Genomic DNA, 72,089 nt, shown 5'->3' with positions numbered 1-72,089 from the left:
CGTCAGAAGAAGACACTGATAGAGAAATTTACACGCATGTAGATGAGGGAACTGAGCACAAGCAACGCGATGACCCATGGAAGCTTTATAAGGCGCTTCAAGCGAACGCCCGGCAGGAAGAGTGGACGCCAGTGACAGTCGAAAGCCTACACGCACAACGGTCGCAGCCTCTGAATAAACTGATGTATCCCAGCAACGACAGAACGTGCAAGCCCTTCCGCCAGCAGCCCGACCGAAGTAAGCCGGCCGATATCCCAATGACCATCATGGTCGCGCTACGCCCGGTCAACCTAGACCTGAGTACAATCACAGCAAAAGTGTTTGTGAACGCCCTCAAGCAAGTCAGCGGCATGGAAGAGGGGGCAACCACGTCGTAGAGGTTAACGCGGACGCTATCTCGGCGATCTCCTCCACCCCGGGCCAGTGCGAGGTCAACGCCATATGGAAAATTTGGTGGTGGTTTAGCTCCGGTGAACCCTGGTCGAAAGCGAAAAGCTGCATCTCGCTGGCAACGTTTTTCGTCGAGCGACTAGCGGTCTCCACGGCAGGCGCCTCAACGAACACACCTAGCGTTAGGCTGAAGGCATCAAATTGCACCGGCGTTTTAGGCCGCTTTCCCGCTCCTATGAGATGATGATGATACTAACTTTATCTTCCACCATATAAGGAGGCCCCCTACTCCACATCCCCGACACGCAGGCCTGGGTGACGGAGGCCGGGACCTCCGCGATTAGAAGCAGGCAAAGAGTTCTTGACTTCTCGCATCTCCTTCCGCCAGGCGGTTGGCTTGCTGCTGTGCAGCAGGAACCTCGCTCCTCAGCAGGACTTCCTAGGTTTCTCTACAATTTATATTTTGTTTAGCCGCTGGAGAGCTAGCGCATTCCCAGATTATGTGGTCGAGGGTCTCTCTCGCTTGACAGAGCTTGCGCTTAAGGTTTGTTTTCAGCTTTCTGAACATGATATGCCCAGCCCGGGTTTATGAATATCCCAGCTTGGAGGAGCCGCCTTGCGATTGTCTCTCTACTGTTTTGACTTTATCCGGTGGTGCCACTAGTCTCCTCTGTAACTTATAATTTTCGAGAATCTCCGTATAATTTTGCAGACCCCCGTTCATGTTCCGGCCGTCGGGCTGCTCCGCAGTTATCCGGAAGTAGAGAGTGCGGGTTATCTCCTGGCTCGCGTCGATGCTAAGATTGGACGCGTGTACAGGAGTCCAAATTAGGCTCATTTTTCTTTTTCGCCGTCTACTGGCCAGAATCGTTGCCGCTTCCGGCGAGATCCTACCCTTTCCAAAATTATTGATGACCGTTTTGCTGTGCCTAATTTTAAAATTGGCTTCCGTTCCAGCGAAAGCGAGCGCTATCGCGACTTCTTCACCTGTTTCCGCGTTGATGCTTCCAATGGTGGCTACTCATACTGGGGTACCGCTGCCATCGACCACTGAGGCGACTGCCGCACGCGACTTGCCACTCCGTCGTAACATGCATCCCATATTCAACAGTGAGAGGAGAGAGAAGACAGCAGAAGAATTAAATAGACGCTTCGATCTGATGGACAGCAAGTCAGTTTCGTACGTGGACGCCGCTCCTCTCGGCCAAAGTGTGCGACGTCACGGAGGAAGCAAGCAGCACACCTGGGATGCCTCCTTTCCACCTCTCCGCGACACGGTGACAGAGCGCACATCTGACGCTCTACACGGCAGGCGTCTCATCGATCCCACTTAGCGTTAAGCGGGATGCATCAAAGTTTTATGCAAGACCCACTTTCATGTCCTGCGCATGCGATGCCAGCAGACGCTTGCCCGCTTGACCGAAGGTCAAGGATAAAGCAATGATAGTTAGAGTAGCTAACACCAGTTATGCTGACGGTATGACCTCTAGCTACATTCAAGATCAAATTTGCGGCACCTATGACCTCTAGCTACATTCAAGCTCAAACCTGCGGCCCTGCTGTCGGCTCAAAAACCTGCCGTAGTGAAGATTTCAGCTTCAATACGAAGAAAATGTCGATATTGGAACAAACGTACCAGTTGCGTACCGACGGTAATATACCATCCAGCATTGAAAAGGCTTTCTACCTCTCGCCATAACCTATATTCATGTCCCCTCACCTCTTTTATTTCATTTCTCTATTATTCTTATCTTATTCTTCCGCCGCCCAAGCTCAGGTGCTTCCGTATCGATCTTAAACCACTACTATATTTCTACGGCATCGATCCTGGCACACAGTGGAACTAATCATGAAGACAATCCGCATCGTTCGGCCCTGCCTCCAGTTGGCTTTCGCGCGGATGTTGGTCAATACGACGCGAGTGCTTTTCAGGGTAACTGGCGGTAAACCACCCAGATACTCCTACTACGACGGCCTGGAATACCAAGTCTATCTGTACCGAAGAACCAAGCTCCTTCGCAAGCGCAGCCAAATGCAAAAACATCACACAGACGTATGTCCGAGCCCCAACAAGCAGGCTTGCATGCACTGCGGCCAACACGGACCCGAAGAAGGTCACGAGTGAGCTAAAATCTGCAGCTTCTGCAGCGGTGACCACCCCACGGAGGGACCAGACTGCCACAATAGATATCAGAGGCCTTCTGAGAAACCTAAGAATGTGAGAAAAACAGTAGGTTTCACCGCCAACGAAGAGCCACCACCGAAAGTGGCCACTCAAAATAACCTGCTCTGCTGAACAACCACTCCCCTCCCCCAGAGACACACCGAGGAGCGTGGCCATCCCAATAGCAAAAATTCCAAGCCCAATCGCGTTCCGAATCCATGCCCTATAGGGGTCAAGACCCCTCTACTTCTAGGATTAGGGCAGTCAGGCAGTGCCCCCGCAACAGAGGTCACCAGCATAGGTAAGTGGGTCACCTTCGCCTCCCACTGCCGTGATGGCGATGATCGAGCGGGCTGTATCCGCGGCTACTACTAGCTTTACCGCTAAGTTCGAACAGCTTAGCAGGCAGTATGAGGAAATGATTCGCGAAAATGAACTATTGAAACACCGGTACGAGGAACTCGCGAATAATATAAATTTCACCCCCTCCCCACGCAACGTCTCTAACCCGCGGAATTTACTAAACCCTAACGAGAAAGAAAGAGACACAAATGCGCACCACATCCCTCTTTCTTTCTTGTTAGTGTCCTTGTTTGCACCGCCGTTCATTTCATCATGCACCAATTCGCCCCTCAGGCCGTTACTAAACCCGCGTCCGAGGACTCAGACGTCGAAAATCCTTTTCTCAGGAGGCGCGACTTCTTTGAACTTTTCACAACCTGCACGCAAGAGCAAAACGAGAATTACAACCAGATGATCGCTAGCATCTACCTACTCGGCACTCAATTCGGCCACCTTAATGCCACGGTCGAGAAGCTTGGCGAAGACTGTTCCAATCGCCACAAACTTCAACAGTCGCGCAGTCACGACCCGGGAAACGTAAAGAACGAGCGGCGAGCCGTGGATACGACCCCCAACAGACAGGAGCGGTACCCCGGGGGTGAAAGCACGCATAAATAATATAACCCAACTTAGGCAAGCGGCCACACCTGGACAACTTCCGGCCCAGTTCGCTCAAGTCGTGCGTGGGTATATGGTTTGAGCGAATCGTACATACACGACTGACAGAGCACGTGGAGCGCGAGGAAGTTTTTCGGACACCATGTTCGGCTTCCGAAAGCAACTCTCTGCACAGGACATCATGCTCTAAGTCATGGAAGATATCCTGGACCACACCTCTTTCAAAAATGAGGTAATTATTCTAGGCGCAGACATCAAAGGACACTTTGATAACATCAGTCACGAGGCTATCCTCACCACGTTCAAAAACCTGCGGTGCGGACACAAAATGTTCCACTACGTGCGCAATTTTCTCGTTGGCCGAACAGCCACTATAAACGCGGGCGGACTGAAGTCTGGCGAACGGCCCTCCCCGCGCAAAAGCACCCCGCAGTGTGGAATAACCTCGCCGCTACTGTTCAATGTTGCCATGATTCCCCTCGCACGCATGCTTGCCGGTGAGCCTGCAGCTTTCATGCGATCTACGCCATCGACGTCACGGTCTAGACAACCACTGGTTGGGCAGGCGACAAGGAAGCGATATTACAAGCCATGGACTCCATCGAGGATGTTTTCCGACATTGTGGGATGAACTGCGCCTCTGGATAGATAGATAGATAAAGAGGAGAAGGGAAAGACAGGGATGCTAACCAGAAAGGCGTTCCGGTTGGCTACCCTGCACTGGGGAAGAGAGATTGGGGGCTAAAGTAAGGAAGAGAGAAGGAGAAAAAGGCATAACACACACACACACACACAAGCACAACGCTGTCACAATTTGTCACTCAATCCAGTCGCTCTCAAGTAGGCAAAGATTGCCTTGTATGCCTTGAGGGCAGTCGACTGCTGTGGCCACGCACCGAGGATCTTTTGCTCTGTTAATGGGCGACGATCGAGGCGGTCCAAGGCACAACACAGTGTATGTCTTGCCCTCGCAAATGCAGGGCACTCACAGAGAAGATGAGCGATGGTCTCCTCACAACCGCAGCTTTAACAGGCAGGACTGTCGGCCATCCCCATCCGGAATGCATAGTGGTTGCTAAAAGCAACGCCGATCCATAAACGGCATAACAATGTTGCGTCGCGACGTGCTAAGTTACGTGGAAGACAAAGGCGCAGTCCAGGGTCCAGTGCCTTGAGGCGGAGGTTGCAAAACTCTCCCGTGTTCCACGCTAAAAGTGTGAGCTCCAGCGCCAAAGGGCGAAGTCCACACGCTGCGTCAGGTCTTGATATTGGGATCCTCACTGGAAGTCCGTCATTGTGATCCGAACGCGCAGCCGCATCGGTCTGGTGATTACCGGTAATACCACAGTGCCCTGGCAGCCATTGAAAAATAATGTCATGACCTTTGGAAACGGTGCCGTGGTACAGTAGACGGATCTCAGCAACAAGTTGTTCCTGCGACCCGCGGCGTAGCGCAGCTTGCAGGGCTTGAAGGGCTGCTTTAGAGTCGGTGAAAACTGGCCAGTCATGTGGAGGTTCCTGACTGAACTCTACCGCAGCCTGTAAGGCTGCGAGTTCCGCACCAGTTGAAGATGTTGGATAGGTCGTCTTCACTTTCATGAAGATGGATCTGGCCGGTATCACGTACCACCGACCCCGCAGAACTGGTCGAGTAAACTGATCCATCTGTGTAAACATGTATGCGGTGACTGTGGTAAGAATGCAGGTGATTCAATGTCAGTTGTTTGAGAGCGGGTAGTAATACACCAGCTTTCTTCGTAATTCCAGGAATATAGAGGTGAACCCGAAGCTCATGAAGACTCCATAAGGGTGAGCACGGTCTTGATGCAGGGGTGAACTCCGATGCAAGATATGCGCTATGAGCTTCAATGACTTTGGTGAATGCAGTACGCTGCCTAATTATTGGGAGTGTTGCGAGGTGATGACAGGGAACCCGTGTGAGGAGCCGAATATGTGTTCTCATGGTGTCAACAGCAATGTATGTAGTAACAGGATGTTCCCGGGCAACAAGAACAGTTGCTGCTGTTGATGCACATTTAGGCAGTCCAAGGCAGATACGGAGAGCTTGCGATTGCACATTTTGACGAGCCTTGATATTTGTCTTTCTAATGGAGCTGAATATCGGAAGACTGTACCGCATGTAGCCCAGAAATAGGGAACGGTACAGTTCAACATAGAGCGCACTGATGCGCCCCTGGACTTTCCCCCGAGGAAGGAGAGGACGTGGACAATCGCAATTAGTTTCTTTCTCATGTCGTAGACATGTGGACTCCACGAGAGGTTCCTGTCGATGGCAACACCAAGGAATCTGTGGCTTCTCTCATAGGGAATGTCTTCACCATTAATGCGAATGGTGTAGCGTGACATTATTTTGCGTGTGAACGCCACAAGTGAACACTTGTCGGTCGAAATGCTCAGGCCTAGCAAGCGAAGATAAGATGTCAATAACAGTGCCGCCTTTTGAAGTCTTGCACGAACTTGAGGACGGGTCATCCCTGATGCCCAAGCACAGATGTTGTCTGCATATACCGAGATCTGAGCAGATTGTGGCAATACGTCGACCAGGCCGATGAGAGCAAGCTTGAAGAGAACTGTGCTCAGCACTCCACCCCCTGGAAAATCAGAATACATTCGCGTCCATAAAAAGCCATTCAAAGATTAGCAAATTAGCCTCCACCTCCAAGACCAGGAACTCCTAGACTTCCAGACCATCCGCTAAGAGCCATGTGGAACGCTGATACACCATGACAGAGCTCACCCCCGCCGCAGACAACATCTCCGGGATGATCGGCCGCATCACCAACCGGTGGGGCGGTCTTAAGAAACAGAATGCATTACGCGTGGTGACAAATTATATTTAATTGCTTTTTGGGGAGAGTGAATAGCGCAGTATCTGTCTCAGATTTCGGCTGACACCTGAGCCGCGCCATAAGGGAAGGGATAAAGGATGGACTGAGAGAAGAAAGAAAGAAAGAAAGAAAGAAAGAAAGAAAGAAAGAAAGAAAGAAAGAAAGAAAGAAAGAGGTGCCGTAGTGTAGGATTAGGGAGTAATTTCAACCACCTGGGGATCTTTAACGTCCACTGACATCGCCCAGCACACTTACGCCTTTGCGTTTCGCCTCCACCGAAACGCGGCTGCCGCGGTCGTGGTGACAGTTCTCGTCATTCGCACTCATTCCATGGTTGACATAGAGCCTACCCTTCCTCAATACCACCAGGACAGAAAAGGAGAAAATAGAGGCCGAAATCCGCAAGGCTTATGAAAATCGCACTCGGTCTTCCCAGCTGTTCGCCAACCGATGCCATCCATGCCATGGGCGCTTTCGGTACCACTGCGGAGCACAAGAAAGCCCTGATATCTGTTCAAGAACGCCTCGTGCGCCTCATCTGTAATGACATTAGGTCACTTCAGCGGCTGGGACGTCACACCCACACAGAAAGCGTTCACGCAACATGGACCAGGCCACCCTTGGCCACCTGCGGAGAGTATCACGTCCTCCCACTTCCAACCAATTTGGACCCCATACACCACGGTGCACGACGAAAGGCGCGAGCCAAGCAAATACTACATAAAGTGAAACGTCGCAAAGCAAATATTCTTTACACGGACGCCAGCCTCTACCAAGGTCGGGCGACTGCGGTAGTAACCGTCACAACTAACCTCGGGGAGGAGACAGCCAACGCCACGGTTCAAAACCAAAACAGCATAGCGGAGGCTTAGAAAGTCGCAGTCGCGCTTGCCATGAAACACGTTAACACCACAAAGAAAATCACTGCAATCATGACCGACTCACGGCAAGCCTGCAAGGCGTACTTCAATACCTCAATGGGGAACTCTTCCAAGTGGCCACCCACACCATGAGGAATTACATTCCGGGTGCACACACCCGTCACAGTATTCTGTGCACCCCAGCCAACGAAGGCATAGAGAGCAATGAGGCGGCTGACAGGCTAGCTCGAGGGCATATATTCCGATCGCCGTTGCTATCCACCTTCGAACCTTCGTCTACACTAACATACGGTGAAATCACAGACTGCCACCGCCTTAGTCACAGAAAATACGCACCCCCCCCTCCAACGAAGACATCCCTAGTCAGGAAGCCACTATATGGCGAAACATATAAGCCCGCACACTACCAAACTTTTATTGGCCCGCGCAATATCCAACAGAGGCATGCCCGGCCTGCGGCGAGATTTCAGACATCATCTACATGATTTCGAACTACCCGAGCAACGTAAAGCGCACAGTTTAAAGGAACTAAGTCATGAGCTGTAGGAGGCGAAGTTGGCTTGCACGGAGCTGCCCCCTCAGCGCCAGCTGATCGCTCAGGCTTGAAGGGCCGTATTCGCCAATGGTTTCCCGGACTGTGGTGAACCACGCGCGTAATTACTTTATATTAATAAAGTGTACTCTCTCTCTGCTTGATATCGGTCTTGGAGGTTCTTTGGATGGCGTCATAAAACGCAACGCGTTCTGAGGATAGCATCCGGCTACTGGGATGAAACCCGCGAGTTCAATCCCAGCCGTGGCACCACGCTTCAAAGGCGGCAAAAGTAAAAAGTCCGCAGAGACCCTTAAGACTTCTTCCATTCGGAAATGCGAAAAGTTACTGTTCCCGGGTACATTGTCTATGCTTAATGTCTGTAGATGCATTGAAGTTATTTTCTACATGTTAATATGCGTGCGTAACGGTTGAACACCAGACTGCAATCGTTCGAACTCTCTCGCTGCATGGTGACTTACACATAGGTGTGTATGACACCACCCGGAACGCGGTAGGACGGACAGTTGCATCACAATTCTGATACGAAGTCTGAAAACCACAAAATTGAAGGTGCATAAGTGTTCGCTTCGAATCCCTGTTGCAAGCTAGCCCGCAACATGACTACCACATGTAAGATATACGCAAAGAGAATTCGTGCGAAGCCGCCCGTATCGATGTACGGCAAACGGTTGCGTCAGAAGTTTGGTACGAATGTCTGGAGAACTGATGATTCATGGAGGTCGGCCAATGGCGAGTACATATAGACGAATGAAATGCATACGATAATCTGAAGTGGTGGCGCTCTGTTTGCAGTGAGCGTGATAGGGCCGCGTAATGACGAACCCTACTTGCAGTCGCTCCAATTTTCTGTACCGAATGCGAGTATGCACACACACACGCCGCCGCATTTTCTACTAATGGGACTAGTAATGCTTTGGCATTAAAAGGCGCGTGCGTGCTGAGGAATATCAGTGCACGCTAAGAATCCCAGGGTCATCGCGAACTGGTTGCTTCGTTGATCTCAAATAAATATAGCACATACCCATTACGAGGGAGTCGCCAGGACATAGGCGGTGAATTGCTGAAAAAAGGAGCCTCTAGGAGGGAAAAAAGGGGTAGTAGCAGTAGTAGGATAAAGGCTAAAAGACTGGACGACGCAACGACAGCGGTCCCGTTAACTGGGAGATCGAAGACGGGATAATGGCTTTGTGTGCATATTCGTATGCAACGCATGTAATGTTTCAATTTCGCACTGATTGAGAGCGGGAAGAGAGAGAGAAAAACTCAGAATTGTGGAATGGCTGCGTTTCATGAAGGAAATTTTGCACAGCAGAGTGCACACCCCTGTTTACTTCGTCCACGCAAAGAAGCGCCAATGGACAGAACAACCACAGAGGACACAGGCAGACCCAACTGGGAAAATGGAATTTGTAATAGGCGCCTCCCCAATGAAGATAAACGGTGGCAGAACAGCAGGAAATGATCTAGTGTGTCAGATTCGCCACAAAATTGCACGGTGGGAAATTTACCAGTAGTGATCTGTAAATATAGATATTTTGCAGAAGAATCCGCAGTGCAAACGCACGAAAGAGACCTCTTGTCTGTGCGAGCGCTAGTCATTGCTACTCCAAAGATGCAGATGCTGATATTCGGGAGATGATGTCGCGGTATCAAATATCAAGCAATCAGCACCCCTCTACTGCGGCATCTCCTTCTTTACCTGCCTACGTTCTCACTTCTATCACGCATTGGTTGAGGCGTCTACTGAGAATTCAGAAGAATATTTCACTACCTCCTTCCCTTCAACCAATTTTGACCTGCCGCCGTGGCTCAGTGGTTAGCGCGCTCGGCTACACAGCCACAGTACCCGGCTTGGAACCCGACCGCAGTGGCTGTGTTTTGATGGAGACGAAACACAAATGCGCCCGTGTGCTGTGCGATGTCAGTGCACGTTATAGATCCTCGGGTGGTCGAAATTATTCCGGATCCCTCCGCTACAGCTCCTCTCCTTTTCTTCTCTTAGTTCCTCCTTTATCCATTCCTTAATGCACGGTTCAGGTGTCTGCCGAGATGTGAAACAGATACTGCGCCGTTTAATTTCCTCAACAACGAATTTTCATTTCCCAGTCGGCGTTATTCATTCAGCCTGGTAGCCTTATGCTTTCTCTGCATGATCACGATGCATTGTCTCTAAATGCAAAGGGAAAGGAATAGGTTCTCCAAACACCTGAAGCCCCGCGCACACAGAAGAAGAAAATAGTTACTTTGATTTTTATACGGGGATATACGAACGTTAAGGGCCTGCCGCAATGGCTCAGTGGCTTGGTGCTTGGCTTCTGGTCCCACGGCTGCGGGTTGTCTCCCTACTGCGGCACCTACTGGGCTTCTTTAATTTGGGCTGTGCGTTGCCAGCGGATGTTAAAGGACCTCGTGTGGTTTAAGATATTCTGCAGACTTCCACAAAGACATCCTAAGAGCCTGCGTCGTCTAGGCGCGCTAAACTCCATATACCACTTACCGAACTTTCAGTAAAAAATATTTATGCATCGCTGAGATCCTAATAACAGTTTGTAGCACTCCAATAGATTTTTGAAATTTTTCCCATATTTTAGCACTTCTTTTGAAGTTCACACTTCTCAGCCCCTTTGCTGGTAAACAGAAATTGATCTTGTGAAGTTCCAATTCGTCAGAAAAATGACCTTTCTATAACATGTTGGCTGTTTGTAGTGCCTCCTCATGAACACAATATGCCACTCACAAGCACAAATCTTGTGCTAATAAAGAGAAGAAATAGTGTATTCACACAGAATATTAGTCCTGCCTGCAGGAGAAAAGATGTCAGGACATCGTTTTGTAACACACTCCTCTGCCAAAAAATTTATGAAGGAAGCCAGCAGTCACCGAAACAATGGTATATAGGGGAACATTTTCTTTTATAATTTATGGGCTTAATCTATGCGATAAAGATTAAAGGTACACTTAGCTCCACCCTAAGGGTGTGACGCATTAGCATAGCGGGTTAATTCCAAGTTATGAACAACTGGTGATTCTCGACTTTACACTCATAGATCGTTGGAAGCCCTCAATACGCGTACCACTCCTGATGCAGTAGTGCAGCAGTTAAGCGACGCTCTACTCACCCACGACGGCAAGTGCTGCCTCCTATGGGGCTTGTGAGACCAAAGTTGGTCATTCCATTCAATCAATAATTAATTCAACTGCCACGTGCACGGCGGGCTGTGTGCTTACAATTCGGTTGGCTGGCTGTGATGACGCGGCAGGGTCACGTGACTTAGGTGGCCCACATACATCCTAGGTTGCTTCTCTGGTGATTTTTTTGGATTTGTCGCTCACGGTTAAAGACGCCGCCGACGTCGCCGGATTTTCTGCGACACGAGCTCCTTCACGCTGTTGCGATAATAAAAGCGTAATTATTTTACCTGCTTAAGAAAAGTAATTACAGAGCAGAAGAAAAACGAACGAATCACTTCATTTGGAATAAGCGGCAGCCTTCGTTGATCTTTCACGACATCAGATCTTCGTACACCACCACAATCAAATAGTAGGCAAGGCACACTGCTTGACGTATCAACTCTCAATTATTGCGTATTCTAACGACAGCTAGAAATGAGCGTGGTTATAAATAAGTGAACCCAAATCTCACGAGTGTCTACCAAAATTGAACTGTACATAACGTGCTGGCGCGTATGATTATTGTTTTCGTTAGGTGCCTCTCCACACTACTCCGTATATCTTGACAAAAGAAACACAGGTAAACCCTCAAAATCCATCAGCACTGCTGTACTGCAAAATGTGTCCGTCACGAACGTTACGCATGGATAGAACACATCAGTCTGGTTAGTTGAGATGCGAGTGAGCATAGTTGTTCTGCGCACTTGGTTTCATCGGATTGGGGTAATTACGCTCACAAATAGCGAGTACATGCGTATTGGCGGCTCTTATTTTTAATTAAGTAGAAAATTAGCAGAACTGTAATTTTAAATCAGGAGGAGAACTGAAAACCACGCACACCCCGTAAAAATTTGGGCGCTTCTGCTGTGGAGTAACATAGTCGATAGCTTTGTACAAGAGCAATGCGCGCTAGGAAGAGGGAGGACTCTGCGGTCTCTGTCAGATGCAATTAAGCCTCCTGCCTGCTAATTACTCGGTTCGCTGACATCGCGAAACACAATCAGGCGCCAGCCAGCGTGTCTGCGGGAAGACTTGAAAGGCGCCGAAAAACCGGAGCGGGCGAAGACAATGATAATGATGAGGAAAGAATTAAGGAAGACAATGCCTGCCTTCCTAGATGCTGGTAATGGCAGCTGTGAATTGTAAGCGGCCCTAATTTGAATGCCGCTTCCTTTTTTTCAAGCTGTGCAAGGCACCATTACCGATACTGACTCCTCTGTTGGCGCTCTTTGTTCTTTGACTGCATTAGCAATTTGAGGTTTGGCAATATTCGTACAAGCTCACACAGACGTATTCACGATTCCTTTGTGTCTTTTTGTGCTCGTACCGAGATCACTCCAAAAGAGATTGCAATATTTGCTGAAAAAATAATGCAAATTCTGACGGCTTTATAGTTCCGAAGGATGGAAATCTGGAATACTGATAATACACGCATTTTGCATTGCGCTGGAGATCGGTGAAGAGGTTGTTTCATCTGATAATTTGCACGATTCTTAAAAATAGGCTCTTTAAGTTAGAAGACCGTTTTTTTTGGTAAAGCGGTGTCAGCGTTGTAGTACATAAGAATATAGCTAAGACGTCCAAACTAGCAGAAAGGAAACCCGACCGGGGCGGCTGCGTTTTTATGGAGGCAAAACGCTAAGGCGCCCGTGTGCTGTGCGATGTCTGTACACGTTAAATATCCCCAGCTGATCGAAATTATTCCGGAGCCCTCCACTATGGCACCTCTCTCTTCCTTTCTTCTTTCACTCTCTCCTTTTTTCCTTTCCTTACGGCGCGGTTCAGGTGTCCAATGATATGTGAGGTAGATACTGCGGCATTTCTTTTCCCAAAAACCAATAAAAAAAATAAATTTTGGATAGTTAACATTTAACTATAGTTAACATTTAACTATTACTCCTAAGCTCCTTAATTGTTTTGATTCGAGTAGCCTACCGTGAGTAATAACCACATCAGTTTTTAGAATTTTTAAATCCTGGATTCCCTCAGGGCTGTGGCCCGAGAAATATTAGCTATTTGGACGAGTTACGTAGACTGGAGAAGTCTTTTTGAGTGCAAGTTTGTCCAAAGCGCATGTATTTTGGCGTAATGTAGCCAAAATTGGTAACTGAATACAAATATTACAAAAATATAGTTTTGTACTCATTTTTGCAATAAGTAATTCGTGAGTCGTAGTTTATCTTTACCTCCTGTCAGCTGCGCAGCTTTTATAGTTAACATATCTACCAGTGGTTTGTAGGCATAACCAGGACGCAGGTTCGCGGTGTTCTTGTGCAGTTTTCAATTTTTCTTGGAGCGGCATGTTTATCACTCATTCTATGCTCTTTATCTATGTTTGAGTCCTTTGTTACCAACGGCGTTTGTCATCTGTTGTGACTTTTTACTTTTGCTCCCTGAATATAAAATTGTTCCCCAATTTCGTTATTATTTCTCTTTCGTGTGCGTAATGTTGTAAGATGAGATTGTTCTTGCTTGTACTCATATTCTAGCGATTCTGCAATAAATATTCAAAGCCTATGTACTGCCTTGTTTGCTCTGATGGCCATAATCTCCACGCCTACTTGAATGTCCTTCTCTTTAACGCATATAACGCATATTATGTGCGTTTACTGCTACGGGCTGAAATCTGAGGCAGTCACCGAGTTCAGATAAATTGATAAATATACAGATGAATAATTTTCGTTAATGCATTGCGCGTGGATAAACACATTCTGGTTTGACTGCAAATTTCAAATGTCTTTGGAAGATAGAACCACAAATGTCAAACAACATTTTGAAAGCATGTGTGTTCCGTTGTTACATCTTCTGCCGTTCCACAAAACTATAGTATTGCTCACTGTCTTTATTTTGGTGGGGTTTAACTTTTTCCTTGCCTGTAAAAGCGTTACATCACTGCCACCAGTCAGCGTTCAGAGCACTGAATCAAAGCTAATAACGTACCAGCTGGCTGTAGAAGGAACGCCGGTCCAAAATGAGCCGAGTTCCGATTTCTAAATACATAGTTATCAATTTTTCTTATCGTGCCCTGTCAGCTGCCAACAAGATGGCTTGCATCTTTTGTTTGTCGTGGCCACGTTGCTTTGTACAGCACTGGCTCGTCATCAAAAAAGGCATGTGATTAGGACCACTGACATTTCTTGATTTCATCCCCTTTCTGTTCCAATGACAGCCATGTGAAAGGCCCATTGCTGCCGTCATTATTATTGTCTACTTGCTTGTCCGAAACCTACGTCCGCAAGCTTTTTTCTGCTTGAACGTAGAAGGCGCTAGATGGGAGAAGTGGCAGAGGCAACGGGACACCAATACTCATTCGCTTTGCTTTTACTCAAGCTGTTCTCGAGTAATTTACTTTGACGCCATAGTCATGAAGGTAGAAGTGAAATACCGTGGTCGGCCTATACCGATAAGTACCAGGTGTCACCAAATTAGCAAAGAAGTTCGCCATCGTGCAGTGGTGTACTAACCAAGCAGAGCTCTTTGCACAGATATGGAGAGCAGAGTTAAAGGCGCTTACAAGTCCTCTCCTCGCCGGTTCATTTGTAGCAACTCTCTGGTAACATTAGCAACGAAAATATATGACTACAATAGTTTATTCTCAACCGCAAACTACCTGCATTCATTGGTACCATCGCCATGAATGGAGCGTGCCTTCTGCTAAGTTAACGTCATCAGACTGTTCAGGGCGTCAATGAAAAGAAATAAAGTATTGACTCATGCAGTGGAGCCGCTGTAGTTATAAGAGTCTCATTCGAATGAACCTGGCTCCGGGTACAGATGCAATGAGGCTTAACTGACAGCAAATAAACGCGCGTGTCAAATATAAGCGTTTCTCGGTCTCAGCGCTGTGTCACGTCACTCTTGGGTTCCACATGCAATAGACGCTTGCCTACGATGCACAGCAACCCGCTTTATAAGCAGGTAATTAAATCGCGCTGCCGGCAAGCCCTTTTTCGAAGCGTGGCACACTTGGCAACCTTCAGAAAGCTGAATTCTCTGAGCTGCTATTACCGGAAACGCAAGCAAATTTTCCGCTCAGTTGGTGGCTTCGAAATGCCAAAGTCGCCGATCAATTTTTGCAGCCGAAGCATTCTCTTAATTTGTGCGCTGGAAACACTAGCAATCGATCACGCTTTAAGACGTCTAATATGCAAGCTTTTCAATACACCTGGCATCTTTGTTCGGGAGGTAGTTGAGTCTATTGTGCGTGCATTTGGAAGTGTATTTCATTTGATTGCAGAGTTTGCTTGTACGGATATTGTTTCGACCATTTGATATTCGAAAACGTATTTTGAATGATTTTGTGTGTTATTTTATTTTGAGCTATCAGCTGACAAATTCGCCTGCATGTAGTATTGTTGACAAAATTTACCCAGACTGCAATTTACGAGACATGCCGCACTGCAAGCAGGTGCCACGCGACGACTTCCCCTGGTGTACAGACAGGCGCATTGCTCCGGTCTCCACCGCAGGGGGTGCATTGCCTGTTGCCAGGGGTCGTCGTGTCATGTCAAAGTGAGGTAAATTTCATTTCCTGAAAGCACTAACCATACCAGCGACGCCTGCGCTGTATTTCTCAGGAACATAATTGCAAGAAAATTAGGGTAGGTGACTTGGAGTCTTAAAGTACTGCCGCTTTGGCGGCTTGGCAAACAACACTCAGAAAACTGAAAACGGGAAGCATTAAAACGTGATGAAGACCTCTGAGAAGATTTGTGAATCATCAGCTCGCTGAGTAACGCCGACGTAATGTGCAATTTACGGAGGCACCTGCGGAATCGTTTCAAAATCTTCACTACCTCATATAGTGGCCGTTGCCCTTAACAACCGCCGCTTGTGCTTCAACTGCGCCTCTACTCCTTGCTGAAGAAAGGAAGAAATTTTTTGCCTTCTGCTTCTCACGAAGAAAACGTAAATATCTTGAGCTGGAGATCACCGCTTCTAATACTCGGTGAGCTGCTTCGCGACAGCTTTATGCAGCGTTGCGAACGTATACTGAAAGCACAACGGAAATCTTTAATTTCACAGAACCTAAAACCCCTCGTCTCTCTTCTCGTAATACTGATGACGCACATCATAAATCGACGCGATCAACTTTGCCGTGACGCAAATTCGCCAGGCTTTTGCATTACATAACAGCTTGTCAGAGTACTGCAAGTTTTAAGGACGCCATTAGCGTGCCATATGTTGCATTCCTGCGCAACGCAACCGCCGGCAATCAGCTTCGTAGGCAGTGCAGGCATTAAGACTGGAGGGTTGTTGGTTTAGGGCATAGCGGAAAATTGCGGAACTTCTCAAGACCTTTAATACAGGAGGAAGTTAAAAGTGAAAACGCGTTAGTGGTGGTGGCAGACTAAAATCTTACGTAATCTGAGAGTCGCGAGATGCTCTTAGTCGAGGGATTCAGGCGAAGGGCATTTTGAGGTTGGCTGCGGGGGAAGTCCAAGAGTATGAGCTGTTAGAAAGCGTGATCAAGTGTGTGTGTATATTCCGCCGGCGGCATGGTTGTTTTTCCTGCTGCTTTTAAGTAACTTTCTTTAAACCAATTGATTTGCACTACAAACTGCAAAAATAGAAACATTTTCCTATGCACCTTGGTTTCGATGACTGTTGGCTTTCTTCATATGTTTGTCAAACTAGCCCCTCATTTCATTTATCTTGGCTGCTAATAGCTTAACGAGGGTCTCGGACCTGGCAGTCTTGTTGCCATAGGCAGCATAAGAGGGTTCTTGCACAGTTTCCGCCCTCGCCGTTAGATGACGTTCTTTCGTCACACTCGCGGCATTGCAGGACGTGCTACGTCCACCGCTATGGACAATGGTGGCACTGGTGAACACTCTCAGGGTTCGCTTATACGCAAAACATAAATACCCACGAAAGCAGCAGACTTAACAGCTGTCGCCGTAGTTCAGTTGGTAGAGCACCGGACGCGATATTCGGAGGTCGTGCGTTCGGATCCCATCGCCGGCATGGTTGTTTTTTCTGATGCTTTTTAAGTAACTTTCTTTAAACCAATTTATTGGCACTAAAAATTAAAAAGATAGAAGCATTCCCATATGCGCCTTGGTTTCGGTGACTGTTGGCTTCCTTCACACACACATATATTCAGCCGAAGGCCCAGCCCCGGCCAAAACATCAAGAAAGGTGTAGTGTTTCTTCACCACGTCTTATACATCAAGTGTATTGGCAACCCAGCACATTATATATAGCAGACAGCGAAACGGAAATGAGGGGCTCGTTTCACAAACATATCAAGGAAGCCAAGTCACCGACACCAAAGTACATAGGGGAGTGTGTTTTTTCTTTAATTAGTAGTGCTGAACAATGGGAGAATAATACTTCACTTATTTTGTCGCTTAAGAAAATTCTGTCATAAAGCAGAAGAAAAAATAAACTGCCGCCGATTGGATCCGAACCCACGACCTCCGAGTTTCGTGAAAATTGACGTCGTGGGTTCGGATGTCACTACTGTACTGAGAAAATCGATGCCTTCGGATGCCTTTTATTTCTTTTTAAATTTTCATTCTTTTTATAGATACGGAGGAAAGAATGTATGTCTAATTCTGCATAATGCTCATAGCCACTGTGCAGACACATTTCAGAACTGAAGTTCTTTTCCTCCCTCGAAAAAGATCAAGGTCATTTCGCTCCGAAGAACGAACTTTAAGCAGCAGGGAGGAGGTGTGGCTGTGACGTCATAGAATTTGACACACCGAGTTTTGGCGCAGCTGCTGCGCGCTGAGGAAGCTGGGTTCGCTCGCCTTCGCAGCCACGTTGAAAAACGTGATTCGACGTTCCCCTCGCAATTGCGCTGAACCACGTGTTTCGCCGTTCATCTGACCATAAAATTAAACCACAGCAAACCGCCTCTCACCATGTTTGTTTTAGCTTCCGCTCTGTAAGCTATGTTCAGCCAGCTTGAACCCCAGCCATTTTTTTTTGTTGCTTTGCTCCGGTGGCCAGACCTTTCTTTCTTCGGCTACCATAAGAAAAATTGACGGCTACTCGTGGGCACGAAACCGATGTCCGCCCGCTATGTTATTGTAGAATGACATCACACGTGTTGACGTCAATTGCCGGGCAAATACAACGCGCTCAAGGTTGTTAGCGGAATTCAAGAAGAAAAATTAAACAAAAAGTAGAGGAAATATATCAATGATTGTTCATGCATTTGGCATCTGCTGCCCTTATTGTCATTGTATATTTCATTTCTTCTTTTAATTTTATCTCCTCCGTGATGTCGTATGACACTTTCTAGTTATTATATGTCGAAATCAATCTCAATATTGCAGCTTCGTGGACTGGAGCCGAGGTCACGGAAGTAAAATGCAGTCAATGGGAACTGCAGCATGTGCGCAATTGTTTTTCCTAAGCCAACGTGCCTTTCTATATACGCCTACAGTTTGCTGGCGGATGGTGTTATGGCAAGAGGCTTAGTGTTTTTAAGCAAACTTATTCCCCCCGAATGTATAGTAGCTTTCGAGTTGTGACGGAGAAAATCTGGAGCACCAAGATTTTGAGGATTTTTGTGAGACGAGGAAGACTGTCAAAGGCTTCTTTGCAAAATGCGCAGGACGAGATATTTAATGCGAAGAGCAAAATAATGTAATAGTGCCTGTAGGTGGGGCGTGAATGTATGTGAATGCGAATGTGCTCGAGCGTACATATAAAGCTTAGCTTATATGCACACAAGCATAGAGGTTATAACATAAAGCGGGTAAGAATACTCTCAGGGAGAATGTTTTCTCTTACAGGTTTTTCTAAGGGCAGCGGTGACTCAATGCTTATGGCGCTCGGCTGAAGACCCGAAAGACGCGGGTTTGATCCAGGCCGTGGCGGTCACAATTGAATGTAGGCGAAATGCTAGAGACCCGCGTATGCGCGATGTCAGTTCACTCTTAAAAGCCAGAGATCGTTTAAGTTTTCCGGAGACCTGCACTGCGGCGTCTGTAATGGTCTGCGTGGGCGTCGGAGGTTAAACACCATAAACTAAACGAAAACAAACCAGACATTTTTGTACATCTTAGAAGAAGACGAACGTCGGTGCACGGAAGAAGGTGCACGTCGACTGCCCGACTTTGAAATGCAATCGAAATGTTCTGAGTCATATTTTTCCTTCGCACGAGAAACTGTGCGTTTAAAGGTGGCTGCAATAAATTTACATTCACTCCAATTATTCGGGCATTGGTTATGAAGAAGATATTTCCATGCTGCCTTCCTCCGCATGTAATCTCTTGTACAGTCCGCATTTTACCAGGAAGAAGAATTCCCATTGGTTGGCCGCACCAGAAACTCCGACTTTTTACGGCATTCTTCTATAGCCAGACATATGCTTGTTGACTGGTGGGCCTCGGCGATGTTAGACACTGACGCAAGGGCAGAGCGCAACGGCGTCTGAAATCTGTCAATTTATATGTGATCGCAACTGAGAAGTCGCAGGAGTTACACTACATACGATATCAAAATGACTAGATATATGGTCACTTGAGGTTCCGCAATCAACCGTCGACCAATTCGATATGCCAATGCCAGAACTAGTGAACGTGAGATCTAAAACAGATGGAGTCTGTGCGTGAAGGTATGTGGCCGATCCTGAATTTAAGCACATAAGGTTGTGATCAGAAGCCTAGTCCCAAAGGCGCTTGCCGCATAGATTAGTCCTAAAACCGCACGACACATGGTGAGAATTGAATTCGCCAGCCACGAGAATTGGGTTTTTACAGTTAGCGAGTAAAAAGTTCAGAGGTCTAATATAATGTACTCCTGAGGGGAAATAACAATTTGCTATAGAAAATGGAGAACACCCAGGAAGTACAAAGTCTAATGCAAAAATCTCACAGTCAGGAGACATTTGTTGAAAAGATACCTTAGCCCTGTGGCAAAATTGTGGAGAAACTAAAGTTAGTAACCTCCTCTTTACTAGCGATCTAGGTGAAATGCACGGTAATTTTTAAATGAAAATGTTTTTCGGTTGAAAGCCAGGTTTCTGGTAGAATTATGACATCCGGATTGAGCACGGTAGAAATACAGAGTATATCTGTGGAAGCTGAAAGATTAGAGCGACCGTTCCACTGTAGAATTCACAATGACGCTATGGTTGCGTAGCGTAGCAGCAGTAACTACCTGCCCCAAAATGGTATCCTTGGCCTGGGTGCCAAGCTGTTGCTTCTTTGATTTGGGCTGGGTGCGCGGAGAGGACGACGATTCAGACATGGGGGACCCGCTGCGCTTGCGAACCCGCGCATCAGGCTCCGTCATCTCGGAATCATATACAGTACCATCCTCACTTGTGGTACCAAAAGTGTGTACCGCAGGAGAGGCTGTAGTACGTTCCTGGGGCTGAGATGCTTCAGGAATTGCAGAGCGGGTAAGAGTATAGGGAATTCCTGTCGAGAGAGCAGCCAAATCGGCCTGCACGGCATGTGTAAGCTGATTCGCTATAACCTTTCTTAGGCACTCCAATACACTTGCGACAATCCTCTCTATCATTATAGACATTGAAGCCTCCACAGCAGCCGCAACTGCCTGGGACAGCGTCGAGTCTAACATGGCTCCTTGACGAGCGGTCACGCCTGCATAACCATGGGCACGTTCTTTGATCTCTGAAATAGCGTCACGGCGCGAACAGCGTTTTCTGTCAATTTCTCTAGAATTTGGATTTCCTGGGCTCTAGAGGGACAATTTGAGCAGTTTTCAAAGTGGGCCCCACCGCAAAGGCACACACTTCTCCTTCTGCTCAGTGCAGGTGCTCGTTGCATGACCATCCCCACAGTTGCAACACCGCTAGTTGGAATTTCAACAGCTGGCGCTATGGCCATAGCGCCAGCAGCTGTTGCAATGCAGAGGCATAGATGACAAAGGGTCTACCCAAAATATTAGAGGCCATGTCTTGATTTCAGAGGGGCAGGAAGTTCCGGCAACGGTGACAATCACAGATTCAGTAGGCACCCGCATGTTTACATCCCGGCTACGGCGGTGCACAGCAACAACACCTGCAGAAGACAGAAGGTCAAGAGTCTCTGCGGGAGACAGACAAGAGTCCACGCCTCGAACGATACCTTTCGTGCAAGCCAGATGTGAAGGGATAAAGGAACTTACCCGAAGCGAAGCAAAGGATGAGGCGTTTAGTAAATCGCTGACACAGTCGAGGTGTGGCGATCTACACAAAATCCCGCCGCGTCCAAACTGGCGTACCTCTGAGATTGACTCATAATGCGAAGTTGCTGACTTGAGAGCAGCCCGAACAGCTACAGGGTTGGTCATCTTGATTGTACCGCCATCCTGAGGCACCAGCGCAGTAGGCATACTGCCGATGCCACTGTGCAAAAAAAGCTTCCAAATGCAGGAGATCAGGGGAGAGAGAGGCCGACCAGGGGGAGCGCCCCTGGCCGGGAGACTGCGTAGACATAGCCCGGGCTTACTGCTTTACCGCGTGCTTAAAGCCTACAAAATAAGAAGCCGCCCTAAACTTAGCCTATTGTTACCAGAAGAGCAACGAACATCCACCACGGCCTTGTGTAAAATCGCTGCCACTAGTTCGCTGTCACTACCACTTCCTCTTATTGATGCGAGGCGTGCTTCAGGTCAGCGCTACGCGAACATGCGGAATGCACTTTGTAAGTAAAAATGGTTGATAAACTGAGGGTTGATTTTAAACTGCAACAACTACTGTAGCTGTGCTAAATCAAGAATTTCCACTTTATACGTATAGAAATTGAAACCAATCATGCTGGTTAATTTCAATCGTTCTAAATCCTCTATGAGTACATCTGCAAGCAGAAAAATAAATACTTTTATGTCCTCACAGATATTAAGGTTCACTAAGGTCGCACCTCACACAGGAATTTGTGCATCTAAATTTGGGCGCCACGAGTAAGATTTATTTCTGTAATCCTCGTTACAGAATTACAGTGCCTGAGCCACAATGCCACCGCCGTCGGCGTGCGTGTGCGCGTGTGCACATGTGTAAGAAGGGAGTTGTGGAAAATAGGAGACGGCCCCGAAGGGACGGAACGGGAAGACGCTCAACGTGGGGCAACGCGACACCCGCCCTCGCGCCGGGTCTGACCAAGGTCACAAGTGGCTCTCTCTAGCTCTCTTTCTCCCGACTGCCCGAGGCCAACCGCTCGAGATGCCTTCTTTTCTCCCCTTCCCACTGTTCCCTTTTGTATCCATGTGTTTTGTGTCAAACTTCGACCCGTGTAAATAAAGTCAGTGTGAAAGTGAAAGCCACCGAGAGAGCGTCGTTTTTGTGAGGCTCCCGCGCGCGCGGCCCCGCCGCCCGAACGAGTCTTACGCGCAGTTTGGCTTTAATTAGTGCGGTTCAGTCGTTACTTGCCGGGGTGTCAACGGTCACAGTTTCTAACGTTCAGAAGAAATAACATTTTTGGTGCCGAAACCCGGGAAACTTAGTTAACAGTGATCGAGAACGCCATGGAACGACTCCAGAAGAAGCAAGCCGCACTACGACAAGCGATCGACCGGATCATCACAGCAGCCACCACACTCCTAAAAAAGCCTGCAGTCCAGAGCGGTGAGCTGGAAGAACAATTTGACCTCCTTGTCGAGCAATCAGAAGAGCTTAAAGCAGTTAATGAGAGCATCGAGAAGAGGGTTGACCTGCAGGAACTCGACGCCAAATTGACAGCCGTATCTGTCTTCAGTGAGAAAATCAACGTCACGAAAACACGCATTAAAAAAGCCTTACGTAACCAAACCTCGAGCGAAGATAGATCGACAACTTTGTCAGTAACGGGGGCTCTTCCCGAGCCTAATTCGCAGTCCTCAGTGAACACCGGCATCACCACGAGCCAGCTACCGTCAGCAACTACTAAAATTCCGAGGCTGGAAATGGCTAAGTTCAGCGGAGACTTGCGATCATGGCAGAGATTTTGGAATCAGTTCGAATCAACAATTCACAAGAATGAAGTTCTTTCAGCAATCGCTAAATTCCAGTACTTGACGAGTTACCTCACAGGAAAAGCGGCCGCGGCTATCGAAGGGCTATCCCTAAGCCATGAAAACTACGCAGTAGCGATCAAGACCCTGACGGAAAGATTCGGGAAAGAAGACGTCATAATCGAAGAACACATGTCACGGTTGCTCGGTGTTCGCCCGGTACACAACCTCCACGACACGGAAAGGCTTAGGACCCTTTATGATGAAATCCAGTCGGGAGTCCGAAGCCTCGAGGCACTGGGAGTGACATCGAGTACGTACGGCGTGCTGTTGCTGACTGTCTTAAGGAAAAGCATTCCTGATCAGCTGTGCCTTGAATACTGCCGGAAGAAAGCTACCGCTAAAGCCAGTCCCCAAGACGAACTCCAAGATTTCCTAGATTTCTTAAGAATGGAAGTGGAGAGCAGAGAACGAGCACAGTACAGCAGCCGCCAGTCGCAGAGCACTGTTCTCAAACCGAGGGATTCAAGTCTAAAGGGAAAGACACCTTCCGCAGCAGTCTTCGCTGTAAAAGGCAGAGAGTCGCAGTGCTCATTTTGTGGTGCAGAAGATCACCTTCCGCAGGACTGTGTGGTCAGCGTTCCGCTAGAAATGAAGAAGGAAATCATGGCCAAAGAGAGAAGGTGCTTCAAATGCGCGAAAAGGAACCATCGGGCAACCGAATGCCGATCAGTCAAGTGGCTTAAGTGTGCGAAATGCTCCGCCCGGCACGCTACAGGCGTCTGCGAGTTAAACAGGCCGACACCATCTCATGCAAGAAACGTCCCTGCACCTCTTGAGACTACCGTGCAGTCATCGTTACAAATGGCACAGACTAACTCCACTCCGAGCGTGCTCCTGCAGACAGCACAAGCCTGGGCAGAAGCGAAACAGAGTCGCGCCTTGGTTAGAATACTGCTCGACGGTGGCAGCCAACGAACTTTCGTAAAAGAAGAAGTTTCCCGGCGTCTTAAGCTTCGAGTGGTGGGCGAAGAACGTCTCGCCATTCACACCTTTGGGACCACGAAGCCAAGCATCAAAACGTGCAATAGAGTCGAGTTATGGCTACGAAGCCGGCATAACGACAACATAATTCGAGTCGAGGCCCTCGAGGTTCCTGAGATTTCCGGGGACTTTCTACAACCACCGGACGCCTCCGCTATCAGCCTGGCTGTAGACCAAGGGCTCCAGCTCGCTGATCTGGCTCCTGGCGACCATCGACAGAACACCGGCGTCTGTATCTTGATTGGCGCTGACCTATACTGGGACATCACCACCGGAAAAGTCAAGCGTGTCAGCGACAAGCTCGTTGCCGTGGAGACCATCTTTGGGTGGACATTACAAGGTATAGTTTCTAAAACAACGGTGACGGCGTGTTTGACAACAACCACCGGAGTCATGCGCATCTTGGTGACCACCCAACAGGACAACGACGTCCTATCCAGACAGCTGAAATCATTTTGGGAGCTGGAACACCTTGGGATAGTCGACAGAGAAGCCACAAACAAGGAAGACGAAGTTCTTAAAGACTTCCAAGAAACCGTCACTTACAGAGATGGTCGTTATCAGGTGACCCTGCCCTGGAAACACAATGCTTCAGATTTAGCTTACAATAAAGGGGTAGCTGCGCAGAGGCTTCGGTCATTAACGGCCAAGCTGCTGAGAAGTGACGACATCATGCAAGCTTACGACCAAGCGCTGCGAGAATACCTGGTTTCCGGACACGCCGAGGAGGTCAGCGAAAATGGTGAGTCCCCAAAGGGACCTATTTATTACCTCCCGCATCGAGGCGTTGTCAGACCGACAAGTGAGACAACCAGGCTGAGAGTTGTTTTCGACGCGTCCTAGAGTGCACAAGGTCAGCTCTCGCTCAATGATGTTCTGTTTGCGGGACCAAATTTGAATCCAAATCTCTCAGACATCCTAATCATGTTCCGAACCCACAGCATCGCTATCATGGCAGACATAGAAAAGGCATTCCTCCAGGTGCAGCTCGCCGAAAGTGACCGCGACGCCCTGCGTTTTCTGTGGTATGAACGAGCGCCCAAGCAGTCGGAACCTCTGCCCCCTGTCAAAGCGTATCGTATGACGAGAGTGCCGTTCGGAGCAACATCGAGTCCCTTTTTGCTTGCGGCAACTCTCAAACACCATATAGGGTCCGTGCAAGACATTTATCCCAGCACTGCGAATGTACTCAAAAATGACCTGTATGTGGACGATCTAGTGACGGGCGCTGACACCATAGAGGAGGCGGAGCGGATCTGTGAAGAATCGCAGTGCATTATGAACAAGGCTGGCATGCATCTGCGCAAGTGGCGATCGAATGCGGCAGAGCTTACAACGATGTTATTAGAAAGTGATAACGCACGAGGCAGCTTGCCGGAGCTCACGACGACAAAGATCCTCGGTGTCGAATGGAGGCCTCACGCTGACGACTTCGTGTTTGAGATGAACACCCTAATAGATTTCTTGAGAACGCGGCAGGATACGAAGAGGTCTTTGCTACAAGCGTCAGCGCGTATTTTCGACCCTTTCGGTTTCCTCGCCCCGATCTCCACTACAGCGAAGATTTTGTTTCAAACCCTTTGGGAGCGCGGTACAGACTGGGATGAGAAGCTGCCAACAGACGTATTAGAGAAATGGTAGAGTTGGTGCCAGCAGCTTGCTGAGCTTCGCTGCATTTCAGTGCCTCGCAAAATCGCCTTGACGGGAGAACATGCCGAGCCGGAGCTACATGTTTTCTGTGATGCCAGCCCCAAAGCTTACGGTGCCGTAGCTTACGTGAAGACAAAAAATGAAGACGGGAGCTTCACTGTATCATTTTGATGGCGAAGTCAAGGGTGGCTCCGTTAAAGCGCTTGTCATTGCCGCGGTTGGAGCTAATGGGGGCTCTAATTGGAGCTCGGTTGGCCAAAACGATTATTCAGCAGATGATTGTGGCAGCTCTTTCAGTCCATTGCTGGAGTGACTCGACTGTTTCACTGAGCTGGATAAAGAGCTCTGCTCTGAGGTGGAAACCTTTCATTGCCAACCGAGTGCAAGAGATTCAATCTCTGACGGATCCTTTAGTCTGGAGGCATTGCCCTGGAAAGGAAAACCCCGCGGACTTGTTGACAAGGGGCATAATGCCATCCAGCTTGATTGACAGTAAAACCTGGTGCACCGGACCGGATTGGCTGAAGATTTCAACAGTGTACCCCACTGTTCTGCCACAGATCGATAACAAGATTTGCGCAGAGGAGGAAAGAGTCGTGCAAGTGCTCAATACAGTGAGCTGCAGTGCATCGGAGCCTTTGCTAGATATTGAAAACAGCAGCTCCTTGACCAGAGTCCTTCGCGTAACAGCCTGGATTCAGCGCTTTCTGCATAACTCTCGGAACCCCTCACTGAAACGAGAAGGAGAGTTAACAGCACCAGAACTGGCGGAGGCCGAGAACTACTGGCTTCGACTGTCACAAATGACAAGCTTCTCGAAGGAAATAGGCGCACTTCAGTCGTCAACTCCACTCGACAAGAGATCGCCAATCCTAGCTCTCAACCCCTACCTCGATGCTGATGGTTTACTCAGGGTAAGCGGTAGACTCCAATATAGCGCCGAAGAGGAAGAAACAAAACATCCAGTAGTAATCTCTTGCGCACACCGGTTCGCATTATTGCTCATCGCTCGCGAGCACATGCGCTTGCTGCATGCTGGAGTGCGAGACACCCTATGCCACCTCCGTGAGCGCTACTGGGTGCTGAGAGGAAGACAGGCAATAAAGTCGGTGATTAGGCGCTGCGTTCCATGCCAGAGACAAAGTTGCCGTCCCGCAGCTGAACCCGTAGCCCCTCTTCCACCTGAACGCGTCACCAAGGCTGACCCCTTCCCGATCACAGGTGTCGACTTTGCGGGGCCGCTATTCTGCAGTGAAAATGGAGTGACTCGCAAGGCGTACATCGCTCTCTTTACATGCGCGACAACCAGAGCAGTCCATCTCGAGCTCGTGAGAGACCTCACATCCAACTCTTTCCTGAAGGCTCTCAGAAGGTTTGTTTCCAGACGCGGGATGTGCAAAATAATCTATTCCGATAACGCTCTGACGTTTAAAAAAGCGTCAAATGACATTGCAGCGATGTTTCGGGCATCGAGGGGAACAGAGGTCCAGGCATATCTCAGCGAACACCGAATGTCCTGGAGATTCATTGAGGAAAGAGCGGCCTGGTGGGGCGGCTTCTGGGAAAGAATGGTTCGGACCGTGAAAACGTGCCTTCGCAAAGCACTCGGCAGAAGCAGCCTGGATTTCGACAGCCTCCACACAGTTCTCCGAGGTCGAGGCGGTCGTAAATTCCCGTCCCCTCACATATGTCCACTCGGATGCGGGGGAGCCAGCTCCTCTAACACCCGCTCATTTCCTTGTTGGACGACGGCTAACAGCTTTGCCGTCCACGACTGCGGCCACTTCTGCGAAGTCGACGCGTGGAACGCTGCAAAGAAAATGGAAGTACCGCGTCGCACTTGTGGATTTGTTTTGGAAACGGTGGAGGCGGGAGTATCTCTTAGAACTGAGGTCCGCTCATTTCACCCGGCCTACACAGCAGCGAAGCATACAGGAAGGCGCTATTGTGCTGCTCGGCGACGAACGGACGCCCCGCCAGATGTGGCCGATGGCGAGAGTCAAGGAGACCTTCCCAGGAAGGGACGGTAATGTGCGCGCTTGCAAGATTGTGCTCCCAAACAGAGGGGAGATGCGTCGGCCAGTGCAAACCCTTTTCCCTCTCGAACTTCAAGGTTGGGACGTGTCACGCAGTGCACAATGAGCCGAAATAGCTCATTGCGGGGGAGGATGTGGAAAATAGGAGACGGCCCCGAAGGGACGGAACGGGAAGACGCTCAACGTGGGGCAACGCGACACCCGCCCTCGCGCCGGGTCTGACCAAGGTCACAAGTGGCTCTCTCTAGCTCTCTTTCTCCCGACTGCCCGAGGCCAACCGCTCGAGATGCCTTCTTTTCTCCCCTTCCCACTGTTCCCTTTTGTATCCATGTGTTTTGTGTCAAACTTCGACCCGTGCAAATAAAGTCAGTGTGAAAGTGAAAGCCACCGAGAGAGCGTCGTTTTTGTGAGGCTCCCGCGCGCGCGGCCCCGCCGCCCAAACGAGTCTTACGCGCAGTTTGGCTTTAATCAGTGCGGTTCAGTCGTTACTTGCCGGGGTGTCAACGGTCACAGTTTCTAACGTTCAGTAAAAATAACAGGAGTAATTACTCACTGGCATCCACCCAAGCGCCGCCACACGGCTACAAAGAAAAGCTATACAGCTTTCTCAGAAACTTCGTAGTTAAAAAAAAATATTCGTCCTGGTCCGGGGTGCGTGCGCGTTTGCGCGTGTGTGTGTGCATGAGTGCGTGCATGTGTGTTTGTACGTGGGCGTGCGTGCGTGTGCGCGTGTGTGTGTGTGCTTGCGTGTGGGGGAAAAATGCGTTCGTAATCTCTTCCCCGTTAAAAAATGTTGTTGCCCAGAATTTTTAGGCACGTATCTTTCCAAATGTATATCATCGTAGTTACATGGCGTATTTACTGCATATATGTGGGGCAGGGTTTATAGCTTACAACTTCGTTCCACAGCATCCGTTTCTCATGGTTACATTTACAAGTAAGGCATCTTCGTCGGGCAGAATGAAGTCTCCGAAAAGGCAGCCCGCTCCCCAAAGCCAAAACGTACTTCAGCAACATACAGGCGTAAGTATTGTCTCCTAGTGGTCACGGCAGTCCAGCGGTCAGGAACAATGAAAAAGGCTTCCAAAATAAAATTGTTAATTGGGGAGACATGCGCTCCACAAATAACCGGATCACATGGTGACGGCAGAGCAACAAGCGCACTCGACAGTCATCAAACAGAATTCCGTCGCTCTCGCCATGCTGAGTTTAATTAATAATGGTAATAATTAGTTTTTGGGAAAAGGAAATGGCGCAGTGTCTGTCTCATATATCTTTGGGCGCCTGAACCGCGCCGTAAGGGAAGGGATAAACGAGGGAGTGAAAGAAGAAAGGAAAAAAAAAGTGCCGCAGTGGAGGGCTCCGGAACAATATCGACCACCTGAGGATCTTTAGCGTGCACTGACATCGCACAGCACATGGGCGCCTTTGCGTTTTGCCTCCATAAAAACTCAGCCACTGACGACGAACTTTCGAGATACGTTGAGATACGGCGTGCACAGTAACCACATCAGTCTGGAACAACGTAGAATCGTTTCAGTCTGCCTGCAATCATTCGAGGTAAATCTCGCCACGTCTTGCATCACAAATAAACCGATAAAGTCATGTCCCGGTGGCTTTGGGCATGAATGAACATTGCAAAGTTTTGTTGCGATATGACGGTGCACTGACTCAGCTTGTGTAAGCGCGTACAATTAGCAAATTGAACTCATTTCATTTTTCCCATTTTCTCGGGCCGGGTGAATAACCTTATAGTGTAGAGTAATTCCGAAAATTAAAATAAACCGGGAATGTAGCTTACACAGTAACGAATATATAAAAGAGTCTAACGAAGGAAAAAAAACAGAAAAATGATGATGCCAACATTCATTGCTTTGTTTTCAGCCGTGTACGGTATGCTGTCGGTGTTCGAATTCCGCAGAGAACCATGATGGCGCTGTGTGTGAACGCCTGTCCTCGAATTCCAGCGATAATTTTTCGGACGGGCGATTCATTTCGTGCCGACGAACAGCGGTCTTTTTTCTATAACGGTTCCCCCCGCGCAAAGAGCTGAAACAAAACGGACAAAAAAAATCTAAATGAAAGGTGTGCCCCTAAGCAATAGCCACGAGAATTGACCGACATTTGAGTACCTTTTCTTTCCCGTTATCTCAAAACGAATAGAAACTTGAACAAAATACTAGCGTCTGTATAAAAACCACCCATTTATGGCTTTCTGCTTTCCTCTGCACAATATTGAGATTGCTGCACACGCATTCGCAAAGCCTCGCGGTCGTAAACAAATGCGCGGTGTACGGAAAGCGCGTTCAATTTAATCTTTCGCATGGATCTATCCGAGTGCTCGTGTTTTCTTCTCAAAATACCTTTGCAAAAGGAGTGCACCCCAGCCTCCAACTGCATGAGGCCTACAATCGCTCAAGCACAAATATTGTTGCCGTAGCAAACTTTCAAGGTACATACAGCATAAGGCTTTTTAGCTATAGTATGAAAATAAGAGATATAAATGAATAAATGCATAAAGCACAGTGCTGCACGTTGATAACGGTACGCTTCTCGAATTGCTGCACGGCCTTGAGCTCCTTGTTTATGCATCCTGTGCGCGCTTGCTTGTTCTTACTGTCGGTTAAGAGCGGTGCATAGAGTGCGCTTGAGAAAACCAAGAGAAGGATTGTGCGTACGAAGCTGCAATAAGTGGAACTTTGTTTTCAGCCAGGCAAGAGGAAAAAACGAGACCAATAAATAACACAAAGAAAAGCCAGGAAATAAATTATGTGCCAAGGAATTGTGCACATGCTTTGTTTGGATTGTTTTGTCGAAGAACAGGTACCAATAAAGTCATCCCCGTGTCTTCGAAAGCCCGCTTGTATCTGCCCTAAGATTTCGAAAGCAGTCCTTTCGGGGGTCTGAAATCCTGCTGTTGCTTATTCCCAATTACTTCAAAAGGTTATCGCTTCTACATGACTGAACAATCTTACTTCGTTACCAGTACAATCCCCTTTCGAGAAAATGCCGATGTCTGTGCGTCGGTGTGAATCTCCCACCTCCAATACCCCAAGCACCTCCAGCGCCCTCTGGACCAGGAAGGTGCCATTAGGGTACACTCTTACAGGGGAAAATGCAACAGCTCCCTTCGTGCTTACAACTCCTATTCGCCTATATCCCCCAGAAAAACCACCCGTCTAGCCAGCTTCACTGTTCCATTAGTTAGCATTTTTTTATGCAACGAAAGTTCGCCATTTTTTGCAAACAATCTGCTCTCTCAAAAAATGCTCTAAAGTTAACCCCTGCTGAGACAGCCTTAACTCAGGAGCTGTAGTTATTGTACTAGGCAGTAACTCCATATGTTTACGTTTGCCACTGCTGACAGAACACGTTTGGCCATCTGATAGCCAAATACTGGTAATTATCTCTCCGAAACGGAGGTATAGCTTTAAAAAAGTTCAGTGGAGCACTTTGTTAAGCTAAAGTGCAGTGAGGCGAAAGCCTTTAGCTCGGTGTTTTTGATATCTGATGAAGATGTTAATTAAGTACACAAGTGTTTATGAATATTAAACGCTGGGGACACTGGAGGGCGTTTGGAAGGCATCTGTCTGATTCGACGCCTTTTTTCAAACACTCTCCAGCGTCCGAGACACAAAGAACTACATTTGCTAGCAGGAATTAGCGTAGTCGTTAGCACGCTCGGCTGCGGAACGGAAGGATGTTGGTTCGAATATCGTCGTGCACAAAGATTTTTCTTATCGAGTTAAAGAGCGTAACATACGGACGGACAGACGCAAGCATGAGCCATTAAAGGATTTAGCTTCAATACTTTGGCAACTGCGCTCGTCGACGAGTCACCCCAGGCGCTGGATGTAACGCCGGACGGAAGGACGGACAGGAGAATGAGCCATTAAAGGCTTTCGCCTTAAATGTAATCGAGAATAGGTAACTCTCTTTATAGACGCGTAATAACTATTCCTCGACAGTATATAGTTGCCGCATGTCTACCTCTCTAAAAAGGAGTTAACAGATAAGCGTATATTTTTATAAAGTGGTGTTTTGGTTTTCTTGCACATTTTGTTGTCATACTGCATGGATGTCCAAAGCGATATCATTTTCATATACCTCATGATTTGTCACACCTTGCTCAGTAAGCACAGTACAGTACCTTATCCATACTGTATTGTTCAACATATCTCATCTTATTTTGAACGTCGGGTACTCCTGACAATAACATGCAGCAGAAACCATCGCTGATCATCCAGAAGCCTCATTTAAAGTGTTAAAACTGATGTTTGCTCAACCATCTGGTATGTTATTGGCAGAACAGTAAGAAGAAGAAAATTTCTTTTCGTCTTTAGTGTATAGAGAATGTCATTAGCGCATTTTGTTGTGGCATATTTGATGCCCTTTAACACCGCTTATACGAAATTCATTCGCGAATTACATCTTATTTTATCGTAAAGAGCGAAATTTGACTCCAAATTTAGCAGCCTGTGGGGCTTGAACGGATTTGAACGGATCAATGGCTTACTGCATAATCAACGTAGAGGAATTATAAAATGGGATAAAAGAACAGGTGCCGGGGAAATATCGTTACCGAGAAAAAACATCGTTGTCACGCTTGCAAAGTTTCCGTATTGTTGGCCTTCAACCAATTTGATAATAAAGTCCAGCTCCTGCACGCTGTGTTTTAAGGAAGTTTTTTTTCAGTGCATAACGACGCCGATCTTTCCGACAATGTCGCTGCTACCAGTTGACCTTCTTCATTTTTAAAACTTGTAACTTTATGTAGAAGCTTTTCTTATTACTATTTGCAAAGTATTTATGCTGTTTGTATTTAAAAAACCTATATTTTATGAAATGCTCCACAAGGGGAGTTTTAAGGTATTAAACTGATCTGACACGACCTGAAAGGCCTGCAATTCCTTTTCCACGTGCGAACGAAATATTTCCATACTCAAAACGAATGTGATGTGTTTTAACTCCAAGTGTATTTAATTCTTGCGTGTTCTCTGCGACGTTAGCAGCACATATTAGTTGTACATGTATTGGTGGTCTTTATCAACGTGTACGTCGTTCTGCATTTTTTTATGATTTTCATCGTATGCATTACCACGTTTATATTTAATATTAATTAGCTGTATGTCTAGGATTCTATAAAACAACAACAGTTTCTGCCTTTGTAGTGTGAGCACAACGCCTAATATTCTGTGATGCCCAACGTTGGTATGCTCTTTACTCCGTGGAGCAAAACCGATTTCCTTGCAACCAAGATTTTTATTGCAACCTTGGTCCTCTCTAGGAACGAGCGTATAGGTTCTGCTCCGAGGACATCTGCACAGTAGCTGCCGAAAGCAAGCAGAAAAGTCATCACAGTTCGTAGAGTAACAAGAAGCCAGAGCGCCAGCTAGACAATTCGCTTGGCACGTACAACAGCTTTATTGCGCATAAGGACCGCCTTAGGATTTGGTTGTTTCATGCCTTAAAAAAAAGCCGTTACTTGCGTATTTCTCCACGCGTTTTCTTCTCAGGTAGCGCCACCAAAGAAACAATTAGGCATGCACTTATTGTACCTTCATTCTTCCCTCTTAAGCCGAAATTCTCGCAAGGATATTGTATATGCCCCCCCCCCCCCCCAGCGAATGTGCGTACGCATGCAACGCGGCTGCGCAAACAATGAGCTCAAGGCTGCTCTGAATGGGGAACTGAGGAAGCGCAACGGTATCTGCGTACGACTGTGAACCTTATATTCGTTCTTCCCCCTTTCAACATTCGTGCAAAGCAAAAGCCAGACTGTGCATTCCATGCAGGTTTTCTGGTGCCGCAATTTTTCAGCGACAGAGAAAGTCTACCAACTATTTAAAACGTTCTGTTTCACTTTCGTTGCGAAATAAATTTTGCAACAAAACATAAGGGGTCCGTTGATGTCCAATCGCGATTTTAAACTCGGCCTTCTCGTGCTGCGGCATGACTTTGTTTACAATGGCTGAGCTTTTGGGATTCACAGGTGAAATCGCGGATACAGCGGTGGCACAAGAAAACATAGAGGGAATTCATTTTGAGTGTCCAGGCTTGAAATGTTAATTTCCTTAGGTCGGAACTGGTTATCAGCTCAGAACAAAAAACAAAGCGGAAACATTAATTAATGAAGATAGAAACTAGCTAAAATGCCGCATGTCTTTTTTAAAACTGTTTTTGCGGTTTCTTTAAGTCGTTTCCTCTAGAAGCCTTAAAGGGACACTGAGGAGAAATTGAAGTTGGCTTGTATCGATAGAATAGCAGCTCCTGACCACAAAAACGCCACTCTTACTGAAAACAAAGCTCTTGTAATGTAGAAAATAGCAAGAACCAAAATACACTTGTCGCCGCCACAGGCAAAGCTCGCAAGTACAAGCGTGATGACTTCCTGGGACAAGAGGCGCCACCGTGGAGGAATTTTCCTTACCTCATGGACGCCACAAATCTCTGAGGCTTGCAAAGGAAGGTTGCACACCGCACCGCTAGCCGTCAGAAATCACGGAGTCTGCGATTACGTCACGTATCACGTCAAACCATTCTGAGACGTCATAAGACTTGCCGTGGCGTCATAAGAGTTCCCTGAGTTTGAATCAGAGCGGCGGGAAAAAATTTTTCGTCTTCGAATCCAAATTTCTTTGAAATAAATGCATCTTTCGCGCCCGGACAAGCGGCAACAAAACCATGAAATGCCGAACTATCAGATTTTGCTAACAAAAAAAATATGATAGAGTTCTCCTCAGTGTCCCTTTAATAAGGACAGGCCTCTCTTGGTCGATGCGAAATCACTGCGAAATTATCATCGGAACGAAAAGTCGGGCGTTGACGGCAGTCGGGGGGAGTGTCGAATTGACTCTTTAAAGCCGGTGCGATTTTAGACAAAAAAGTAATAACCACAAGAACTGAAGCGATAAAGCTGCGCGCTTTTTTCTATAGCAGCCGTTTTAACATGATGGCCACTAAGATCATCAATGTGGAGCTCAAGCACGCCATTACTTTAACATTTCCAAGGTCAGAGTGCTTAGGAGGGAAAAGAATGTTGTATTAAACAGACTTCAGCGTTTGCTCGGGCAGTGATGCACCTACTTCGTGCCTCTAGCTGTGCGCACAGGCTTGGTAGTGGCATTATGGTGGCACAGAAGACTAGAACAGAGTCCTCTCCACGCTATAGCCAAAAGTCCACAAGAGGGTAATGTGCAGGGCTCGAGTGGTGCTCGACGTCGCTTCATGTTAGCGACGAAAGGGACAGTGCGTCTCATGCAAAGATATGATGCGAATAATCCACTTAACAAGATGACAGCATCGCCCGCACGGTGCTGCTGTAGCCCATCAAAAACATAACCAAAGAAAAAAACAAAAATACGCAGCCTATATGTTGTCATGTGCTTATGTAAAACCTGCACTGAGCGGCCATTTCTGCTTCCCGCTGCCAGGGATTTGGAGCAGCAACAATCCAGGCCAAGAAAATGACACTGAAAATCCTGATTACAACTATATACAAGTCGATAGTAGGCTCCCAGAGACATCATTAATCGTCATGCGGAGATAGGTCTTCATTCATCGCACGCTTGTTTCTTTTTTTCTTGTAGCAGTTTCCTTTTATTTTATACATTCCGCTACCATCCAGATTGAGCAGAACTCTGGTTCTCGGCATAGATAACATGATCATTCTGTCACAAACTCATTGAGCTTAGTCATCGCTTTCCGTATTAATTCTTGACGCGACACCCCACATTAGCTGTCAGTGGTATTATCAAAACGCCGCTTCAGAAAATAAAGTTCAAACATACAAAACAAAATGAATCGCGGAAGCAGAAAAAAACATCCTCTGTTATCTTCCCGCAATACAGACTTTCCATTCTGTCCATTTCACCAGACGCAGCTAACAAGTCACTCCCACGTGGAGAGGAGAAGGCAGAATCTTAGAGTGGTTCCCGATTTCTCGTATCTTGCAACTGTTCGCACGTGACGACAAATTACGAGACGGATAACAGGCGCCGACTCGCCATAATTCCGCTATTTGAATGAGCGTCCGCTAGTGTTTAGCCCCAGTGCGCACAATGTCAGCGTGCGAAGGCAGTGATGCAAGCCTAGGCATGCCGGTTCACCGAGATGTGTCCTTGATGGGCTCGGAAGTGTTGGCTGCCGCGCTCTTCGAGGCACTGCGACCACCACGTAAGCAGAAACGACGGCGTGCTCTGATGTCCCTTCCAGACGACGTCTTGACCATCATACTCAGCCTACTGGACTGGAACTGCAGAGTGGGCATGGCATTCCTCTGCCGGCGGTTGAAGCAGCTTGTGGACGACGGCCCGTGGTTGAAAAGGGCACGCTTCACCCTAAACGACCCGCCGAATGTTTTCACGACAGTAATGTCGCTGCTTCGAGCCGAAGCTATCACGGAATTGGACGTAAGCTACTACGTCCTTGTCGGCCCCACAAGGCTGGAAGAAGGAATCAAGCTCTGCGGGAACCTCACCGTGCTCCGTTGCGTTCAAACACGCCTACATGCCGCTTCCCTGCTTCTGCTTCTTCGGGATCACCTGTGCAGACTCGAGTACTTATACTGGTCAGCGCTGCACATCAACCTGGGTGGATTCCTCCCTCCAGCCTTAGACCAGTCACATCCGCGTATCTGCAAGTGCTCGGCGTTTCCTGCGACTCTGAGGCATATGTACGTAGAGATCGTACCCACGCCGGATTGCATCGCATTCGTTGAAATCGTGGTGAAGCACTCTCACCACCTGCGCTGTCTGCACTTGCACGGGCATGAGACTCATGAAAAAAACTCCGAACTCGCGTGCCGCATTCTTTCCTGCTTGCGTGCTGCAACGCGTGACGATTTCGACGAGTTTACCTACACTTGCAGCTGCCCGCCAAATGAAGAGATGGTGCCCTCGTACCCTGCTGAGCCGGCGGAAGACATTTCTGCAGACCTCAGCAGAAGCGTGCACATCTACAAACAGGCAACTCTGAGATGGCGTTCTCCGCGTGGCCTAAATTGTGCCACGCTGGCCGAGCTGGAATCGATGCAACACATGAAGTACCACAAGCAGCTAACACTCCTCATCGCAGAGAACGGAGAAGGCACGATATCGAGCCTGAAGAAGGCATCCAAGAACTGGACATGTCGCCACCTCGAGGCCCTGACACTCATGTCACTCCCCCAGTGCGAGGGTATGTTTACATACAAGCAAAATATCCGTAACCAGGCGGCCCTTTGTAATTTCATCAGGTCATGCATCGCCTTGACCGAGCTCAACCTCTCAGTGTTTCACTTTGGCGAGGACTTCGATTGCTGTTCAGTTATCGCCACAGGAGGCATTCACAACCTGCGGTCTCTGGCGTTGGCATCCTGTGCACTTTGCTGCCCGAGACGCCTGGAACTTCTCAGCCGGGCTTCTTCCCCGTTGCGGGAACTGGACGTCCGTGGTCCCGAGGTCCCAGGGGACCGCTCGTCCCAGTGCTACGTCTGTCGACTCCAGACAACCTGCGACGACGTCTCGCTCACTGCCCTGCGGCGTCTGAAACACCTCAATTGCCTCACGTTGTCCGGTCTTTGTAATGTCCGCACGCTGAGTTTCCTGGTCGGCTGCATTTCCCTCCGCGACCTTCGACTCAAGAACATGGGCGTTTGGCATCGCGCCCGACACCAGGATATGTCACCCATCACCGACATCTGGCGCCAGCTGCGGTCGTTGAAGCTGGACTGCACGTGGCATGCCATTGACTTCAGCTTCATGAACGAGCTACCCCGGGCTCCTAAGCTTAGGCGCCTCTGTTTGACAACGGTTATCCGAGGTGAAACCGCCACCTCTCCTCTTCCCAAAGTGCTAAAGCACATCTGCCCTGCCGTAGACATAGCACACTTTCATCAATGGCACGCGGAGCGAAAATGTTACCAGGACGTGTTAATTCCCTCCTCACGGCTGGAAGGAGCAGACAGAATGAACGATAAACCGGGTATCTCCTGCGCTAAGTTTGTGGACTATATCTGGTTATGCTTCTGCAGGAACTATATCGGGGCAACCAAACCATACGGCATGCGGTAATGGGCAGTAGCGCCGAATTCTCTGCTGAAATTTTTTGGTCAACACCCAGCCGTTTTCTGCATTCTGGGAAGCCACCCTCTTCGCAAAAAGACGGAACCAACTCCCTGCCATAGCTCATCGTTGTAGTTGAATATCTGGATCGCAAATTGTGGCTGTATATTTTGTGTTACGCACTTTCGTGACGCGTTAGGACATACGATATGGTCTTTAGTATGCGGCCAGTTTCAAACGCTGTTAATGCGTTCGTGCGCGCTGTTCTTAATCGATTTTACATATTGACCACGACTACCACAGTCGATAACCAGCGTATATGTTCTCATTCTTGATCGGCGAAGCCACGCTTCTTGACTAGGTCATGTATGCGGTTACGTCATCTTTTCATCGACTGGATTATGGTAATAAAGCCTATTCTACGATTTGACGCTGCTCGTGGAATTCAGTACTCCTTTATTTGCGGCAGAGCTGCAACGACGATTATCTGCCACCTGTCAGCGTTCTTTTATTAGATAGGGGCTCGCTATCAGGCAGCTCAACTTTTTGTACGAGCGGTCGCAGCAATCTGACCCCCTAATTACCTCAGGAAATGCGCGCTTCAGCTGCACGTGTATTCCCTGCGACTCACCGTCTGTGGCACCTACAGTTCTGCGCCTACTGGCCGCTGACGGCATGCGTAAGGCAATCGGGGAGCACTCCCTTCTGATGCGAAAGCATTGTATGGCTTAAATAGGGGTAAGAAACTCCGGTTCCTACTAAAGGGCACCTGGTGACTGGAAGAGAACTCATAATTAAAACTGCATGAGTCAAGCGCCCACACGTAGCGCCATCTGTGGTTCTTTCGAAAGACCACTTCGGCAGAATGATCGTTCGTCTGAAGAAATTGCATCCTCAGAGTGAATCTGAACCAGAGTGGCAACCACTCCTTGTGTTGTACTCTTCATTGTTCTCTTGATAGGGCGTCGTTGCTTAGATGTGTCATAGTTTCATGCCGTAGTGAAGTGCCCGCTGTCGCGTCTTTTTCGTGCTTGGTTGTTTAGGTGTCTCGTGTTATGCATTTTGCTGAATTTCGACTGTTTTATTCACGGTTTGTACATGACTCATGTACTATCGGCAGAAGAAGTTTGCGGGACGCGATTTCTTCGAAAAACGTTTATTGTAGCTTCATCCCACTATCGACTCGTCGGATATTGTTACCCGAGAAAGAAGCATGTATTCGCCTAGTATCTTCGTCTATTTTAAGCAATTGGCTTTCGTGACTCCGCAGGAATAAATTTTTTGCGCACACCCAAGTCCCGCAAACTGTTGCTGGCGACAGTATACGTAAAACACTGTTTCGTTGTAATAAATACCGTGTTTAAAAAGAAAGCACGATAACGGGGAGGGGGGAGCTGGTGTGTTGGCCGATTTGGCTAAGCCACCGGACTACAAAGCTGCTCTTTTTTTCATCGGCGTTGGTTTAAATCCCGCTTCAAGATTTTTTTTTCCTGTGCATACCGTTTTCATTACGATGACACAGCGCTAAACTTGCCTTTCTTCAGGCCGCTTGGAGAGGAATTGGTGCTGACGTGTATTTTCAGACAATGATAGATATGACATCTTTAAAGTCTTGGTTCATCGCAATGAAGCCAATAAAGGCGATACAAAAAATTCCAGTGGTCATCACCGTGATATCAAAGAAAATAAAGTTTCTTCTGAAGGTTCGGACAATTGAAACCAGCAATTGCAGAATGGTAGGTGAGCGCGCTGCTCATCGGCCTCAAAACCACCCTCATTCGTGGAGTGAAAAGGTGACCCAATATATCCGTTGCCTTAAGATTGGATCCTAATCAGTTGCTGTGCCACCGCGGTGGCTGAGTGGTTCTGGCGCTCCGCTGCTGGCCCGAAAGACGCGGGTTCGATCCCGGCCGCGGCGGTCGAATTTCGATGGAGACGAAATTCTAGAAGCCTGTGTGCTGTGCGATGTCAGTGCACGTTAAAGAATCTCGGGTTGTCGAGATTTCTGGAGCCCTTCACTACGGCATCTCTAATAGCCTGAGTCGCTTTGGGACGTTAAGCCCTCATAAACCAAATAAAACCTGGTCAGTAGCAGTGCCATTAAAATAGTAAAAATATATAAATAAATGTGAAAAGCAGAACTTAAGAAAAATACTTTCCAATTCCAAACCCGTAAGTTTGTCGTATACTTTAAGTTCTGTGTTCGAATTCCGGTTTAAAAAACAGTATTTTTGTCTTTGTGCTCTCTTTTGCTTTCAGAAAAAGTACAAATTTTTTCTTCTGTGGAATTTCAAGAAGTTCTAATCAATACAGTGAATAAGGAATCAACTGGGTTTGCAAAGGCTTTGACACTCTCAAGCCTCTATGCATTCGAATCACTGCGCTCATCTTTCGTGCCATTGAACAGGACGACGAGCAAAGGCGTTTGGTAGCTAAAGCACTTAAAGCAATCCAGACTAGCCACATCCAGGTTGTGCGGAATATTGTACTACACGGATGTGGCTGATTTGGTGCCGGCTGTAGCAAGTTATTGACCGTTATGACGCTGCCAAGTTCATGCATAAAATCTCACAACCAAAGCGTCTGATTGTCGTCGGGGCTAAAGTTGCCGCCAATGGTGACGTGCACGTCATGAAACATGCGAGATGCCCGTTGCGGTGTACATCTAGCGCAGCAAAGCCCGGTGACAAACGTTTTGGGTCCTGAAGCCATGAGCGTAATTTGTCCCACATACGGCTTTTCGCTGCGTTTGATTGCTTTTATTTACTGTGTGATCGGCGCTGCGGGCATCGATTTTTGTCTGAGGTAGTTGCTTTTGCGATGTACGGATGTTTTATGATCACACGCTTCCACAGCAGATTTTAAAAATTCTTGAAAGACGAAACAGATTAACACAACAAAACGGAACGAAGACAATATAGCAGAAACAGGCCTCACAGGACGGGCGTCGACTAACAGCTCTTTATTGCGTCATAAAAAACCATCACCGTTTATACCAATTTTCTAGACCACGTGATACAGTACCAGCCAGTGGACATTGCGAAGGAACGCCTCACATGCTTGGCGCTCACTGTCAGCCGTCGTTGTCTAAGGCCTGTAGCTTGTTCATGCACACCTTTTATCTGTGGCCCGTTTATCATCGTTATTTTAGTAATGCTATTTCATGTTAGTGCATGCAATGTCCACTGGCTGAGAGTGTAGCACGTGGTCCAGGACTGCATTCCTGTGATGCTAGTTTCTTGTATCTTTTCCTGGTTCCGTTTCGCTGTGTTAATCTGTTTCATATAAAGTATGAACCAACTAGCGGACACCCGAATGCTCTCTGAAAGATCAAAGCGTTTTAAACGTAGTTCTTTGGGTGAGAAATATGATTGAGCTCTGTGTGTATAGGCGCGCAGTTCTAACCAATAGGAGGAAGAACAAGCTTCTGGCGCGCAGTTGCGAATTTAATGGTTATTTCTAAACTAAATTTGAGAATAACTTCGTTATATTATGCGGTAGGAGGAAAACCGGTTAGAAAACAGAAAAAAAATGAGCAAAAATTGGAGAGCACACTTAAGCTCCGCGTTAAGAGCACGACGCGATAGCGTTAGTGGGTCAGTATCCATACATTCAAAGTTGGTTATTCTCGATTTCACAATTATACATCCCTGGGATTCCTCATAACATTTCCTACGCATTGGTGCCGCGGTTAAGCGATGCCACACTATTCTGCCGTGGCAGGTTCTGCCTCCAGGGAGGCTTTTGCGATTCATGAAGTTGTTCCTCAGTGACGTAAATTTAATTTAGCTTTTAACTTCCAGGGTGCTCGCTTCCCTTATAATACGGTGTTCTGGTTGTCACCACGTCACGTTACCTAGGGGGCCCGTTTGGGTTGCTTTTCCGGCGTTTTCCGCTCTCAACACCGACGACGCTAGATTTATAACGCTATCGCGTAGAAATCTGTGCTTGTCACTCATTATTGTGGAGTAATTATGAAATAAATATTTGAACTTCGTTGCCACTCATACTGCTCACAAGTGAGAAGAGGTTCGCAGTCGGGGGTACGAACAATACCTTATTCGCTTGGTCTCTACTTAATAGCTATAAAATCAACTTTTCCCTTGTATTTAAATGTGATGTCGGCACATATTCACTATGAAATTTAGTTTATGGTTGAAATACAAGCTTATTTTCGCGTGACTGCGTTACTGCTCCAAAGCTCCTTGAGAGATTGAAATGTTTGTCTCTGGATATCCCGCTGTTGAGCGTGAAGAAGAACTAAAATCTGTTTTTTTAAAGATGTCATCAAAAGTCGTGCGTTTGATAACATCCAAACTGTAAATACTGACTAACATTTACATATGAATTATTATCATAAAACAATTTTCGGCCGGTGACAAAAGTAACGAACTGATTATGCACCTGTATAATAACTAGTGTAGTTAGTCATGTTTTTCTATTTTCGCGCACAGAAAAAGTACTTTTTATTGTAAACGGAATTTGCTGAAACCACACCCAGAATATATTATACCAATAAAGCGCACCCAAGAATGCGTAGCTCCGCCACAATTTTCACAAACGAGTCAGGGGTTCAACTAGTTGACCCTTCAGCCATATCCCCTGCCCGCAGGGCCTTAATACGCGATGTGCATCTATGCGGAATGTTCCTTGAACACCAGGTGAACCTTAGAGTTTGCGGCTGCAAGGTACAAAATATGTACCAATTATCATAAAACAATTTTCGGCCGGTGACAAAAGTAACGAACTGATTTTGCACTTGTATAATAACTAGTGTAGTTAGTCATGTTTTTCTATTTTCGCGCACAGAAAAAGTACTTTTTATTGTAAACGGAATTTGCTGAAACCACACCCAGAATATATTATACCAATAAAGCGCACCCAAGAATGCGTAGCTCAGCCACAATTTTCACAAACGAGTCAGGGGTTCAACTAGTTGACCCTTCAGCCATATCCCCTGCCCGCAGGGCCTTAATACGCGATGTGCATCTATGCGGAATGTTCCTTGAACACCAGGTGAACCTTAGAGTTTGCGGCTGCAAGGTACAAAATATGTACCAATTTTACCCAAAAGCTTTTCCTGCTAAGTTACGGCTAACAAAGAGACGCCATTTGTAATCTGCTCACTATACGAACATAAAAAAACAAGCCTACTCTTAGGAAATAAAGCAGAGAAAAGATAGAAGAAATCGCTGGCTGAGTAATTGAAAACCTGCTAATAAATGGCCAGTAGCGTTTCGCCGAATGTCCACCAAAGCCACAACGAGTTTTCAAATAAAGTTTCCTAATTTTTTAGCGGCCGCATTCTTTTTCATTATTTCCTATATTTTAGACAAATAAGAAGAACAAATAAAATACTACATTTTCTCTCGGCCTTTGCCCCAAAAAATCAGTACCTGGTCCTTATGTTCCGGAGGATAAGTGAGACCCGGCCAAGCTGCAGAGCTAACCAAAAAGGACTGATTTTATTCTTGAAAGCCATGTTAATTGGACGATTAGAATGTAGCTGCGACTCGCGTGGCCACTAGAAAGCACCGCCAAAAGTCCTTCCGACCACAGACACAGAGTAGCACGTCGAAGGAATAAGCAAGGAATGTTCCTCTATAGTGAACAGGAAGTACAGGTCATCAGGAGAGAGGCTGTGGGGCAAAGGCACGCCTCGGGTGATCGTTGCGGATTATGCAGCCGAGAACGAATTTGCGGAGTTTGGAGCTATCGCATTGCCACGAGGCAAAATGTAGATGTCATTCTCTAGGTTCAACGTGTGGTTTTTTCACGTATCGGTACCAACGTGTGGTTTTTTTGTTTTCTTTTTTTCTTTCCATTGCAATAAACCTTCGGTTGGTAGTGTGTGCTTAACCGTGTTGCCCATATGTTTTAGTCCCTTTTTACCGTCGTCTTGTAGAAACTTTGCAGCGCCAATAATTTCTTGTGAATGTTAATTAACAAGCCCGAACTCAAGCTTTACATAAGCTAGGAACGCGGCTAATGGCCACATGTGACGACAGAGGACACCGAACATACGACGAGGAGAGTAGCAGTAGATGCAACCTAAAAACGATGCAACCCAAGGAAACGTAGGCACTGCGGGCGTTGCAGGTGCACATACAGCCCAGACGGGCAAGGAGTGAAGATATGGGAATTGTACAGATAATGATACATGCATCTCAGACGGTTAATAAAACGTCAAAAAGGGAAACTAAGCATAAACATAAATGTTCACGAAGAATTGAAAACAAATAAATACTCTGCAAGGAATGCGTAGTTTTCACTACGTTAAGAAATCACAGGATCCTATCTACACACGACGTTCAATGACTAAGGCGGCTGCCTAAGCGAATCCTAGAACTATCTTCACGTACAGAGAAATTCGCAAAGCAATTTGACGATCTAAACTGCGTGAGGCGACAGCCTTTCCGCGCGACTTTGGCTGCTGCCGTTGCTGCCTGTGCGAAGTAACATTAAAGACGAAGCATTTGCATTCATACACGCAAAACATAAATACCCACAAAAACAGCAGGTTGAACAGCCGTCGCCGTAGTTCAGTTGGTAGAGCACCGGACGCGAACTTTCGGTGATTTTTGGCTCCCTTTATAAGTTTGTCAAACAAGCCCCTCATTTCCTTTACCTTGTCTGCTAATAGCTTAACGAGTATGTCGGTTCTGGCCGTCTTGATGCCATAGGTAGCATAAGAGGGCTTCGCACAGTTTGCGCCCTCGCCGTTAGATAACGTTCCACGTCACACTTGAGATAATACAGGACGTGCTACGTCCGCCGCTATGGACGAGGGTGGAGCTGGTGAACACTCTCAAGGTTTGTTTACACCCAATAAACATAAATACCCACGAGAGCAGCAGATTGGACAGCTGTCGCCGTAGCTCAGTTGGTAGAGCACCGGTCACGGTATTCGGAGGTCGTGGGTTCGGATCCCAGCGGCGGCATGGTTTTTTTTTTGCGGCTTTATAAGTAATTTTCTTTAAGAGATAGATTAATCTGAGTAATATTATCCCACTGAGCAGCACTACACATAAAAATAATAAACATTCCCCTATGAACGTTGATTTCGGTGACTGTTGGCATCCTACATTAGTTTGTCAAACGAGCCCCTCATTGTCTTTACCTTGTCAGCATATATATATATATATATATATATATATATATATATATATATATATATATATATGTCTTAGCAGCGATGGCGTAGAGGTAGAACATCCGCCTCGCGTGCAAGAGGACCGGGGTTCAAATCCTGGTGCCGCGCAATTCTCCACCGGGTAAAAAAAAAAATCCGCGTGTTGATGGAATTGCATAACCAGGCCTGGAGTGCGGCCTTATCTCGGTGACCAGAACCGACAACGCACTCTCTCACCAGAGCAGGATTTGGCCACCCTGGTGTAGTACTTGGCCACAACCTTCTATGATCAAACCAATTAACCCTCGGCCCTCAGTCCCCAGCGGCTGCAGAGCAACTGACCACGGCGGCGGTCAAACCTGTGACGCAGTGGAGGGTGCTAAGAATCTCTGGCTCCGGACAGGCCGCCATTGGAATCTGAACCTGGCAACGTTTAACGCTAGAACTTTAGCTAGTGAGGCTAGCCTAGCAGTGCTGTTCGAGGAACTAGTGGGAATTAAATGGGATGTGATAGGGCTTAGCGAAGTTAGGAGGACAGGTGAGGCGTATACAGTACTAAAGGACGGACACATACTGTGCTATCGCGGGTTAGAGGGTAGACGAGAACTAGGTGTGGGTTTCCTCATTAATAAGGATATAGCTGGCAATGTAGAGGAGCTCTACAGTATTAACGAGAGGGTAGCAGCTATAGTAATTAGGCTGAATAGGAGGTACAAGCTGAAAGTGGTGCAGGCCTACGCACCCACATCCAGCCATGATGACCAGACCGTTGAAAGCTTCTATGAGGACGTAGAATCAGCAATGAATAGAGTAAAATCGCAGTACACTGTACTGATGGGTGACTTCAATGCGAAGGTGGGCAAGAAGCAGGCTGACGACCACGCGGTAGGTGACTATGGGATAGGCTCTAGAAATAGCAGGGGAGAGTTATTAGTCGAATTCGCGGATAGAAATAATTTACGGATCATGAATACCTTCTTCCGCAAACGAGAAAACAGGAAGTGGACCTGGAAGAGCCCCAATGGTGATTTTAAAAATGAAATAGACTTCATACTATGCGCTAAACCTGGCATCATTCAGGATGTGGCCGTCCTCGGAAGGGTGCGTTGCAGCGACCATAGAATGGTAAGGTCTAGAATTAGCCTAGACTTGAAGAGGGAACGGAAGAAGCTAGCGAAGAAGAGGACCATTAACGAGTTAGCCGTAAGAGGGAAAGCACAGGAGTTTAGGATAGCGCTGCAAAACAGATACTCGGCTTTAACTGAGGAAGATGATCTTGATGTTCATTCAATGCACGATAACCTGACATCAATAATTACGGAGTGCGCAGTAGAAGTAGGCGGTAGGACAGTTCGAAAAGATACCGGGAAGCTATCTCAGGTGACGAAAGATCTGGTTAAGAAGCGCCAAAACATGAAGGCATCTAACACTACCGATAGAATAGAACTAACGGAGCTATCAAAGTTAATAAATAAGCGCAAGGTAGCCGACATAAGGAAGTTTATTATGGAGAGAATCGAGCATGCTCTAAAAAACGGAGGTAGCCTAAAAACAGTGAAGAGGAAACTAGGCATAGGTAAAAACCAGATGTAGATAGTTAACGTAGCCGAAGAGTTCTACACAGACCTGTACAGTAGCCAATGTAATCAGAACGCTAATGAGAAAGACAGCAGTGCACAGCAATGCGTCATCCCGCCAGTAACGAAAGATGAAGTAAAGAAAGCCTTAGAAGCAATGAAAAGGGGAAAAGCAGCTAAGGAGGATCAGGTAACAGCAGATCTGTTGAAGGATGGAGTTGACATCGTGCTAGAAAAACTAGCCACCCTGTATACGCAATGCCTTATGACCTCGACTGTACCAGAAGCTTGGAAGAATGCAAACAGTATCTTAATTCATAAGAAGGGAGACGCCAAGGACTTGAAAAATTACAGGCCGATCAGCTTACTATCCGTTGCCTACAAAGTATTTACTAAGGTAATCGCTAATAGAGTCAGGGCAACGTTAGACTTTAATCAACCAAATGATCAGGCAGGCTTTCGTAAAGGATATTCTACAATAGATCATATTCACACCATCAATCAGGTGATAGAGAAATGCGCAGAATATAACCAACCTCTATATATAGCTTTCATTGATTACGAGAAAGCATTCGACTCAGTGGAAACCTCAGCAGTCATACAGGCATTGCGTAATCAGGGGGTAGAAGAGCCTTATGTCAAAATACTGGAAGATATATATAGCAACTGCACAGCTACTATAGTCCTCCATAAAGTCAGCAATAAAATTCCAATAAGGAAGGGCGTCAGGCAAGGAGACACGATCTCGCCAATGCTGTTCACCGCATGTTTGCAGGAGGTATTTCGAGGCCTGAATTGGGAACAGTTGGGAATAAGAATAAATGGAGAATACCTAAATAATCTGAGATTTGCTGATGACATTGCCTTGCTGAGTCACTCAGGAGGTGAACTGCAAATCATGATCAACGAGTTAGACTGGCAGAGCAGATCGATGGGTCTAAAAATTAACATGCAGAAAACCAAGGTAATGTTCAACAGCCTAGCAAGGGAACAACAGTTCACAATTGGCAGCGAGAGCCTAGAAATTGTGCCGGAATACGTCTACTTAGGGCAGGTAGTGACAGCTGATCCGGATCATGAGAGGGAGATAACTAGAAGGATAAGAATGGGGTGGAGCGCATATGGCAAATTCTCGCAGATCATGAGTGGCAGTTTACCAATTTCCCTCAAGAGGAAAGTGTACAACAGCATAATCTTACCGGTACTCACCTATGGGGCAGAAACGTGGAGGCTAACGAAGAGAGTTCAGCTTAAGTTAAGGACAACGCAGCGAGCCATGGAAAGAAAAATGATAGGTGTAACGTTAAGAGATCGGAAGCGAACAGAGTGGGTGAGGGAACAAACACGGGTTAATGACATCCTAGTCGAAATCAAGAGAAAGAAATGGGCTTGGGCAGGGCATGTAATGCGAAGGCAAGATAACCGCTGGTCTTTAAGGGTAACGGAGTGGGTTCCAAGAGAAAGTAAGCGTAGCAGGGGGCGGCAGAAGGTTAGATGGGCGGATGAGATTAAGAAGTTTGCAGGCAAAGGGTGGATGCAGCTGGCAAAGGATAGGGTTAATTGGAGAGACATGGGAGAGGCCTTTGCCCTGCAGTGGGTGTAGTAGGGCTGATGATGATGATGATGATGATATATATATATATGTGTGTGTGTGTGTGTGTGTGTGTGTGTGTGTGTGTGTGTGTGTGTGTGTGTGTGTGTGTGTGTGTGTGTGTGTGTGTGTGTGTGTGTGTGTGTGTGTGTGTGTGTGTGGAGGTTATGTTCTGGGTGCAGCGGTAGCACTCCAATGGTGGTGGCTCAGTTCTGTGCTTAAACACCCGAGCTGGCACTCTTTACCCTTGTTTGTTTTGTGCTTGTGCCACCGGTCGGTCAGCCGGGTCATGTTCATATATATTCCTATACGGGGTGTTTCGTGTGAGACTTTACACAATTTTTCTAAATAGGCGTTTAGGCTTAAAACAGCGCTTGTCAGTGGTGTAGTACATCAGCATACAGGTAGAACGTGCAAACTAGCATGCTGTTTAACTTAAATTAAATAGTTAACTTATCAACAATCAGTGTTAGGCTCCTTATTTTTGAGAGGCGTGTAAACCACACTAAGCTATATTGATAGAGTGATTTAGAATTCAGGAAATCCGGTTACCCTCGGCGCTGTGGCCCACCAAATCTTTGTCTACATCACGCCAAAACACATGCGTTTGCGAGCAGCTGGCAGGCAAAACAACGTCTCCAGTGCACGTAACTCGTCGAAATAATGAGAATATGTTGAACCATAGCTCTGAGGGTAATCGGGTTTTCGAATTTCTAAAGGCTGATATAGATATTACTCACTATAGGCTACACGTACGTTTCTCAATAATTAAGGAACCTAGCAGTAATAGTTAGAAAGGTAACTATAGAATATTAGTTCACCAGCCTGCTAGTTAGTACATCTTATCTGAATTCTGACGTACTTCACATCTGACACTGCTATGCCGAAAAAAAGCGGTCTTCCAACTAAAAAAGATTTTCTTTAAAATTCTGAAATTTCTTAGGTGAAACATCCTGTACATTCGTTCCTGAGTCTTCGCAGATGCATTTTGAGGCACGCGTAGTTCCAAAGATACTCATTTTCTTACTGCTGTAACAGGTCTACTGGAAGTTTTCTTTATGACAAAGAAAATTGTCTTCCCTATCGTGAACTCTCGTACATGTGTCATATGTGTCTGACTCATAGGAGATTATGGAATATTTGTCATTGTGCCTTCCTATGCCATACGTGCCCACATATGTGATACGTGCCCACATATGCCATACGTGCCCACCTATGTCTTATGTGCCCACATATGTCATATAGGCCAAGATGTCGTACGTGCACAGCAGTAATGGGAGCATACGTGTCTCATATATGTATTTTGGGAAGTGTATTGAAAATGGAAACGCTGGGCTGGAAAAAAATGGGAACACTGAAATAATTGCCATACTAGATAAGAAACTAAAAAAGTAAAAAAGTACAGGGCGAAAATAAAACTACTGTGCTCAACAGAAGGACGTTTCGACATCCACACGGAAGTCTTGTTCACTGATGGAAAAATTTAGCACACAAAGCTTAAGTACGTTGTGCTAATCGTCGCAGGCATCTAGCGTACGAGGGCGGTAGATTGCCGATGTTACGGTTGAGCGTCTGATCTGTTGTCTGGATAAACAGAGACTCCAGATATTGGCGTGACATCCAGTTTTTCTCACGGCCGATAATTGCCGCTTCTTCCCAAGCGATATCATGCTTCGTGTTTTCAACGTGTTCAGCCAGTGCGTTGGAACAAGAATTCTTTTTCTTGACATCATTCTTGTGCTCATTCAGCCGTCTTTCAAAGTTTCCGCTTTCACCTATGAAGGAGTGATCGCCGTCTGAGCAGGGGATTTTATAAATTACTCCGGGAAACTTTTCCTTTCTTAGCTTGTCCTTTACGGACACCAACTCGTGACGAAGCTTGCACGCAGGCACGTGAGCTATATGCACATCGTAGGTGCGAAAAATGCGGGCCAATGACTCGCTCACGCCTGGCACATAGGGTATTGCAGCTCGGGCACGGCAAGGTAGGCGAACGGGCTGAGCTGGTCTCGTTGTCTGCTGTATTACAGCGTTCACGAAGTGCTGTGGGTAGCCACAATTGTTGAGCTCGCGTCGCACTTGGCGTATGTCAGAGGCTTTTTCTTCGGGTTTCGAGCATATTCTTTCCCCACGACGGACGAGGGTAGAAACGACGGAGCGCTTATGGCACGTAGGATGGACTGAATTAAAGTGAAGGTATTGGCCTGTGTGTGTGTCCTTTCTGTAGACCTTGAATGATAGGCGGTCATCACGTCGCTCCACCATGACGTCCAGAAAAGGAAGACGGCCAGAAATCTCCTCCTCGACGGTAAACTGGATAGAATCATCCATGCTGTTCAAATGGTTCGTGAAAGCAGCCAAGGCATTCTTTTTGATTATGCAAAAGCAGTCATGATGACTGCTTTGATGACTGCTTTGATGACTGCTTTTGCATAATCAAAAAGAATGCCTTGGCTGCTTTCACGAACCATTTGAACAGCATGGAAGATTCCATCCAGTTTACCGTCGAGGAGGAGATTTCTGGCCGTCTTCCTTTTCTGGACGTCATGGTGGAGCGACGTGATGACCGCCTATCATTCAAGGTGTACAGAAAGGACACGCACACAGGCCAATACCTTCACTTTAATTCAGTCCATCCTACGTGCCATAAGCGCTCCGTCGTTTCTACCCTCGTCCGTCGTGCGGAAAGAATATGCTCGAAACCCGAAGAAAAAGCCTCTGACATACGCCAAGTGCGACGCGAGCTCAACAATTGTGGCTACCCACAGCACTTCGTGAACGCTGTAATACAGCAGACAACGAGACCAGCTCAGCCCGTTCGCCTACCTTGCCGTGCCCGAGCTGCAATACCCTATGTGCCAGGCGTGAGCGAGTCATTGGCCCGCATTTTTCGCACCTACGATGTGCATATAGCTCACGTGCCTGCGTGCAAACTTCGTCACGAGTTGGTGTCCGTAAAGGACAAGCTAAGAAAGGAAAAGTTTCCCGGAGTAATTTATAAAATCCCCTGCTCAGACTGCGATCACTCCTACATAGGTGAAAGCGGAAACTTTGAAAGACGGCTGAATGAGCACAAGAATGATGTCAAGAAAAAGAAGGCTTGTTCCAACGCACTGGCTGAACACGTTGAAAACACGAAGCATGATATCGCTTGGGAAGAAGCGGCAATTATCGGCCGTGAGAAAAACTGGATGTCACGCCAATATCTGGAGTCTCTGTTTATCCAGACAACAGATCAGACGCTCAACCGTAACATCGGCAATCTACCGGCCTCGTACGCTAGATGCCTGCGACGATTAGCACAACGTACTTAAGCTTTGTGTGCGAAATTTTTCCATCAGTGAACAAGACTTCCGTGTGGAAGTCGAAACGTCCTTCCATCTTGACAACACCTTTTGGTCGGCGCTTCATTATTTTCGCCAATGTATTCACCCGACCAGACGTGATTTCGTCGAACCTTAGATTTCATCATGCTACGACGGTCGTATGGCCAGAATTTCATCACTCAAGTGCGCCAGTTCGTTTCGCTAACCGTCCGGCTTTCTGCGTTCAAGGCTCATCTAGAATTCAACCTCATATGCAAAGCCAGGAACCTAACCCCGCGGTCCCTCCGCTTGCTACGGCCGGTCGATACGCCCTTCGGTCATAGCGTGGTGTCAAGAGCAGAACGACAGTTGCTTCAAGCCAGAATCCTGGAGTGCAAGGACTCAATAAGGCACCTAGGCACCTTCATAACCAAGCCTTTTTTGCCCGTCGCCGCCTTGAACACCAGTGTCCGAACGAGTTCGTCAGCATCCAGTTGCACGCGAACTTCGTAGCTAGTCTACAGTCTGATCAGCGTGGGCGCACACACAAAGAGAAGCTAATCAGACTGCTACCTGGCCGTAAAGGGAGTCCGGCCAACAGACCTACCCCCACCGTCCACAATCTGTCTTCGTATAGGTCTACTCGAACAGAGCTCGCCGTTCTGGAGCTTGGTTTGAACTTCAATACGAGAGCGGCTCCGGACGCAAGAAAAATCATCTGTGCCGTAGAACAGGCTGTGGGACGTGTGGAAAACAATCGCCGAGAAGAAGCTCGTACCCGTGCGATCAGCATACTCGCCAAGCTGCCACATCGGCACCCCACCCCACTCCTTGCTCAGGAGCGTGATGCAGTCAGGAGCCTGCGGAGCAATACGGATATCGTAATCCTGCCTGCTGACAAGGGCAACGCCACCGTCATCCTAAACCACAGCGACTACGTTGAGAAAATGACGAAGCTTCTGGAGGATGATGGCACGTACATGCGACTCAAGCGGGACCCTACACTCAAGGTAGAGCGAGAGTTGCAAAGGCTTTTGACAGACGTCTTCCAGTTTGTTCCACCACAGCACAGGTCGTTATACTTCACGCTCCTCTGCCACAATGGATCTGCCCCTGCTTTATATGGCCTCCCGAAGATCCACAAGCCAGGCGTTCCAATGCGACCAATAGTGGATTTTACCCGCTCTCCCTTGTACCGGCTTTCAGGGTACTTGCACAAAGTTTTTTCGCCACTCGTTGGCAAGAGACCGACTTTTGTACGCAACTCCTTTGATTTTACTGAAAAATTACGCGAAATCACGATTGACAGCGACGAGATAATGGTGTCATTTGACGTCAGATCACTCTTTACCAGCGTCCCCGTGGATCTGGCGGTGGAGGTATGCCGTTCAGCGCTTCGGGACGACGACGGACTGAGTGCTAGGACACCCATCGATCCATCGGACCTGTTGAAGCTTCTGCAGTTTTGCTTGAAGAACACGTACTTCATCTTTCGGGGCACTGTCTACAAGCAGGTTCATGGCACAGCCATGGGAGCATCTATCTCGGTCACAACCGCAAACCTCACAATGGAAGCACTGGAAAGCCGCGCTTTGGCTTCGTTCGAGCCGCGCTCGAAGGTCTTCCTGCGGTACATTGATGACTGCTTTTGCATAATCAAAAAGAATGCCTTGGCTGCTTTCACGAACCATTTGAACAGCATGGAAGATTCCATCCAGTTTACCGTCGAGGAGGAGATTTCTGGCCGTCTTCCTTTTATGGACGTCATGGTGGAGCGACGTGATGACCGCCTATCATTCAAGGTGTACAGAAAGGACACGCACACAGGCCAATACCTTCACTTTAATTCAGTCCATCCTACGTGCCATAAGCGCTCCGTCGTTTCTACCCTCGTCCGTCGTGCGGAAAGAATATGCTCGAAACCCGAAGAAAAAGCCTCTGACATACGCCAAGTGCGACGCGAGCTCAACAATTGTGGCTACCCACAGCACTTCGTGAACGCTGTAATACAGCAGACAACGAGACCAGCTCAGCCCGTTCGCCTACCTTGCCGTGCCCGAGCTGCAATACCCTATGTGCCAGGCGTGAGCGAGTCATTGGCCCGCATTTTTCGCACCTACGATGTGCATATAGCTCACGTGCCTGCGTGCAAGCTTCGTCACGAGTTGGTGTCCGTAAAGGACAAGCTAAGAAAGGAAAAGTTTCCCGGAGTAATTTATAAAATCCCCTGCTCAGACTGCGATCACTCCTACATAGGTGAAAGCGGAAACTTTGAAAGACGGCTGAATGAGCACAAGAATGATGTCAAGAAAAAGAAGGCTTGTTCCAACGCACTGGCTGAACACGTCGAAAACACGAAGCATGATATCGCTTGGGAAGAAGCGGCAATTATCGGCCGTGAGAAAAACTGGATGTCACGCCAATATCTGGAGTCTCTGTTTATCCAGACAACAGATCAGACGCTCAACCGTAACATCCGCAATCTATCGCCCTCGTACGCTAGATGCCTGCGACGATTAGCACAACGTACTTAGGCTTTGTGTGCGAAATTTTTCCATCAGTGAACAAGACTTCCGTGTGGAAGTCGAAACGTCCTTCCATCTTGACAACACCTTTTGGTCGGCGCTTCATTATTTTCGCCAATGTATTCACCCGACCAGACGAGATTTCGTCGAACCTTAGATTTCATTGTGCTCAACAGATTCGAAGCACCATCCAGCAGATCCGTAGAACGCAACACTAATCGTTGCTCCAGGACTGCTTGTTTCGACAGCACCATTAATCCTGTATGGCAAATCTTGCTAGATTTTCCATCACTTCACAAATGAAGTGTACGAAGTGAGGACAAGTGGCGATTTCTCTGGTTTAGTGAACGTAACTAGACAACTGGACAACTTACTTCAAGTATGATGATTGTTAATGTGCCTTGCTAGAAGCATTCAATGCGCACATATTTTTTGCTACACCCGACGCTCCACCATGAAAATACTCTAACTAATCCGTTGCGTAGCTTTAGAATGGCTCAACAAAGCTGAAAGTGCAATATTTACCTTCTAATTAAACGTGTATCTATGCACATTAGAAACACCGAAAAGGAGACAGCTCGGGTAGCCCGTCTTTAAAGAAAGAGGGCACAAAGAGAGAAACAAAGAGAAAATTTTGAGAAACAGGCCAGGCATTTTTTTTTTTTGGTTGCGTTGGTTCGGCATTTGTTATTCTCTTTTTGCTGGCTTGTCCCTCGCTTGTTTTGCGGACTGCGCGCGGCTGTATGCGAGGCACTCATGAACGGCAATATTTCGCACAAGGTAGATGTAAGCTGATACGATGTACATCGGAGCTCCTTTCTGCGCACGAGTGCCTCGTGTCAGTTAGGGTATACTGCATAAAAGTACACACTAAAGACACCTTGAGTGCGTGGGAACTCATATTGCGGAAATAACTCTTCATCTGAGACATTCGCAACGCGTGTGAGCTCTTATTGTGCCCATATAATCTGTTACGCATATGAACTGATATGAAACTTGTGTTCATAGGAGGCAGATTTCTTTGCACCTATAGCTCATATGAGTACACATGAGACACATTTTAGACATAGATGACCTCGTATGAAGCATATATGTGTTCACACTAGATGCATAATTTGGCACGTATAACACATATGCTGCCAAATTAGTTCATACGAGGCACATTTGGGACACATATGACCTCGTATGAAGCATATCTTATTAACACGAGGCATATATCTTTTACACATATAACTCATATACCGCCTAAATCAGCTCGTACGAGACGCATTTGGGCAGATATAGGTCGTATGTAACACATATGAATTCATACAAGACATATATGAAATCATACATGATTCAGAGCACAACAGCAGATTCATAGCGTGTTATAGCACAACCGAGATCTCTCGAGATATATATCCAGCCGAAAAGAAAGCACAGGTGTGTTAGATACATTCGTGACACTTTTGCTGAGAATTTGCAGACTGGTCAAGAACGTGCCACATGAGACCTTATGGCCCAGGCACGTCAATGTGTTTGGGAACATTTAAGAGGCTGTGGAGCATTTTCGTACGTCGCTTGCTAACTTTTCTCTTTTACAGTGCATCAGAGGAGTGGCGCAAAAAGAGGGCACGTCGAATTTTCTTCACATGTTATTAACTCCGACCGATTACTAAACCTTTCTATTGAACAGAAACCTTTCCCGTATTCACGACGAAAATTAATGTATTATTATTGCGAGAATTATCCATTTCGAAAAATGGCGGTAGCACGCTTTGTTTTAAGCGAAGAATGGCGTGCCTGGAAAAGACAATGACGTGAGGGCAATACCATTCCGTCCTTGACTTTTTATGCCTTGCTATTTGTCGGTTAACATGTGTCACCAGCTTGACCGAAACTTTACGCTTCTTAAGCACGCTTTTAAGCCTATATGTCATGCATTAATCATAAATTGCGAATTGAGGTGATCACAGTCGGCACAAAAGTCCTTCCGATTCGACGCAGCTGTTGTATGTGCGATATTTTTCTCTCAACCGGGTTTATTAGTTGATGAAGATGATAACCACTACCCTTTCGCTTTCTGTTATCGAGGTGGATGAAACCTCATATGCAATGGCTCTCACTTCACAGCCCCAGAGTTTCACTCTGTTGCTACGTCTCTAAGTTGGGTATTTGGCGAACACAGACACCACAAAATTTTAAAGCAAACGTGGCCGCAAACCCACATAATTTAAAATTGTAGGCATCTTTGTAATAATTACAATATTGACGAAGAGGATTGTTATCTGCCGTCCGTACAATATGATTTTCAGCAATTTTGTTAGTTTTATTTTAAAAATCTTTTAACATAACTTTAACAACTCTCCATGAGTCATACTTCCAATTATTCGACAACATGCTACATTTTATTTTTAAACGAACATTGCTGGTTGCATGACGTAAGCCAACAGTCACCGAAACCAAGGAGCATAGGGGACGGATCTTTTTCCTTTTTCAATTTGACGTTTTGATTACTTGGTAACTGAGTGCAATTATTAATGGGTTAAAGATAATTGGTAACAAAGCCGAAGAAAAAACAACGACATATGGCTGGTGGAATCCCGACGCATGACCTACGAATTTTTTGTCTGCTACTGTGCCAACGAAGCTGTGATGTCGGCGGTCCAATCTTCTGCTTTCGAGGGTATTTATTGTGTAGTGTAATCAAACCATGAAAGGGCTGACTAGCACCACCCTCGTCCACAGCGGCTGAAGTACTACGTCCTGTATTACCGCGAGTGCCACGTAGGAACACAATCGAGCAGTGATGGCGGAATCTGTGGGAGAACCCTCTTATGCGAGCTTTGACATCAAGACTGGCAGATTCGAGGCCCTCTTTGAAATGCTGGGCAGACAAGGGCTAGAAAGAAAAGGCGAGATGGAGGAAGCCCCTCTTTTTCCTTCCCTTGTCTGCTCTGTTGCTGGCTACATTTTTTTGCAGCTCTGATTTAGTTCAGTCAGTAATAATCAAGCTATTACGTTCGATTAAGACTGTTAAAAGGTCGGTGGTTATTTTTTTTCGGTCGCAAAATACAGTTGTTTACAATATGCACTAAAAAGCAGCATATATAAATTTTTCTCCGCAGTCGAAATTGAACTGATGGTTGTCAGAAATGCTGAAGGAACGTTTCTAAGACTAAATGAGTGAGGTAAAACGGCTGTACCTTGTCCTGGATTATTCTGCTAAACATGTGGCTATTTCTTAATTTCAAATTTTTCGCAGAATTTTGGATAAATCGGGATTATAAATTAAAAAACTGTCCCTATAATCACTTACAGCGTGGACTCACTGAAAACGGGCATGTCACCTTAATGCATTCCCAGCCCTCTAAAGCCAGCGACCGAATAATTGAAGGTGAAGGACATTCCTCTGCTTTCCGATGGATAGTCGTTCGCTTGTAGTTCTTTCGCGCACTTTTTTTCACGACGCCCTCTGCCTGCAGGGCGATGCTCTTTCTGCGTTTTACTTTACTGTTGTGCTTTAGATTTGTGCCACCTTAAAGAAACAGCGAGGTTCAAAGGCCTGGTTTTTAAGCCAGACACCAAGCCAGTGACCTTTTTTCTCTCTCTCGATCGGTTGGCAGGTACCTGATGTTCGTGTTGAAAACGCAGTGGGCTTTTGTTTACATTTCTTCAAACTTAAAACCTCCGCTTTACGTACCAGCCATTTCCGAGTGGTGAGTTAGGCTTTGCTTGTTGGTTCACGATCTTGTTGGGAGCAGTGTGAACGTGGGACAACAGAAAAAAAATAGAAGATGGGTTGTGTTTTTTCTGTCGCCCTGTCTTCGCGCTGTTACCAAAATGAATCACTCAGCCACCGCAGCGGTTTAAAACGGGCGTTCATATATAGCCGAAACTACGTACACTAAACTCAATCTTGCCGAACATTTCGTTATACGCTGTCGCCATGATATGTTCCCAAGTTGGGGATGAAATATGAACGATGGACTCCCGTCACCAGGACATGCATTTAAGTCATAAGGACGCTTTCACATCATGATTCCTGCCATGTGTGCGGAAGCAACGAATCCACTGCGCAGCTATCATTGCAACACACCGACTAGAGAGTATATTGTGCAATGCGTAATAAAGCTAGCCAGACTCTGCATTGGAGAACGATATTATCGCGCCATAAAAACTTCTGCCTTGCATCGTTGCTAATAACAAATGCATAAACAGCAACATAAAACTTATGCGCCTGTGCAAAGACATGCAAGGCGGCTGTGTGATGCAATAGCGGCAGAAAGGAGGGCGGCAGTCAGTGCCTGCGCCATCACTTTTCGACACTGCCTTGAAATGCGTCGCGACGAGCGTGGTGGAAAGTACTCGCTTTTCCCATTTTTCGGATCGGAAGCTTACATCTACAGAGAAACGGGCACGAAAGACGTCCTTCGAAAATGGCCGCTTCGGTGTGGCCGTAATCGTAATCCTACGTTGTGGACGGAAGGAGGAGCTAAGTATTAGGACATCTTTACTGCCATGCAATACAGAATAGTTGCTGTCATGTCTTCAAACGTCGGCCAAGACTAAAGCAGGATTGCGAGCGGCCTTTCTCTGCTCATAATGTTATCCGCCTCGGAACGCTATGTGCCACTAATTGAGAAGAGACGGAGGGATTCCGTTAAGAGTAACGACGCTGTTCCTTTGTTCTTCTTATAAAGCGATCACCTTATAAACTCCAGCAATGAATCGATGCTCTTTTCTTCGCCCACTGTACCTGCTATTTCTTCCCCTTCATTTTATTTCCAGCCCTCTTTCATAACATTAACAACCACAAAGTCCACATTCAGACTGAAGGTTTTATTTGAAGGCAAGCAGCAGTTCGTGGGTTGTCTCCTCCTTCTACCCCGTTTCTGAGTTCCCTCCTCATTACAGCTGCATAAGGCGTACGATCGCACTGGGTGCTTTTCTGCGAACCACCACTTTTCGGCTCACCTGACCAGCATTCTCATAGACGAGCATAGGAACACAGGTCTATTAAAGGGACACTGAGGAGAAATTGAAGTTGGCTTGTAATGATAGAATACCAGCTCCTGATCACAAAAACGCCGCTCTTACTGAAGACAAAGCTCTTGTAAGGTAGAAAATAGCAAGAACCAAAGTACAGGTATCGCCACCACAGGCCAATTTCGCAAGTACAAGCGTGGTGACACCATAGGACAAGAGACACCACCTTGGAGGAATTTTCCATCATACTTGGTTTCGCGAATCTCTGAGACTGGCAAAGGTAGGTTGCGCAGATCAATATTGAAGTAAGTTTTGTTTTAAAACCAATAGTGCACTTTTATCACAGAAGAAAGGCAGGCAAAAAAAGCGAATGTTAGAAACAAAGAAAGCGGATGCTTGGCGGCGCGCGGCCAGGAGAGTTCGATTTCTTATGGCGCTTCGCGTCGATGAGCTTTGCGTGCCCCGTGGTTTTGTTTTTGACGCGCTTCGATTTACAAGCGCCGAACAGCAGAGGAACTCCAAATGCCGCTTCAAGTGCTAGTTAACCTTTGAAGGAGCCTGTTAAGGCTTGTCAGATGAGCGCCACGGTCGATGAAAAGCTATGATGGCACGATGGTCGGTGATCGTACAAGGCAGCACTTGTGTATTCGCACGCTTGCCCGGCGAAACATTCCCGGCTGTACCAGTCAACTTCAAACTACTTAACGGAAATCGTTTATTAGGGACGGGAGACAAGGTACAAGGCAGTTCAGAAAAAAATACTGACGGCCTACCTCTGTTAGGCCAGGATATAAAAAGCGCGGAGATTTCTGCATCAGAAGAGTACAATCTCTAGATGCGCCGTCGTGGCGGAGCGGTAGCGTTTCCGCCTCAAACGTCGAAGGCCCTGGTTCGATTCCGAACCGAACCTCGGCACCGGACTTCTTTTCTTTTATTCAGTGAGTGGGCGGGGGGTTTCAGCGGCTCCCATGGATGCCGCAGCTGAATACGTTGGTTAGCGGTTAAGCGCAGGCTCTGTTAAGGCGCGTTTATGCTGCGGCGAGGCGCGCGCGCGCGCTGCATGGCGAAGCCACGTCGGTCAAAGCGAGACCCTCTATACTCTAGCTGCGCTTGACCGCCGACGCGTTCAGCGGCTTCGGCGCACTCTGACCGCACTGGCGGGGAGATTGGAGCATGTATGTATTTCGCACCGAGTGCGCCAGCCGCCGCCGGGCCGGCCAGACTGATTTGGCTCCGCGGCGAGGTGCGCGTTATATTCAATAGCTGCAGCAGTTGGGCGGAGCTGTTCTTTTCGAGCTCGGCGATTTTAATCCATTCACAGTACATGTCTGGAGGTACATGCAAGTTGGCGAGAGAGCCAGATCCAGTGGATCCGTTGGATATAGCTGAAGCCCTTGAAGCGTCGTGCGCCGGCTTTGGTTTCAAGCCGCCGACTTTAAACGCGTCTGCCCTCGACACCCATTTGTTTTTTTGTGGCAGAAAATAAATAAATAAATAACATGGCCCTTGCAACCGTGGGAGACCTCGACGTCGCCTGCTGCGCCGTGCAACCGCGCCGTTCAAGGAATCACAATAAGTTGGCCCCAAAGCCCCGGCCAGCCTCCGATGGGCGCAAGGCGCCGACCTTGTCCTGGCCCCTTGCGACTCCCCGCACTGGGGTTATGATATTTAGTTTGCAACGGCTGCTCTCTGAGGAAGGGGGAAATCACCCGCCTACGCCTAACCTAGCCGTGCTCCCTCAAAAGCATCGCACGCTCTGTGGGGCTGAGGTCGCTGAAATGCAGGCCAGAGTTTTTGCGAGAACTACGTCGTCGGGTTCGGGAACGGGATCCATCTTAACGCTGGCAAGACGCCGGTGCAAACGTAAACGAAGTGACGGTGGCGACCCCCGAAAGATGCCTTAAACGTGCGGCGGCGGTAGCTTTCATTTCGTCAGCTGCTAGACCGCACCGCTAGCCGCCCGAAATCACGGAGTCTCCGTTTACGTCACGTTTCACCGCACTCCGTTCTGTGTCGTTATAAGAGTTCTCTGTGTCGTCATAGGAGTTCTCGAGTTTGAATCGGAACGGCGGGAAAAAAATTTTCAACTTCGAATCCAAATTTCCTTGAAATAAATGCATCTTTCGCTCCCGGACAAGCGTCAACAAAGCCATGAAATGCCGAACTACCAGATATTGCTAACAAAAAATTTTGTTAGGGTTCACCTCAGTTTGCCTTTAAGCCACCACCTAGGACGCTTACGTTGAGGCCAATGTCACTTTTCTCGTAAAAATTTTCTAATAGACTTGTGACTGTAGAGCATAAAAGACTGCAAAAGATCCAGTGTCTCATTCTCTTTCTGCCCAGGATCCATTTTTGTGCGCGGTATCCTAAAACAAGAATTCGTACCATCCCGGCCATCTTCCAACCACGTGTCAGTGAATTTTAGAGGCGAAGGTACGTAGAACATTTGGTGAATTAACTCTACTTCACCAGAAAGACTTCCAGATGTTGGTCTCATTTTTCTCCCGCTCTTTCTAGCAAAATTTAAAAAAAATCAGTCTTTTAAAGCTTGGTTGATTGCGATTTTTATATGGTCAACTAGATTTTTATAAAAAAAGAGCAGTGTAGACCGATTGCACAGGACTTCAGTCATGTCCAGCTAAAATTTGGACCACATGTTATCCGGGACGACTGAGCAGGTGAGAAAAGGTAACCATGCAGCACGAACCTAGCCATAATTTGAACTACATATGCTTGAATACCATGATTCTTTGCTAAATAATGATAAGCTACGGACTCTTCATCTGCATCCTGCGGTCAAACTACATAACACTTATAGCGGCAAGGATTGTTCCTGTTGAAGGAAGTATATTTTAGAGTAGCTGTTCGCTCAAAGAAAAACACTAGCGATACACCAATGCACGATCGTAGTGAGGTAGAGCCAAAAAAACCAAGATATTTCTAATTAGTCTCCAACTCAGTCTGTTGTTCGCCGGCCTACACAGGAAGAGGCGGCCATGCTCTGCACCAGGTTGTCCGTTCCCAGTTAAGACTAACGACCACTTTCCGTTATTTACCCAGTGTGGTACTCTATAACGTTCCTACGTTGATTAAATGTCATCCTTGCGCATTCAAGGTGTTCGAAGAGATCAGGCATCATTCCAGCACTGATATCAATCTATCTAGTGCACTCACCTCGCACATAAGAGTTCGATAGCACACTCGTTTCACATCGACACCTCGAAGAATGTAGTTAAGGTGACTATAAATAAAAACCAGATAAAAACTCTTCCTTCCCCGACGTTGGTGGTTTCAGTTTAACAGTAATTGATGAAGGGTGTGACTTTAAACCAAGCTCTTTTGTTGGTCATGGCTCAAGTCTTAATCGTGAAATGGATGACTAACTGGATGACAGATGTTGCCTCCTACGTTCCTTTGCACAACAATGCGAATCAGTCAAGTGCATAGGTAAAATGAAAACTAACATATAGAGATTTGTTATAGGCCCTCACAAAGCGTTCGTGCTAACTCGGCCCGGATACTATAGCTGCTCCCTAAAGAATTGTTGTTTTCGAAGAAGAGAAATTGTCCCTCAGTTAGGTGTGCAGAGATTAAGATAATAGGGTTTATAGCTGGCTACCTATATTCGTCAGAATTAATTACAACCACTTCCTCTTTTGTTTCTGCATACTAGTACACGGCAGCACTTATTTATCAACTTGCATTATGATGAAAAATGGCGTCTGTCCTAAAAAACAGCTACGTAAGCGATGAAGCGAGCAAAATAAATGAATATGAAAAAGCGATATCAAAAGCAGAGAGCATGTCCTTTACTCAGATATAAATGGTTGGAAAGTGTCAAGAAACAATTATGCTTTCAGTGAAATGAATGAGTCTTCTTAGGTCTCTGGCTGGCGTTACCTCTGATAAAAGACCGATAGAGTTTTATAGCATGCCAAGAAAATATTCTGAAACCAAATTCCATGCGTACACAGTAACGTTAAAATTTTCAGTAAAGTGTTAACACTACGATTTACTTGATATAAGAAACGGATGCTAAGAAAGATAAATACGCCATATTTACAAGGAACATGACAAATTAATGTCAGGCCACTGCTCAGGAGACTTACGTAGACGAATGAGTATGAGAAGCATGAGCCTTGTTCCGTGTGAAAACGAAATATGTTCAAGAGAATTAACTCCACCTCCGGCACATCAGTCTCCCATGAAGTGGAATTTGAAGAACCAGCAATATGCATAATAAGTAGCTGCCAGCCTTTATTCAAGATCGAGCTTTTGATTGAATTGCAAAACATTTAGTTTGTCAGAAGAAAAAATGCGGATGGTCCGTGATAGGTGGCTATATGTCCTCGGCTGACAGCGAACCAAGTGTAACATTTAATAGCCCAGGTTTGAGCGCACATGTCTGAGCTGACCAACACGGCCTCCCATTGCTCGAGACGAAGAGCTTAGATCTAAGAATAGTGCGGTGACGTTCATGGTAAGGCCCTTCGTTTCCCAGTGCAGCAGCCTTGAAAAACGGCAGTGGCCGGCGCACTCTAGCAAGGTATCTCAGTCTTCTGTTTAACCCTTTATTTTCTTCAGGCATAAAACAGCTTGTATTCGCTCAGGCTGCCTTTTGTGAAACTTTTTTTATGCGCGGAAAGCAGCCTGTCAACTTAAGAGTACTCATCCGTGAATGATATAGACACCTATTTGGGCTACAAGGTGCTTTGAAAGGCGCGGCGCAGGTAACCTCAAAGTAGCAGATAATGGCCGGTGTAATGTTTAAAAGAAGTTGAGAGTAATGTGCGTGAGGGAATAAACTGCAGTTAATGATATTTAAGTTGAAATCAATAAGAAATGGGCATGGCCAGATCATGTATTTCAAAATGTAGGTAAATGGTGATGGTGGTGGTAGTGGTTTTATTAAAAATAATAGTAAAAAGGAAGGAAAAGATTTTTGCTAGCCCCGGCATCTGCCATCGATACTAAAGCACTTGAGCTGGGGCAGCGGAAATAAAGGACAGCAGGCAGAATGGAGAAATGAAATGAAAGAGGTGAGGGGACAGGAATAGAGGACAGGGGGAGAAGTAATATGTACAAACTATTTACACAATAAGTAATGTGTCCAGGTTGTGCGCGTGATTAGGTCTTTTAAGAGGAATTAGATCGCACACGCGCACAGCACTGTGTAGGTTACAACTGGAGTGGGGCGTCCAGTTATTAATCGTTCAAGGTAGAACTCGCGGAGCGTTCGGTCACTGCGTGTAACTACCTGACGGAGAACAGACGGGACGTCAAGCCCGTGTGTTCGAGGAATGCACAGAGGCTCACCAAAGTTCCCTCACGAGTGCGCGCACTGCCCTGCGGCCACAATAGCGTCTTGATGGAGTCTGGTACTATGCCCTGCGCCCTATAGGCCGCGAGCATATCGCGACGAGCATCGGCGAACGCGGAGCAGCGAAGGAGCAGATGTTCTAGTGTTTCCACTGCACCGCATCCGTCACACACATCACTCGTCGCGATTCCGTGACGCACCCGTTGTTCCCCGGGCCACACGCAGCCAATGCGCGCGCGGAGGATCATTGCACGTTGCGACCGTGTAAGTGCGCGACAGCCGGTGACACTGTCGATGCGCTCACCTCCTGCGATGCGTGGGTCGGGGTGCTGCTTTCGGAGATGGTCGTGAATGGCCGCACGCACGTCCTCCAGCGCAAGGGGCAGATCGCTGGCAGGTAGTTGGTGTGCAGTGGTCGCGAGGTCGTCAGCTTCTTCGTTGCCAGCGATGCCGCAGTGACCGGGCACCCACTGTGCACGCACGGCACAACCTCTCTGCGCGAGGCGCTCGATGCGCGAGCGAATTTCCCGCACTAGTGGGGTACCGCGGCCGTTAGATTGCAGGCGGCTGAGGGCGGCGCGGGAGTCGCACAGCAGAGCACTCCTGGGCGGTGGAGGGCCAAGGGTGAGCAGCAGGTCCAGCCCGAGCCGGATCCCTATCAACTCCGCCGTGGTGGAGGAGCCCAGGAAGGTTGCGTGTTGCTGGCTGTGCAGTCGCAGGGCGGGGATGGTGGCCGCCGCAGTAAGGGAGCAGCTGTCGCGGGCCACTGAGCCGTCGGTGTACACGAGGAGATGGTCCTGGAGCTCCTCGTGTATGACGGCTCTGGCCAGCTGCTGCACAGCGCAGAGGGGTGTGCTCCGCTTTCCCGCGATGCCGACGATCTCTGGCTGTACCTCCGAGGCAGCAGGCCAGGGCGCGCAGGAGCCGTAGGGGGGTGGGCCTTGGGTCAATTGCTCATACTCGAGAAGCGCCGCGCCCATTCGTGAGCGCGGGTGCGAGCGCATACGCTGCAGCAGCGAGCCGCCGTCCGGTGCGCGGTGAAGCCGGTCGATGTGATTCAGTGCCCTGCGCGCTGCTTGGAGCTCAAGGGGCCACGCTCCTGCCTCGGCCAACGTTGCGGCGCACTGCGAGTTTTTGGGCAGGCCTAGGCACACGCGCAGGGACTTGCGGTGCTGAAGCTCGAGCTTCTTCCAGCACGGCTTGCGCACCGTGACGAGCGGCAGCGCATAGAGCACCGCTCCCAAAGCTGCGGCATTGTATAGACGCAGCGCGGCTTGCTGGGAGATGCCCTGGCCTCGAGCGGTGAGCTTGTGCACGGCGGCGGTGATCCTCTTCATCTGCAGACAGTCCTTGGTCGCCGCGGGGCGGAAGGAAAGGCGCCAGTCGATGTCCAGGCCAAGGTACCGCACCGATGTACGCCAAGGAATCGGAGTCCCGTTCAGTGACAGTGGCGCAAGGTGCGCGCGCGAGCGCGAAACGCAGGCCATGGCCACCGATTTGTCCGCGCTCAGCGACAGACCAAGGCCGCGCAAGCTGGCATCGATTGCGGTCAGGGCTCCCTGAAGGCACTCCCGCACGCGGAACGCCTCGCCCGGTGGTCCCCGGCACCACAGAGCTATGTCGTCTGCATATATGGACATGTACACATGGTGTCGCCCGCTCGTGGGGAGGGAGGCCGGCACCACCGACATGGCCACATTAAACAGAAATGGTGATAGGACAGAGCCCTGCGGCACGCCCATGTCGACCGGGCGAGGCTTGGAGAGCTTACCCCCTACTCGTACGCGCATGGTGCGCCCGCTCAGGAAGCCATGAACGTATCGCAAAAGGCGCCCGCTCACACCGGCCCCCTCAAGCACCGCGAGAATTGGTGCGCGGTGAACGTTGTCAAAAGCGCCCGAGACGTCCAGTAGCAGCAGCAGCGCAACCTGGCCTGCTGCCCTGGCATGCTCCAGCGCTGTAACAACGTCCGATATAGAATCAGCCGTGCACCGCATCCCACGGAAACCCGTCTGCCGCTCGTCAAACAAATCAGCGTCCGCAGCCCGCTCGTTCAGACGCTGCAACGCCATATGCTCCATGAGCTTACCTGCCGCCGATGTTAATGCCACTGGCCGGTACCCGCTCAGCTCCGTAGGTGGGCGCCCTGCCTTTCGGATGGGACAAACGACCGCGGTTCGCCAATCCTCCGGTAGCTCCCCGCGTTCCCACACCAGGTTTATCTGCTGCAGGAGGATCTGTCGTTGCTGCGCATCCAGGTTTCGCAGCATTTGGTATGTCACCCCGTCCGGTCCGGGCGCCGAGCGGCGGCGGCAGCGCTGCAGCGCATTGTTCAATTCCGCCGCGGTGAACGGCGCATCACATGGACCTTCCGAGGCGACGGGCGAGGGACTGGCGTCGCTTCTGGGGCTCTCAGGATCAGCTATGTTAGCGGCGTTTGCGGGGCTGGGCGGCGCGAACTGATCGGCAAACCGCTCTGCCAATTCTACAAAGCTGAGCCCGCTGGAGATTGCGAGGGCGGCCAGCGGTTGACGGTTTGCCTGTGGTTCGGTGATGCGCCGCAGGGTGTCAAACAGTCTCCGCAAGCTGACATCTTCCTCCATCCTTTGGCATAGTGAAGCCCACTGCCGGCGGTATAGCTTGTTGGCGTGGCGGCGCGCTGCTGCGTCCAAGCGGTTGTAGACAGTCCAGTCGGCGGCTCTGTCAGTCCGTCGCGCCCGTCGCTCTGCGCGATCTCTCTTCTCGCGCAGATTGAGCAGCTTCATATCAGGTGTGGGCTGCCCTGCCCTTACCTCTGCTCGTTGGGTGGCTGCGAGAGCGCTTCGGACTAGACTTGAAAAGAAATCTGCGCCAGTGGCCGCCGCCTCGTCGACCGCCCGCCTGAACGCACTCCAGTTGGTAATGGAGTAGGCACGTTTGGGGCGCGCCTCCATCGCAGTGGGTTCAATTAGGATGGAGTAATGATCCGAGCCCCAAAGAGATGGGGATCGGCGCCATGTCGCCTCGATGTCTCTGGATGCGAAGGCAACGTCGATGCAGGAGCCGGTTATTCCGCGTCGTCGAAAGGTGGGCTCGCCGGTGTTCAAGGGGGTGAGTCCCAGCTGCGTTGCTGCGTCGTGCAGGTCGTCTCCCCGCGCGGAGTGGCGCGCACTGCCCCACGCACTATGGTGGGCGTTAAAATCACCATAGATGATTTGGCGCGGGGCACAGCACGAAGACAGAGCACGAAAACACAGCGCGTTCCACGCGACAGCTGGACGCACATAAACACTGGCCACCTGGTGATTCCTTAGTGGAACGGAGTGTGTTCGAAGATGCGACAAGAGTAACAGGGGCCAGCAGATGTTCATACGTGGGGATGAGGTAAGGAAGCTTGGAGCGTTAAGGCGTTATAGAAGAGGTGTTTGTCCTGGCTTAAGCGAAGTTAGGCTGATAATGATGATGATAGACTAGCGACCTTAAACGACGAATGGAAAGCTTACAGCAGAGAAAAACGAAATGTCTGAGAAATTGAGACCAGTCGTTCTGACTTGATGTGACACCTACGCTCTGTTTTCAAAAGAACCACAAGGTAGAGCTGCACTTAAACCCTAGTTGTGAAGTGTGTCCATGTTCTGTTCAAGTTTACGCCTTAGATATTTCGCCATACCCAATTTATGCGTCTGCTAGCATACAAGTCTTGCATCGCTCGTTGTTACTGCGTTTGTGACCAGATATCGCCCGGTTTTCTCTGTGGGTTCTACCAAGTCATTAGGATTTAAAAACTGACGACTATTTTTTTTTCTCAAGCTCATCTATATATTTTGCAGAATGAAGTCCGCAAACGAACTTCGGCGTAATATCTCTTCTAAACCGGGTACTAAAAGAGTGCCATACCCGAAGCACGTGATGACGAAGTTAGTTTAAAACCGTCCGAGGTGCAATTCTGGCTGGTGTTAATAGAAGCTTAAACAACATTCGCGCAGAAATCAAGGCGTTGCCAACCCTCTCGTAATTTTAAATGCGCCGACGAAAGTTCATATCTGCTTGACGTAAACGATGCTGTTCGCTGTGGTAATTTCGGTCAGTCTACACTTTATCATACGATATAACATAGTTACATAACCGCGAAACTGCGAACACTCGCACGTAGCCACCAGGCGAATCCTATAAAAAGATTACTTTTGTCAGTAACGATGAAAGTAATTTTAGTTTGACTTCTTGAAAAAATGCAGAAGGGCAAGAATTATGGTTCTCCCTCCCCCACACATTTTGTGTCCCGTAAACGAGCAGAAGGCACGGCAATTTCTATGAAGGCTTGCGTAGCAGCTCCGGATGTTAACAGATTTTTTCGTTGTTACTGTATGATTTATCGCTCAGCTGAATTGAAGATGTCTCCAGTAACCGGCTAAATGGCCAGCGTATTCAGTACGCACAGTGTCTTTCAAAGTAAAAAAAAGCTTTAGAGCTCACAAGTTACACTGAGCGGGAAAACAAAATGCAAAAGCAGCACCCACTGCAACGACCTTAACAGAATGGACTTGAAGGCCAGGTAGAAAACGAGTAAGTATTCTGAGCTTTTTAGTAAGGCTGACTATCTACGAATAATCCTCCTAGATTGGTTCAACAGCCAAGTAATATCTGTTTTTATACGAGGCACTTCACGAAACACAGAGAAAAAGGCATTAAAAAAGGCTTCAACTTCTTTGAAAAGCACCAAAATTGTGCAGTTCTTCCTCGAAGTTAAACCACTTTATCAAGTTCTCCGTCTGTCTGCGTCAAGAGCAATCGGAGGAAGAAAACACAAGCATGCGGTATAAAAAATAGCTCACCCAGCCAAAAAAGGCTAAACTAGCTTTCTCCTCTTGGACCGCTTCAAAAGCGCTAGAAAGACGCGACCCGCAGGAGACGCCTCCCCTTTTTTCTGTCACATTTTCTGCCCTGCACTGAACTACATCCAGAATTCCTATCCACCACGTCCTTCGCACAGTTCCAAGCGCGCAAAGCAGCGTTCTGGCGGCCAGAACTTGCACGAGGCCACTGAAAGATTAAACAGAGATTGAGGGACGAAAATAAATGAAAGGGGTGGTGGAGGAGTTGTCTCTTAAAAGGATGTCCAGAACCAATCACTTGTCTTGGACATATGTTTGATTGCGCAAAAGGCTGTTGGGGACACAAATGGGACACTTTGGGCAGGCTGAATGGTGGGATAGTGTACAGCCTTTCTCAGTAAATTTCCGAGACTGAGTCCAATAAAAAATGCTTTTAACATTGAAATCATTTGTGCACCACCCCTTCAAAACAGTCTCCCTTGCAGTCTATACACAGCTTCCAACGCCTCTTGAGATCTTGGAAGCAGTTGGGAAACGCTTCGTTTGGCATGCCTGTCAGCTCCTTAGTCCTGGCGTCTTGAATGGCCTCCACGCTCTCCTTACAGCGACCTTTTAGGGCTATCTTCACGTTAGGAAAAAGGAAAAAACCGCATGGCGAGAGGTCAGGCGAGTATGGCGAATGGGGAAGTACAGTAATGCTGTGCTTGGCGAGGATTTTTGTCACGCTGAGAGCAGTGTGCGGCGTTGCGTTATCGTGGAGAAGGCTCCATTGTCCAGACGCCCATAAGTGAGGGCGACGGCGTCGCAGTGCATTACGCATGTGTTGGAGCACGCGGATATAAAACTCCTCATTCACCATCTGCCCTTGTGGGAGGAACTCGTGGTGTATGATACCTCTGGCATCGAAAAAGGTACCAGCATCGTCTTTGGTTCGGTCTTCGGTCGCCGCACGTTTCTCGACGCCGGAGAGCTTGTGAGCCGCCATTCGGCGCTCTACCTCTTTGTTTGAGGATCGTATTGAGAACACCATGTTTCGTCTTCAGCAATGATGCTGTCGACGAATTCAGCATCGTGTTCTGCCTCGGAAAGCAAGTCAGCGCTCGCTGATCCCTGCGTGTCCTTCTGGTCCTGTGTAAGGGAGTGCGGCACAAATCTGGCCTTCAGCTTTCGTTTCCCCAAGTTCTCACGCAAAATTTGGTGGAATGTTGTCTTACTAATGTCGAGAGCATCTGATAGCATGCGGATTGTAATGGTGCGTTCTATCTGCACGACGTCCTTGATCCCAGCCACTTTGTTTTCATTCCGGGAGGTTCAAGGGCGGCCCTGCCTTGTGTCGTTTTCCACTGACGTTCTCCCCGAAACGAACCTCTTGTGCCACTCGAAAATTCGCGCACTCGATAATGTCTCGTTGCCGTAAGCGTCACGAAGGGGCTCCTACGTCTGTGCGGCTGTCTTGCCAAGCATCACAAAGAATTTTATGTTTACACGCTGTTCGAGGAGGTCGTCCATCTCTCCACATTCACTAATCGTAGAATGCGCAGATCACTAGCGACAACGTATTTTACTACATGTAGTGCCGTCTAGCGGCTGCACAGCAATTAACATAAAAAACTCAGGTTGACCCGAAAAGAGAGCGCTACACATGCGCACCAACATTTGTTTTGTGGAATTATTTCTAAAGAAGAAAATAATTCAGTCTCGAAACTTTACGGACAATTGTGCATTGAGAAGTGCGACAAGAGAGCAAAAGGACAGATTTTACGGGGAATACGATAAATTTAGTAGAAAAAGAGAAATGCGTTTCAGAAGTTCTTATCGCAAGAAGAAAATATGCGGAGCACATTGAAGCCTGCCCGTTTTGTGACTATGCTAAGGAGGCAAAGGATCGAATTCTGTTTGACTATGTAAAGGGGAAGAAGGCTCTATGTCTGGGGCCCTTTCTATTCTCCCTTCAAAGGGCAGCGAAATCCTAGCTTCATTTACCCAACGTACTGTCAAGAAGCTGACCGCACTGCAAAGCCTACTGACCACACTTTTCATTATATTCTTAGATTCACCTAGTGCATTGTAGTTTGTACCTCGAAGTGTGTGGCATAAGGCGGCCGCAAAAATGACATACAGCGAGATTATTCATGAACAAAAGTAAGGAACAGTTCAAGGATAATGGGCAAACAGGAAGAGGCAGTGAATCGAGTTCAGTAGAAAAAAGAGACAGGTCGAGCGTTACGGGAAAGAAAGCGGGCAACTCGTGTGTTCTGTCTTGACAGTGAATTACCACTGATGAGTTGAAAAACATTTCTGGAGGAAAAGCGAAAGAAAGCTAACTCGTGAATGCTCTAGATGGGGAATAGATGAGACGGGTGGAAGGTAACCAGGATTCTCTACGATTATAACGAAAAAGAAAAAAGGAAAAAAACCTTAGAGTAAAGAACAGATTTGAAGAAGCAACACGCTTCACCACATCTGGTATTTTAAGTTTTAGATCTTCCCATGAACATATGAAGATAAAGTCATATCAAAGTAATATAGAGACGAGGAAGTATCCAAGGTAGAGAGTAGAAACGATTCGAAACTAAAGCGAAGATCGAGAACCTGAAAAATTCTCTGAGAATTATGTGGTGTTTTCGGAAACGCCGCAGTAACAGAAATGATAGAGGAAAGTGCCATCGGGAAGGAAATAATAGAACTCGGAAATTGGGCTGACGAAGAGGCCGGAGGACGGGACGCTGACGCTTCGCTTCCGCAGTTGCATATATTCTCGACGCGTTTCGATGATACTAGAAATAAATAATAGTTTCGTGTTTCAGAGATTTCTTATGTCTGATTCTCGACAGCATGCCTTTCGCAGAATCCATCTGTGACCCAATAAATCTATTAATCCATGCGTGTAAGACGTGTATTGTTGGAATTGATAGCAGTTTAATAATTTTGCGAATCCTTATGTAGGCTGTAAAAAGGAAAACATTTTTCGTTCACTTGCTCGTTGTATCATGTTACATATGGAAATATTCTTCGGCATGGACATAAATTGCGAAGCGACGCATGACAGGCAGACGGCAAGGATATGGGCGGTAATACTGAGCGCCGCGTTTAGCGGTTTCTGGGAAAAACATGTGGCATTCTTCATTCTAATTTACTATTCCTCTTGTCCTGAGCGAACAAATTTATTTCTGAAGGGCAGTGCACACAGCTCTTCCTTCCTGATGCTTTCAAGACAG

Source organism: Amblyomma americanum, chromosome 5 (genome assembly GCF_052857255.1).
Source record: "Amblyomma americanum isolate KBUSLIRL-KWMA chromosome 5, ASM5285725v1, whole genome shotgun sequence".
In the NCBI taxonomy this organism is placed as follows: Eukaryota; Metazoa; Arthropoda; class Arachnida; order Ixodida; family Ixodidae; genus Amblyomma; species Amblyomma americanum.
This window is presented reverse-complemented; position numbering follows the sequence as displayed.